The sequence below is a fragment of the Pinus tabuliformis genome, chromosome 9 (genome assembly GCF_031772625.1).
Source record: "Pinus tabuliformis cultivar Carrire ecotype Pingquan chromosome 9, CPIR1, whole genome shotgun sequence".
Classification (NCBI taxonomy): Eukaryota; Viridiplantae; Streptophyta; class Pinopsida; order Pinales; family Pinaceae; genus Pinus; species Pinus tabuliformis.
Genome location: NC_142307.1, coordinates 1,296,656,590 through 1,296,728,678, shown reverse-complemented (window position 1 = coordinate 1,296,728,678; position 72,089 = coordinate 1,296,656,590). Strand labels below are relative to the sequence as shown.

General features: G+C 38.1%; 1 pseudogene; it reads left to right on the top strand.

The window, feature by feature from the left end:
• The first annotated feature begins 35,958 nt into the window (after positions 1-35,958).
• Positions 35,959-68,537, top strand: LOC149153305 (small ribosomal subunit protein uS5 pseudogene; annotated as a pseudogene).
• The last annotated feature ends 3,552 nt before the right edge of the window (positions 68,538-72,089 follow it).

Here is a 72,089-nt window from a genome sequence, read left to right as displayed (position 1 = left end):
TATCCTCTTGAGGTACCTGCTCTACATAAAACATGTGTGTCCTCCAAAAAGAACTATGCAACAAGATACATTTTTCATAAACTAGAAAAGCATGAATCAACTGCCTATATTATGCATGAAGAAAGTTGCTGAAGGGAATGAAAGCATGAGGGAGATCTTATTGTAGAAATGGAGATGGAAAAAGATGACAATGAAATATGCCTTGCAACATTAACCAACTACTGAATTAAAGACAACAACCCCCAAAGCTCATAAAAGAACTAGAAATCCGTGTTTTTGGGGTTGTTGAAGGGTCCCTTCCTCAAGTCATGGTCGCAGAGGGAGGAAGTGAGGCTAAGACACCTGTTGACAACCTTGTGGTGATCCTTTTTCTCCTTGCTAACCTGCTACTTGAAAGAAGGCACAAATGGAAGCAAACTATCACACAACCAATCTAATCTACACTACTTGTAATGGAAATGCATCTAATAAGAAAACTAACAACTAAGCTATGAATCTACACTAAGCATACATGTACAATAAAGAGGAGCCTTGGCTACTAGGGTTGGGCCCTAACCCAAGAGCTTCAGCCCTCTGAGTTAACTTAGTGTTGGCTCAAAACAAAACTCATTCTTATTACCAAAACAACAGATTACATCAAAAGAACTGTCACAAGTCTTGCAGCTTGAAAAATAGAGTAGAGTTTTACAATCAAAATCTGAATCCTACTGAGGTCCTAGGCCTCTCTACTTATACATATGAAGTCTCCAATGACTTCCTTAAAATTAGGGAGGCTCAGCTCCCAAACTCGAGATAAACCGGTGCTTTATATTTCACTTGATTAGTTGCCTTCTAGTCCTCATGATTAGGCTATTTGCACTCTGAGCTGATGGAAGAATATTTGAATGGAGGGGTAGTAAATGAGGAGGGTTTGCCTGCTATAATCCCTCTCCCTTGTCCCATTCAAATTTTGACCTTGGTCTTTGCCAAAATTCCTTTCTTTTCTCCTTTAATCCTGCATTAAATGCACATTAGACCACAAAGCAAAATATCCAACAAAATATAATCAAAAGTATGCAATAAGTTATGAGAATAGTTGGTTTGACTAAGCTAGGAGGTGAATTAAGGCCCATATAATTACCCAATGACGAGGCTCATCAGTGCATTGGTAAGGCCAAAAGGCATGACCAAAAATTCATAATGACCCTCATGAGTTCTAAATGTTGTTTTCAGAATGTCTTCAGTCTTCATTATGATTTGATGATATCCTAAACAAAGGTCTAACTTGGTGAAGCAAATTTCTCCATGCAATTCATCCAATAATTCATCAATGACAGGAATGGGAAATTTATCTTTAATATTGAGCTTGTTGAGCTCCCTATAATTCGAACACATATGCCATGATCCATCTTTCTTGTGCACCAATACTAATGGAGCAAAGAAATAACTTTGACTAGGTTGAATTATACCTGCCTCTAGCATTTCTGCAACCATACATTCAATTTCACTCTTTTGGGCTAGGGATATTTGTAAGGCCTGATGTTTGGAGGAAGGCTTCCTGGAATCAAGTGAATAGCATGAGCATGATCATGAATAGGTGGGAGGCCTTTGGGAGTCTCAAATATCCCGGAATGATTGTCCAAGACTTTTTGGAGATATGGAGAATTAAGTGATTCCAATGTGAGAACATCCAACGAACATAATTGTGTAATTACGCTTCGTTGTTCTTTTTTTAGAATCTTTCTCATGCCATTAGAGATTATTATCTTTCCCAATTTCCCTGTGATACCCATTAATTCAACTTCCTTTCCTTCCAAAAAAAAATTCAAGAAAATTTCTTGAAAATTAAAAGCTATCATACCCAAAGATTGTAGCCATTGGACTCCTAGTACAACATCAACACCACCCATTGGAATGGAAAGCATTGGACTATTCAACACATATTCTCCCATGGATAGCTTTATATTATGGCACTTTCCAGAGCAATTTGTGGTTCCTCCATTTGCAACTATCACTTGATACTCTGGTGTTGGATATAGGAAGCAATTCAATTCCTTGGCTATCCTACAATGAATAAAATTATGGGTACTGCTTGAATCAATCAACACTATTACCTTTTTCTTGATATTTCCTTCTCTCTTGATAGTTTGAAGAGTGGTAATTTTGGCCAATGCATCACAAGATATGGTCAGATTCATTTCTTCTTTCTCTAGGGTTTGTTCCTAGTGTGTATCCTCTTCTTTTGATGTTTCTTGTTCCTTTTCTTCCCCCTCTTCACAATCTATGTAAAATAATTTCTTCTCGGCACAATTATGACCTTTAGTGTATTTTCTATCACAACTGTAACAAAGCCCTTTTTCTCTTTTCTCTTCTAATTGTTGTGGTGTCAACCTTGTAGGTTGTGGAAGGCTAGGGGCAACAACACTTCCATCTTTATAGTTGTGAGTGTTAGGCTTCCTTGTTGCCATAATTTTGCTTTCAATTTTTCTTTCCAACATGAATGCCTTCTCCAATGAATTAGGTTCCCAAAGGAAAACCTCATGTTGGATGTTATCCTTTAAAGTATCTATGAACACATCAATCCTATGCTCCTCTGGACTATCTTGTACCCTTATATTCAATTTTTGTAAGTCCTCAATGTGCTCCACCATTGAACCCTTTTCTTTGAGATTTATCAATTGGCTAAAAAAGGTGTTTCTTTTTGTATCCTCATAATGTGCTATCATTTCTTCCCTAAAAATTTCCCAAGTGACAATTTGTTTACAAGAGTAAAGCCATTGATACCATTCAAACTGATTGGGTTCCAAATATAAAGTTGCAATGTGTACATTTTGTGCGTTTTTCACATTATGGAGATCGAAATATTGCTCCATCTGTAGTATCCATGTTACAGTATCCTTGCCATCAAACTTCCCCATATCGATCTTTGGAACATGGTGGGTTTTCAATCTAACATTAGTGTCTATGAAATCATGACTAACATTTCTTTTTTTCTCATCATGAGTTTCCTTTACTAGCCTTTCTCCATTAGTAAGAATTTCTTGTGGCAACTTTGTCAAATCTATCTTCAAATATTCCATGTTGTCTTTAAGTTTTGCTTCTATACCATCCATCTTAGCTTCCATTCCATTCTTTAAACCATCCATCTGAGCTTTAGTTAGTTTTTGTGAGAGCGAAATTTGTTGCATTTGGTTTGGTAGTTTTGATATATCATGTTGCATTTCTTCCTCTTCTTCATGTGTCATAGTAGATATTTCATGTTTCTTACTAGGTGTTTCCATTTTATTTCTTCGAGTCATCAATGAATGATAATTATGCTTCACAATGACCTTTGAATCACTTCACACTACTTTCTCAAACAAGACTTATGCAAATTTAAAAAAAAACTACACACATTTTTTTTTCTTTGTATGAGCTTGATCTTGAAATGACTGTAACTCTATAATTTTGGATCTCCAAGTTCTAAAATTGCAGCCTGTGATATCCCTTTGAGTCCTCTTTCCAACCCCACAAGGCTGATCACAATTGGATTCCCGAAAAAATAATTATGCCCAATCTCCTGCGATGACCTAATTATAGACTAGTTCAGTGGAGCGAACATGTATGACGTGCCACATGTCAATGTTTCGACCTTAGGCTCTGAAAAAAATACCCAAAAAACTATAGTCCATCTAATTTCTTTCATTTTTTATGAAATCTGAATTAGATGCTCAGAGAGAATGTTATGATGATTTTACCAAGGTGTCCTATTTGCGATCGAATTTAGGAGCCTGAATAACCCCTAACTTCCTTGGTTCGTGTCTCTGAAAATGTAGCACAAAAAGATCTGAAATTAGGTCACGAAGTTCATCACTATTTCTTCTCAAATGGGTTTTAATTTCAGCTTCTTAAGCTTCATAGGAAAAAATTTATAGCGAAAATTCCATGATGGCCTGTTTGAAGCAGCGAAACCCTAGAATCCAAACCTTTGATACCAATTGTTATGCAACCAGCTCACAAAATAGAAGAAAGAGATATAGCAACGACTTCAAAAGTAGCCTCTCCCATGGGGAAACATCCTTTACATTACATAAAATGAACAATTCTTGGATGATACAAATGAAAAGACCTGCTTTCTATATATAGGAGTCTAAGGGGTCACAATATAACCAAAGCCGACATAACAATAATAATGTAAGGGCACAATAATAACAATAGTGGGTTTCTATGGGGCACAATAATAAAAATATGGGGACAACATGGGCACAACAATAAAAATAATGGGTACAATGACAATAATAATAAGGGAATACAATAGTATTATAGGGACCTAACAACTACAACCTCCCTCTCCCAATCACTATTTTTTTCTTACACTTTTCCCATACGTTTTATACAAAAAAGAAAAGTGGGCAATTTAGAACAAATTCTCCCAAATTAGGACAATCAAAGTTATGTACAAATTTTAAATTAATGTGTTTACTTGTTTTTGGTAGCTCTTGGTTGGAGAACAAATCAAGATCTAATTACATTTAATCCATATATCATAAAATCAACTAAGAAAAGGTTTGATTCAGTTCACTTACTAGTTGGTCGCTCTGTTTGGATTGTAGTTTATTAATGGATGCAACAAGAAAGGACACTTTTGAAGAACCATGTGTATCTCCCAATCCATGAATGTTTTGGATAAACCAATCACTTGTCGCCTAATTGGATATGTTCTAGGAAAAATCCATGTCGCATATTTTCCATATTATCTTCATTTCTTCTAAAATTGTGTCTGGAGGTTTTTACTCAATTCTGCTTGGCACAAGTTGTCCAAACTATAAATCATGAGTTGGAGCCTTGTGGAGTCAACCTAGGTATGAATTAGGAAACATAAATCCATGTCAACATCCTTGGGAACAAGACCTTTGTTGTGAAATTTATCCTAGAGCTGCATATATATGCTAACTACGAAGGCTATAAGAACTGCATATAAGCTACCAGAACCAAGCTAGAAAAACCATCATGAGTAAAACCAACAAAAATACTTTCTAATCCATTAAAAAATAAAGGAAAATAACGATAATTAACTACATTGATATTCGTAAGATTTTTGTGGCATCTTTACCAAGAAATTCATTAAGACTGGTGATAGATAGTAAAAAGGAGTGGGATAAATGATGAAAATGGTTGCTTTGAATGGTGAAAGATATGACAATTTTGTTACTTGACATCTCTCTCTCTCTCTCTCATTTTTAGAAAATAGATTAAAGTGGTTATTGGCAATTTTTTTTTGTGGTTCATTGTATCGAAGATTGATACTAGCTACATCCACGGAAAACCCACCCGTGTCTAGGTGTGCCAGTTATATTTCATGCATAAATTACTCCCAAGGAGTGAAAATGTTAATATTTGTGGGACTAGAACTCAGGTGGGGATGATAATAGCAAACCATCTCTACTACTCAAGCTACACCCAAATGAAAATTGGTTATTGACAATTAACATTATATTATTATAAATTAGTTATCAATTTTCAATTGGGTTTATCTCAAGGGGTTGGGAGGAATGATTGATATCCTCCCTGTCTAGGTGCAATTCCCATGGGTGACATGTTGTTATGTGGACTTATCCCTCTTGTGGACAAGAGCGATCTCCCTAGACTTCAAAGAACCAAAGTAAGAAATAAACAGGAACTGTTACCTTTCTCTAGACTCTTATTGACTGAATACAATTATAGAAGCCTCTTACCGATTAAACGAAATTATTGATGAAGTCCCCTTCAAATATTCTGACCATTCACTCCTTGATGCTTTAGAGATCCTCTCGTCACTCCCCACAGCTTCTATAATTGAGAAAGAAAAATTGCCTTTATATTAATAAACAGGAGAAAATCCTTACAACCATGTAGCCTTGATGTTGCAAGTCCCTCCCACAATCTCCAACCCTTCCCTTACATGAATAGCCTTCCAACCTTATTCCAACAACATAAGCCTACTTCCAACAATCCTCCTCCAATCCTCAGACATGTAGTAGCTTTATAGGCCAAGAATGGGAAGTTTTGGATCCATTCTCCAAGGGATGAGATCCACTAATAGTGGGATAGGGGTTCCACAAAGGAAGGGGAGTTGCTCCATGATGGGAGGGATCAAGGCTGAATAGGCACCCATTCGAAGCTTGTTGGTTGGGATAGATGCTACCAATAATGCTTCTAGACTTTACTTTTTATTTTTGCATTCGTTAAGTCATGTTTGCAGGTCATAGTGTAAGACAATGCATACTTATGCACAACTTTTAATGGTCTTCTTTGCATATGTGCAAAAATTAACTAAGGAACTGTAGAGGTAGCCCAAAACAGGGCTTTTGTACCATGGGATACAGGAATTCCACCTTATTTGGGATGATTTAGATTCTAACTTTGTAAGGGAATGTTTTTTGGACACGTTTGTGGATAGGGAAAGATCCAAACCGATGGTCATTTTCCTAATGTGACAAAATGACGTGTAATAGATTGCCCCCTAAAGTGAAAATTCAGAAGAGTTGTATGATGACTAGAGTGCTTTAGCATGCCAAGGTTTGGGTTAGAGACTGCAGTTAGAGACCTGAAACAATCAATAAAATGTTACAATGCAATATATAATATCATTGTTGAGGTAGGCATTCCCATACTCAAATCATAAATGTCACAAAGAACAATACAAAAATACATTTGAAGATCCATGTCCAAAGATGACATAGTATGGATGAAACCATTAATTTATCCGTAAACTACTGTGTATATTCCACTGGACAACTCCTCACAATAGATCTGATAATATTATATTTAAAATCTGAGATTATACACTATTAAAGTTTTATTTAATTTCTAGATCTGTAAAATTAATTGTAATTAGTGCATGCATGTAAAATTAAATCAAGAAGAAAAGTAGAGAATGAAAAAATAAGCTAACACACACGTAATACATGAGATATTCTCTTTGGGAAACCCTTTCGGGAGAAAACCCAACTGGAAGGTGAGGTCGCTTCGCTCTCTTTCTCTGTCTGGAAATATGGTTGCAGATACAAAGAAGTAATGTATGTGGCTCGTGGGCTGCTACAGTGCACAGATCCTCTCTATGTTCTCTACCTCCTATCTCTCCTAACTATATTTGCTCAACTATGGAACAAAATGCTCTCGAAAGAATGGAATGTCTCTTCCTCTTAGTGGCCCGATTATAACACAACCCGGTAGCCTACTAGTGGTTAAGTTTGACTACACCAACTCTTAACTAGAGTTACAAAATAGACTCTTCTAGAGTCTTTTAAATCACAAACACATGGTTAGCCCCTTTTCCATGAATAATGGGGGCTGATGCGGCATCCTCTTGAATTGTAGGTGTGAAAACAGGAAGGTCAACTAATGAGTGGCATAACTTTTGCATATAGACTCCAATTGATGTGATTCTTGCGTTATTGGAAAGCTATTTGTGTGTAGAATAGAATGAAAATGTGTAGAAATTTGTTGGAAAAGTTTTATCCCCAAAAAACATCATTTGATGCCTCAAAATGCTCCCAGAAGGTTTCAGACCCCGTTTCGCCAAACTGGGTCTTGCCATTAAAAATGGTCCCGTGAGCTGATTCCTCCACTTTTTCCACTCCAAATGAATCGAGATGGATGAAAAACAATATAATGATCCAATTCAGATCATTAATGGATCTATGTTTACAATCATGAATATTTGATAACTCCACGCAGCTTGGATGAATGAAACTAGATCCAAGGTTTTGATCTACACTCTCAATCCGTGGTACGAATCTAGCCATGCAAGTAAATATTTTGAAGTTGAACATGGTAGAAACCACTTGATTACCAATTAATGATGCAAACTGCTAAAAAGTGCGAGAGAAACCACCAATAATGACAATGGACCTAAAGGTACATCCAGTACAATCTATGAAGTGTGAATCGATGTGCTGATGTCGAACACTCATAGAGTCTTCCGATCGAAGGTCAATGATGAGAACCTGTCGTCAAAGGTGAGAAAACTGCCATTAAGACATGTAGGCTCCAAGGTACTGAAGGTTTCTAGATCAAATTCCTAGATAGTGAGCTGAAGTCAATAGGAAGCGACCTTTCGCCTGAGGGCCTATGATACGAAACTCATGTCAAGTTTTGAAGAACAATAGTTTAGAGTAATCCACGATTGACCCAAGGATGGTCGATGCAACTGAGGGCTATGATTGGAAAAGTAATTGACTGAGGTTGAAATTCTCTTGAAGATATCAGATACACAACATCATGACTTGGAAGCATTTGATTTAAAAATAAAAACCAAACCAACTAAAGACTTTCAATGAGGTATGGTTAATTGAGAAGCAAATGGATTTCCCAACTCGAACACAAAAGTGACGAAGTGTCATGTTCAAGAGAGACAAACTGCCTTTTATAAAACAAAAACAAAGATTATTTCTCACTTTTCCCCCACCATTACTGGCAAGTACCTCTTTATTTTTTACAAGCTTGAGGAGGATAACATATGCTTGTCCTGTAAGTTCATCCTTCAGATGAGTCCTTCGAAGTATTTTTAATGAACCCTAAGAAGGATTGGTTCAGTCTCGTCATTCTTAATGATTCTTGCACTATTTAGATTTAAGGAGTCCAGTAAAGGGGTAATTTGATGTCGTTTTCATGTTTAAAGAGTTTGAAAGGACATAAAAGAAAACTCATTCAACTCTTTCAACAAAAAATTTAACAAGCCCGGGGAAAGTAAAGCTCAATGATTTTATGTTTGAGGGAGTCACGAGAAAAACATAAGTAAAATCCACAGTGTCCTTTTTCGTAAGTTGAGTCCCTCAAGCCCCAAAAAGGGTAAAATAATACAGGAGAGAACTCTATTGACCATGATTAATCAACGTATACCTTTTTCGTAAATAGTCTGGTTCAATCCATAAAAGGGGTAAACTTATACTAAATAGATGGTTATTCATTTACTTTTGTGATCGAACAATCAAGTACTCAGTGATATTTTTGTGTTTAAGGAGTCTGAAAAGGGTGTAAAGAGAACTCTAGGGTTTCACTTTTTCATAAGTTTTAATGAGTTTGAAAAAGTGATAAAATGTACTCAATACCAAAATGATTCGTTTTCTATAAATGATTTGTGACTTGCACACTTGAACTCGAAACGATTATCTTTGCTAAAAAATAAAGAGAAAAACACTATAAAATTGGATTTTAATGGTTAACAGACAAAAAATAATATTTAAATAGGCCTAAAAACTTATAAAAAACCCAAAAAGTAAAAAATTTCTTACCATTTGTGTTTTTAACCTTTTGAGAGTGATATAGGTCATTTTCACTAGAAACTTCAGAAGTGAATTTCGAGCAAACTGTTGGGTGAAATCATGAGCCGTCTCTTCCAGGTAAATATCTTTCCAAGATCTTCATTTTCATGTCTTTTATTTAGAATTTCACTGTAGATTTATTTTTTGCATGGGGTTTTCAAAACAAATTTCACCCTCGATGTGCGCAGGTCACCCTTATCGGGTTTATGCACATCAACTCAATTTTTAACACAATGTGTTTGGTTCTTAAGGATAGAACTATGCACATGTGCACTGTCCAGCATAGTCAGTGGCGCACAACGCTGAGGGCACAAAAAATGAAAGACAACACCCAAATTTCTTACTAATTTTTTCGATGGTTACTTCTAATGATCTTTTATGGTTATTTGCAGGTTTTTGAATTGCAAATATGGAGTGGAGAGAATCTGAGCATGAAGAGAAAGACATAGATGCTCTAAACCATCCAACAACCATACAAGCCTTGAAAAATTGTGGCTTGTACAAGTTTTTCACCATTTCGGGCATGAAGGCCCAATTAGACTTGCTAGAATGGATGGTGGGAAAGTGGAACATTCAAGAAGAATGTTTCATAGTCAAAGACCATAGACTTGTCATTGATGCTGATGACATTTACTTCTTGAGTGGACTTCCACTCCATGGGATGGAACTCAATCTGTATGGGCATAGGTGAGGTGGCGAAACAAATTCCACCTATTTTCTACAACATTGTACTCAAGGAGTTGCTCTCAAAGATGGGAGAATTGACATCAAGACCATAACACAACTTCCTTTGAAATCCGTCGGGTTTACTGTTGCACGACTATGTGGTAGTGAAACTATGCATTTTCTCATGAAGGCTCAAATGGAAACCACTGTAGAGTATTTTCAAAATACCATATTCAACTGGAGCAAAGTTGTAGTTGCCAATCTAAAGGGGCAACTAACCAGGGTTAGAACATGCAAACACAAAAAATTTGGGTATGGTGCCTTCATTATTTCATTTGCTCTGGAGCAGATTCCTCTTCTGGATCCACAGGTAGCTATAGAGAGAGGAGGACCTCGTGACCCTCGCATGTTAAAATGGGTTACACTTATGGCACACCACGAAGGTGGCGAAGGACCAAAAACCAAATTTACTCCTAACTTCTTCGAGTGGCTGGAAAATAAAAAATTCATGATTGAAAATTTTTCGTATGTAGAGATGGATGACATAGGAGATCCAAACATGCCACTGCCTCCTGGGATGCAGTGGGGTGATATAGGTAAAACTTCACACTTTGGTTGATTTTTGAAAATTTTCATTTTTATTTATTTATTATTTTTAGGCATCCAAAACTAAATATCTGAAATGATCACATAGATATGGCCCCAATGAGACTAGTTGGATTACGTAGATATGATAGGCATGGTGAGAAGCCAGTAGCTCCCATAGTTCTGAACCTGGATGTGACAGAGACATTGACATAGATAGATCACAACCTTGAGAGGTTGAATTTGGACATCCCGGATGCCGCGATAGATGACCCACCTCTCCGTTACCCGAGAAATATTGCAGGGGTTCCTAGACCTATTAGTCATTTTCTACGATGATTAACACGTGTTATTGTATGCTACCATGATCATCATCATGCGTAGTCACTAGTCTAAGGTCTAGTTTTATTTTTATTTTTGATGATGTATCAACATTCTCAAAAAATAAAGGGCACAAGGCCTCATGTCTCTGTATGAAATTTTTTGTTAAAGCCACACTTTTCACATACACTTATCTAATGGAAGCTACTACCTCTATTTCAATCTATCTTGTACAATATATGGATGAATATTTCATTTAATTTCTTTACATATTTTTTACGAATGCCAATTTAACACATAATTAGCCAATGCATTAGTTAATGTGTTTATATTTCTCGGAATATGTTGATACTCAATATAATTAAACTCTCTTTCCAAGAGACGAATCCGTAAAATATTCTTATAATGGAAGCACTTCTAATTGAATAAACACCATTCGAATGTAATACTATGAATTGTGAATCTAACCTAACAATCAATCGACAAATGAAAAATGAAATGGCATCAGATAATAGCTCAATCACTACGTTAAATTCTACAATATTATTCGTTGTTTGACCAAGGCATATCCGAAGAATAGAAACTAACTCATCTGTGGGCGAATAAATGACCTAGGCTTCAGAAGATAAATTTTGAGTACTATGACTAGCGCCATCAACAAAGCCAATGTAATTTTGAGGGAGCATCGACATCTGCAAATCAAGTGTGACACAAGATAAGCAGGAGAAGTAGTGAAAAAATTGTAAAAAGCTACTATATATTGCCACATGTAAACTATAGTACAACAATATACAATTTTTTCACCGAACAATCTAAGCATACTATCTCTTTACATAAAGACCCGTTATGGGCTTTCCCAAAGGAATTCTATCAAAATCAACTAGTTCATAGGCCCCCTTTTTGTAGTACACGTTTTACAACATAAGGGCCATGCCACATAGGCTTGAATTCACCAGTGCCTAACTTATCATGATCTTGATCATAGAACAAGACTAAATCACCTTTTGCATACGAATGAGGTTTGACATTTTCATCATACTATGCTTTAACTTATTTCTTTTGGGCTTCACTAGCTAATGTAGCATCACGATGAGTCTCATTAAGATGTGTTATGTACAAGAAAGGTTCTTCTTCAACAGAAGTGGCTAAAAATAATTCAATTCCCAGTTTCAAACACGGTATCTCACATTCAATCAATAGAATTGTTTTCATGCCGTAAACGAGATGAAAAGGAGTAAAACTCGTCGAAATTTTTATTATGGTACGATATGCTCAGAAGGCCGGATAAAGAATTAGATGCCAATCTCATTTATGAGTCCCGATATTATGTTTAATCATGGTGGTTAAGACCTTGTTAATGAATTCTACTTGGCCATTTTCCTGTGGGTAATATGGAGTAGAACTATCATGACGCTGGCCTAGCTTTGTGGTAAGATCAATCATCATAAAGTTTCAAAAATGCCACCATGGTCCATGATGATGGCTTGTGGAACTTTGAATTGAGTAATCACATGAATGAACATGAAAAACGATGTTGTTTCACCATCATCCTTATATGTCCCATTTAGTAAAATAATCTATTGCAAGGATAATGTAACCATGCCCTCTAGCAAAGTGAGGGTTACATGTATGGAAATCGATGCCCCATTTAGCGAAAGAACCGAAAACAATGATTGGGTGAAGAGGAGCTGGGTGTGCACGCATTTTTCTATCATAGATTTGACAATTATGGTATTTTCAGACTATAGTTATATAGTCTTTGAACATAGGAGGCTAGGAATAGCTTGCGTGCAGGATATTTTGAGTAGTGGGAAAACCTGACATATGACCGCCACAAGCTCCAGAATGGAAATCATTTAATGCCTTTTCAACTTCCTTGTGAGTTAAACATCATATGAATATGGAATCGGCACCACAATGATAAAGTGTATTGCCAACAATATTGTATTTCTAAGATTGATACCAGATTCGACGACGATCAGTTCGACTCAATTCTAGCCAAAATGTCTGGGTCTGAAGATAAATGATGATATCTCTATACCATGGATCTAAATTACTAATCAGAAAGAGAGATTCTTCTGGAAGAGAATCCTCTTCCACGTTTTCCATCTCAATATGGAGAAAGTCACATAATAATTCAACAAATACTAACTATTTCTTAGATTTGAATTTAATAAATTCCAAATCGAATTCTTGTAGGATTAATATCCATTTGGAATACTTTCAACTCAACAATTGTCTGGTAAGAATGTAAACCATGGGGTTGCAATCGAAAATCACTTTAGTTTTGTGCAATAGGATGTAGTGACAAAAACGTTGCACATCTTGAAAAGCTGCCAAGGCCAATTTCTCCACATGTGCATACTTTGCTTCAGTTTTTGTCAAATTATGACTTAAGTAATATATCACATGCTCTTCATTTGATTCGTCTTCCTGAACTAAAACCATGCCAATAGTGGCATCATTCGCAACTAAGTTAAAAAGTAGTCATGGTTATAATCGGGGGGACGAAACAATGGTGTATGGGTCAATGCATATTTAAGTGCATCAAAGGTCCTTTGAGTCACTTCATGCCAAACAAATGAGATGCCCTTTTTCAAAAGTCGAGTAAAACCTTTAGTCAACTCGATGTAATTCTGGATAAATCATCATAGAATGTTTTCCTTCCCTTGCAAACTTTGGAGTTGGCGAAGATTGGAAGGGGAGGGCATATTCAAATAGCCTCAAATTTCAATGGATTGACACGAATGTCTTCCTTTGAAATGAAAAATCCTAGAAATTGACTGGATTGTACACAAAAAACACACTTGTGTGGATTCAATCGAATGTTGTAATGACAACATCTGATAAAGATTGCTCTCAAATGCTTTGGATGGTATTTCCGTCTCAGTGAATGAGCTAGCAAGTCATCTAGACAATATTGCACAATATGCTTGATATCATGAAATGCCTAAGAGATAGCCCGTTGAAACGTTGCACCAAAATTCTTCAAACCAAATGGGAGTTTTCTATAGGAAAAAATCCACCATGTGTAGATGAATGTTGTTTTTTGTTGACCAACTAGTAGTATGTTGATTTGGTTATAGCCAAAACAATCGTTCATAAATGAAAAAATTTCATTTCTGGCACATTCGTCAATGATTTGATCAATATATGGAGTGGGATAGTTTTCCTTCGGACAAGATTTGATGATATCCTTATAATTGACATATACTCTAATGGTTCCATGTTTCTTGTTAACATGTACAATATTGGACAACCAATCAGTCAAGGGAACTAGGTAGATGAAACTTGATTTGAGCAGTTTCTTGACCTCGGCTTTAAGTGCAGCAGCTTTGCATGGATACACCAGACGTAATCATTGCATGATAGGTTTGGAATCCGGGTAACTCTTGATCACATGCACAACAATGATTGGTTCAATTCTTGGTATTTCCTCATAGGAACAAGCAAAAATGCCATGAAATTCTTGAAATAAAGCTTTATACATTTGAATCTCTTCAACTGAGCATGAAGCACCTACATGAATATTTTCAAAAATTCTAGTTTTGACTAAGATATCTATTGAAATCATTGTATATATATATTACCCAAATTCCTTTCGGATTCATCTTGAAGAACCAAAATGGGCCATTTTGGACTATCTACAATCTCAGGTGAAAACATAGTTAAAAAATCATTCTCAATTTTATCAAGGTCAAGTAGAAAAGATGAACGATGATGGTAAGAATTCCATGGAATTTAATTTTAATTCATTACCTCCATGATACTTTCTTTAGTTGGAGACATAAATTTGAAAGGATTAGGGAGCGAAATTGGTTCTAACCTAGGTAAAGGATAATAATCATCATTGATTGTATCCACTCGATCAATTTCAAAATATGATGGGTTAGAAAATGATTGAAATTCCTAATAAGACAGTTCAAAAGGGCTCAAAGGAATCTCATTGCCATAGGAGGCTAATTCAGACTCTGAAGGCACTTTCTAGGGCTAGGATGATTCCATAGTTCTTGATGTAATCATATTAACCTTGGAAAAATTAGAAGGAAAGTTAGGTGGAGGGAGTGAAAAGGTTCCCATGAGTGATGAGTCTTTAAGGAGACCAACACCAACATCCTCATAAAGAGCATTCATTTTACCAACAAATGGTATGTTACCAGTAGAGTTAGGGTTCGAAGTATAGGAAGACAACTGGTCTACTTTGAAATTTTTCCCTTTGTGAGGAAATTGTATCATTCAGAAAGGAAATGAGACCACTACTGACATAGCGTAGGTCCAACTTCGACCAAGCAAAAGGTTTTAATCAAGTTGAGCATCAACAACTTCAACTTTGATTGCGACTGTTTTACCCTCTTGTTCTATGTGTAGATCATTCAGGATTCCATAAAGACAAAAAAATCTTCCATCAAAGGCTTTCAGAGTGGTAGGTGTCCGATTGATGTTGGAGAACCTAAATCTTTCCAACAAGTAATCGACAAGATACACATAGAAGCTCCTTCGTCAACAATTGTTCGAAACGCTCGTCTAGTTTTAACAAAAAATGGAATATGGAACACCAGTTGATGAGGGAGTCTTAGGATATAACTCTCAAGATCAAAGATAATTATATTAGAATCTCACAGATCAATAGCTCCTATGACTGACAATAAAATATTTTGTTGTGCCAGGCATGTTTGCAGCACTTCCATAGTTGACATTGTGGAAGGAGACATAGCCAGGTCTTCAACAATGTTATAATTATGTGCATCTCTAGAATGTGGGTTGAAAGCTGAATTCTGAAGCACACCTTTGGGATGTGGTCGAATCATCATGCCAGGATTCAGTTTCTTGATCTGTAATGGTTCAGAAGGAGGAGGAGGAATTGAATCAAAAAGTTGACCAGATGAGCTAGCCTCATTTCCATTGTTAATAGGACCCTTCCATATGTAATCTTTTGATCCTGTAGCTACCATAACTTGCTGTGAAGACATCATCATGATCTCTTACGATGTGGAAGAGGAAGATGTGTTATGAGAAACCATTTTGTTGTCTTGAGAAGGAAAATGATCTTTCAAAACAACAGAGTTGGAGAACCTTTAATGAATTTGGAAACCTCTTCCCGATGTGGGAATTCCTTCATATAATGATCCTCATTGCAAATAAGGCAAGGATATAGAGGTTTACATTTCTCGTCAGTAGATTATGTTTTAGTGGGTTTCTATTTCAAAGAATAATTTTGTTTCGATTTACCTTTCCCCTTCTCTTTACCTCCAGTTGATTTAGACTTGTCGGTAGATGATTCTATGACATTAATTTCATAAATAGTTTTAAGAGAAAGGCTTTTGGGTGGTGAATATTATATAGGCAAATTCTGAGTACTTTTAGAAATTTTCCTTTGCTCCTTAGACTGTTGGCTAATAGAATCTATAATACCATCAACAACATTAGATCCTATAGGAGAAGTAACTATTGGATCACTTGTAGGGCGTGGTAAATTCGGGATTTTCTTGTACAAGGTGTCGGATTGAGTGTAGGCTAAGTCTAAATACTGAGCATGAGAAATTACCTGCTCTTCTGTGACAACATCTCCCCTAGAAACATCCTTGGTAATAATAGGAAGAAGTGACTTCGTAAACCATTCATCTAAAATCAAATCTGGAATAAAAACTTTGACTAATTGATGTCTACATATCCATTCATGGATATGATCAGAAATGTGAGTTGCTTTTGATTGTTTTAAAGAAGTCAATAATTTGGTACCAGTATTGTTAGTTCCAGTCTTCGTAGCCTGTCACCAGAGATCAACATGAGCTCTTACTATGTCTGGTTTTGTTAGATGTTTTGCACATGATTTTCAGCACAAAACATGTCACAAGTGTGTCCATCAGAAGAAGCTCGGAAAAATATTTCCAACGGTATATCACGCTTCCATAACCGGTTTCTAGATTAGAAGATATGATCAAAATGAATGAGTGATTCTTGGTTATGCATGTTTTGAGGTCAGTTGCTGTGCACAATGACAAGTTTAGTATAAAATCAGTTTCTAAAAGAATGGTAAGGAATTTTTCAAAAGTGAAAGATGTTTTTGTTCATCACATACCAAATAACAAAAACCTCCTTCAGTTTATGCACAGGTGCTACTATGTGGGAGATATACAGTGATATTTGGAGCCTACATTAAAACAAAGCAATTTTTTCATATTTTTTACTGTTTTAGTCATTTTAGTGCGGGGTCATTTTACAACAAATGGAAAGTAATTTTGAGAAACCCAAAGAGGTTTTTGTTAAGAACGAGCCATATAACAAAAAAATATTTCTTTTTATTCACAGGTGTCATGGATTGGGCTATGTGACTAGATCTTTATAGCTCATTTTCAAAGATTTAAATTTTTAATGATTTTTTGTTTTAGAGATGATTTTGTGGAACAGATTTCGAGCAACTGGAAACAAATTTCCCAAATTTGAGAGAGGGTTTTCTCCAAAATGACCTTATATACAAAAAAATCTTTCATTTTTGTAACAGGTGCTATGGTTTAGGATATACGAGTTCATCTTCAACACCTATTTTCAAAAATTCGGCCCAAGTTTAATGTAACTGATTCTATTGTGAAGAAAATGGTTGAGCTCAATCCTTTAGTACAAGGATGAGAAAATGTATATATTTTATGAATTTCATAGTGTAGGGGTTGGATTTTGGTAGATGGTTGGACTTTTGAGAAAGCCTTGAGCTTCATTGTACACTCATATCAGCATTTTGGCTAAGGAATTGAGACCAGGGTTTGCAGCACTCTTTGGGATCCATGTGGCAATTTGTCTTGGTACAATGCTTTCTTCTGTAATTGTGAATTTTCTTATGTGTTATGTATGCCATTCTCTATCTTGTTTCTTCTTAACTAAATAAAAAAGAGTGTAAGTAGAATCCATTGAAATTGTAGTGCTCTACTTGAAGTTTGCTTTAGTTTCTTGATGTTTTCAGTTGTTTGGGGAGGATCCATGATTGCTCTTGCCCTATTCAACACCTCACCTATCTATTCCTTCCATCTCATTCAATTTTAAGTGCCAAAAACAATTGCCTACCTTGCCCCATTGAGATCTCTGCAAGATTGAGCCTCAATCCCCGCATCCAAAATCTACCTTTCCATCTGAGCCAACAAAAACATCATTTTATTCAATCAAACTCTCTTGCACATATACCTAGCCTAAGATCAGTATTTATATCAGTCATCTCAAGCCCTCATCGATCATAATTTTCTGAGATTGACCCGGAGAGAGCCCTGTCCCGACCTTGTAGGGGTAGCTACCAGGTTAAGCGTGGTTTGATGTTGGCCTTGGATCCTACCTTCCTCAGCCTAAGGTAAATCTAGGCTCTAACATAGTGGTGACCATACTGGGGAAGAAACATTTATTTGTTTGTTAGTTTTCTTTGTTTTATAGACTACAGATGGACCCTGAAGTTAGCCAGGTAGGCTTTGAAACGCTCTTGCTTTGCATTAGCGAAAGTAGATAAAAGCTGCTTCAGTAAATCTCCGGTCTAGTCTTATGAACTGAACATCTGACTTGCAAATTGCCGCAGTACATGTATCAAGTTAGATCTAATTGTTGGTGGTGGACAGCAGTCAGACACATATGAAGGCTGAAATCATCTACCTAGTGACTCCACTATTCGAAGTCTTGAGTTTCAAAGTATTGATGGTGGCTCCACTGGCTAAATGAAGGACTCAGATGTTGCTTCTATTTGTTCAAGGTATTCATGTGTTGATTTTTCTAATCTTCCTGGTTTTCCTAATCAATTACCAAAGGATGCATACATTTTGAGTAATGGCCCTAAATTCAATGGGGAAGATCTGACTTTGACTCTAGAACATATAGAAAATTTTATAACATTTGTGGACATTCTTAGAGTTAAAAAGGAAGATGTCTTCATCGGATTGTTCTTTGATTCATTTCAAGGAAAATGTAAAAAATGGATTGAAGGTTTCCTATAAGATCTATTAAGTCCTTTGCAGATTTTTGGCATATCTTTCTTGAAACATGGATGGAGAAAGAGGAAGAATTCAAAATAGAGGTGCCCTCTATTCAAGGTTTTAGAGAATGGGAAGATATGTGCACGGATGATGAGGTAGATGAGAAATTTGCTTCATCTCTTTCTTCTTATCTGAAATCCTGTCGATGCAGCCATGAAGTTAAGCTCAATTTTTTGCAAGAGTTTGCCATTAAAATTGAAGGAGATCTAATTGAATTGGAGACCCAAATACAGTCCCAGGATCAGGACTATCGAGTCCCATTCTTTGGGGACCTTTTTCAGTAGAAGGAACAAAAGGTAAGGCTGCCTGTGGATATTTGCTTTGATAGTTTGCAGCTGGAAGCATGTATTGAGGAGTTGGGGCAGCAAACAGAGTCTGGTTTCTTTAATCCTATTGTCGCATATATGGAGTATTTTTTCAGTTTGAATGATAGATCAAATTGTCTTTTACATAACCAGACTCGTTATGTGCATGTATGGCTGTCAACATTTACATTTGTGTCCTGGTTGAAGCACTTTCAAGCAGCATCCTTGTCACAGTTACTTGATTGGTTGATATGGCATTACAACATTACTTGATCTATCAATTTTGCAGCAAAGTGGGTTAGATTTGTACATAAATAAGCTGCTCGAGGTAGCATTTCAGTTTTCGGTATTTGTTTATGTACAGGTTGCAGTATGTATATGTTTTTGGATTGGTATGAGTTGTTTTGGGTTTGCAGTTGTTTGAATCCATGCCCAATGGATGAGGCACTTGGTCTACGGTGTTCTTGACACCTCCAAGGAGCTGCCATCCCCAATGGAGCTGATGTTAGTTCCAGTCTTCGCAGCCTGTCACCAGAGATCAACATGAGCTCTTACTATGTCTGGTTTTGTTAGATGTTTTGCACATGATGTTCAGCAAAAAACATGTCACAAGTGTGTCTATCAGAAGAAGCTCGGAAAAATATTTCCAATGGTACATCACTCTTCCATAACTGGTTTCTAGATTAGAAGATATGATCGAAATGAATGAGTGATTCTTGGTTATGCATGTTTTGAGGTCAGTTGCTGCGCACAATGACAAGTTTAGTACAAAATCAGTTTATAAAAGAATGGTAAGGAATTTTTCAAAAGTTAAATAGGTTTTTGTTCATCACATACCAAGTAACAAAAACCTCCTTCATTTTATGTACAGGTGCTACTATGTGGGAGATATACAGTGATATTTGGAGCCTACATTAAAACAAAGCAAAATTTTCATATTTTTTACTGTTTTAGTCATTTTAGTGCGGGGTCATTTTACAACAAATGGAAAGTAATTTTGAGAAACCCAAAGAGATTTTTTTTAAGCACAAGCCATATAACAAAAAAATATTTCATTTTATTCACAGGTGTCATGGATTTGGCTATGTGACTAGATCTTTACAGCTCATTTTCACATATTTAAATTTTTAATGATTTTCTGTTTTAGAGATGATTTTGTGGAACAAATTGCGAGCAACTGGAAATGAATTTCCCAAATTTGAGAGAGGTTTTTCTCCAAAATGACCTTATATACAAAATATCTTTCATTTTTGTAACAGGTGCTATGGTTTAGGATATACGAGTTCGTCTTCAACACCTATTTTCAGAAATTCGGCCCAAGTTTAATGTAACTGATTCTATTTTGAAGAAAATGGTTGAGCTCAATTCCTTAGTACAAGGATGAGAAAATGTATATATTTTATGAATTTCATAGTGTAGGGGTTTGATTTTGGTAGTTGGTTGGAATTTTGAGAAAGCCTTGAGCTTCATTGTACACTCATATCAGCATTTTGGCTAAGGAATTGAGACCAGGGTTTGCAACACTCTTTGGGATCCATGTGGCAATTTGTCTTGGTACAGTGATTTCTTCTGTAATTGTGAATTTTCTTATGTGTTATGTATGCCATTCTCTATCTTGTTTCTTCTTAACTAAACAAACAAGAGTGTAAGTAGAATCCATTGAAATTGTAGTGCTCTACTTGAAGTTTGCTTTAGTTTCTTGATGTTTTCAACTGTTTGGGGAGGATCCATGATTGCTTTTGCCCTCTTCAACACCTCACCTGTCTATTCCTTCCATCTCATTCAATTTTAAGTGCCAAAAACAATTTCCTACCTTTCCCCATTGAGATCTCTGCAAGACTGAGCCTCAATCCCCGCACCCAAAATCTACCTTTGCATCTGAGCCAACAAAAACATCATTTTATTCAATCAAACTCTCTTGCACATATACCTAGCCTAAGATCAGTATTTCTATCAGTCATCTCAAGCCCTCATTGATCATAATTTGTTGAGATTGACCCAGAGAGAGCCCTCTCTCGGCCTGGTAGGGCTAGCTACTAGGTTAAGCGTGGTTTGATGTTGGCCCTGGAACCTACCTTCCTCAGCCTAAGGTAAATCTAGGCTCTAACAAGTATCATAATGAATCAGTAACTGAAGGTGGGTTAAAAACGTTGTTTCTAGGGAGTTAAAGTTATGGAAAGAAGCGCGAGGTAGCTCAATGTACAATTTGGCTGCCGAACTGGTTAAAGTTCGTTGGAAAAGGCGAAGACGGATAGAATCATCAACTAAAGAATTTGATACACACCAAAGATGATATGTTATCACATGGTTAGATGGGCCTTCTCCCTATTTTCCTTAAAATTAGGGTATGTCACTTGATAACTTGGTAGGAATTATCGGTCAATAAGGATAATAATAAATAGGATTGTTCATTAACCAGGATAAATTAGGTAAATCTAGGGTTTCAATAAACGGTAACTGTCGGTTAGGGTCTTGCGATAGAGTTTGATAATCTTGCAGGATAAGACCAACCCCTAGAGGAGGATACCCAAGATATCCTGGAATAGCCTGTGCAATTGGAATTGGAATTCCACTAGGGTAACCAGGGTGAACCATACCAGGTTGAGGTTGAACAAGAAATTGATAAGTATGACCTGGTTATGGTTGAATCTAGAAAGGTTGAGCTGAGCTTGATCCATTTGACCTAAGTAATATTGCCCCTATACAAGTTGAGCTTGCAAAGGTTTACCTTGAACAAATTGACTTTGAACGGGCTGGATTTGAATAAATTGACCTTAAAAAGGTGGGTTTTGGAAATTTTGACCTTGGAAAGGTGGACTTTGAAAAACTTGTCCTTGAAAAGGTGGAACCTAATAAGCTTGACCTTAAAAAGGTGGGCTTTGGAAAGTTTGAACTAGAAAAGGTGTTTTCACTGTTCCTATAGTGGGTTGTCTGATAGGAATTTGTGGTATAGATTAGACCATAGGGCCAAATTGATAAGAAGAAACCTGAGGGATTGCTTGGATAGTTTGAGGAACATATATATTTGAGGGGTAACTGGAACTGAAATTTGTGATACTCTTGGGATAGGTGTTTAAGGGGAACTTAGAACCGACTGCAAAACAGGTGTTTGAGGTGTAATTTGAATAGGTTGTTGAATCAGTTTCTGAACAAGTGTTTGAGGAATAGGTTGTCTAATAGGCCGAACAGGTTGATAAAGTGGCACTTGTGGAGAAATTGGACCAAACTATTGAGTAAAAGCAAGATTCCAAATAGTGTTCATCCTTGGGTAAGTAGTACCAAGCAAAGGTTGAGTTACAGTAGGTTGACCTAGATCAGGCTGAGGTATCTAACCAGAAGTTCCGGTAAAAGGTTGACCCCCAACCATAGGAAAAGATCCAACAAGGGGTTGTCCTCCAGGTGGAAGATACAGTGGTTGCCCCCTAGGTGGGTAATAAATACCAGTTAGGGTGAATTGAGGGTTACTTTAGTTACTAGATACCATGTGAATTTGTTGGTATAATGCGCCCATAGGTGCTTTAGGCATGGATGTCATGCTATGAACAGTGGATGTAGATAAACCAGATGACCAAGTATAAGGTTGAGTAGAAGAAACAACTCCTGAAAAAGTCCCAGTAAGTGATTGGTATCCAGGAGGAACTGATGGACCACCATACAATAGTGATTCTAGGGAGATGGTAAACATAGATGAATCAATGGGTAGGATCCCAATAGGAATTTTTGAAATAGTTTTTACTGGTGAATAAAAGGGAATGCATGGTGGTGATAAATTATGACCTAAAAAGGCTAAAGTGGTAGAATACCAAGGGTCGGGTTAGAAAGGACAGAAAGGAAGTATTGGGTCAAAAAATTCACTACAAGTAAATGAAGAATGAGGTTTTTTTTGCCTCTTCATTTCCAATAATATATTCAATGCTAATTAACCCAGGAGGTAATTTAGTTGTAACTATCAACCTCCTTCGAGGTGAAGGTGGCTCAGGAGTAGGAGCTAAAACTACCGAAGGAGATTTAGGTTGAGAAACTTCAGACTCAGGTTGTTCTATTTCTGGTTCAGTTAGTTCAGTGCTCAAAACTTCACCAGTATCATATTCAGTTTGAAATACTTCGGTAATCTCTATGTTAGAATGAACTAAACCTGATTCTACTTTTTTCATTGGATTCACTTTGATTTCTATTATATCAGATTGTAAAACTATCAATGTTTCAGGTTCTTCTGAGGTTTTAGATCCTGTTGACTTTGACCTTTCAAGTTTTATCTTTTCCAATTCACTAGGTGTGTATTTAGGTGGTTTACCTTGCATTCTACGTGAAGATGAAAATTTATCAAAAAATCAAGTAATATTCACAATCCAATCCTAAGGTCTCTAAAAAGTAAAAATGAACAATTAACACACATAAAAAAATCTAAGGGTTCAAACCATGCAAACAATATTTTCACAGGGAGCTCACTAGTTGGTGATGAAATCCAATGTTACAGAGATCCTAGTGAAAAGTGGCTATAGATAGAGTGGGTGAAACTAGTTACGCTGACAACCTGCTTAATGTACACCATCTAGTGCAAGTAAACTTCATTTATGCCATCTCGAATGAAGAATAACCTATAGAAATTTCCAAGTGAGTCTAGCCAATGTCTATGCTAGGTACAAGAAAGACTTCCCCTCCACCGTCACCTCGGGTAAAAGCCCTAAGAATATGGTCACTAAGGTCATCACTTAAAACAATTCAGCCTGGGGGGACGGTCGGAGATCAAACATACATGCAAGCGCAGAGTAATAAAGCTCAATCCCCTTGAAAGTTCCTTAACATAGTTAAACTGCTTTTTACTTTCAAATGACTCCCAAGTACCTTTTGACACCATTTTTAGTACGTGAAAATCGCTATACCATAGCCAATGAAGTGGGGTCGATCACTTCACCGGGTCCGATATGATCTCGTGCTTGACTCCTTTGTAAAGAGAGCTTCCTAGAGAAAAATTGTAGTAAACGGATTTCCCTCCCTATCACAAGATTCTATTGGTTTTTTGCAGCTTTGGAAAGTTTACTCACTTCCCTATTCTAAAGCCCTACAACCTAAACTACTGTAGGTGGAAAAGAGCCCTAAGAATAAAAACTTTCTAGGTTGATTTTAAGAGTTATTATTTACTCAAAGGTGATGGATGTGAAACTGATGAAATTATGACTTGACACAAATCCTAATGCAATCGAAAATGAAAATGTAATCTTTTTGTTTCAATGAAAAATATATCTAAAGTAAGGAAAGAGTCTTTCACTTTTTCAACTGAAATATAAACAAAAATCTAACTCCCACTATATTCATTTTCCTAAAATGTAGTTATCCAATTTCGAATTACCCAAATATTGAAAATAACTTCAAATTTTCACTTTTCCCAATAACACAAAAAATCAGGAAATTTCTCTTTTCGGAAAATGCAACAAGAAACCAATTCACTAAAAAATGAATTTTCCCTAATCGAATGCTATGAATTCACTTGCAGTAAAAAGTACAGTTCATGAACACTTCAGTAATAGAAAGAAAAATGATTTTTTATTTCAAAACAATCATAAGAAGCATTTTCATAAAACAATATGTATATCTTTTAAATCATTCATTTTGACACAAAACAAACTTTCACGAAAGAGAAAATTGGACTCAAAACTTGATCTAATCGAAAGAAGAAAGATAGAGAGTCAACACAAAAGGACCAATATATCTCTCTTTTGATAGATCGATCATTCATCAGACGAGATTTTACCCTAATTTGCAAAAATAAGACAATAACAAGCAAGACCAAATACAAAACTCAGTTAGACTAACAAACACTCAAAGGAGGTTCAAACAAGTGTAAAACAATAGGAAAAACCAAAAAAATTGGATTTAAAGAGGATATAACTGTGTTTTTAAAAAATTCTAGGTATATGCGCAGGATTTGGAGTAAACCAGTGTGAATAAATTATGTTGTTGAAAGGAAAATGTGCAGAAGTGCGCACTATGCCTAAAGCCTAAGTGCACGTAGCGGGGAAATTTAGAAGAAATAAATCAAATCCAACCTAAAATCCAAATTTCTAAAATTTCCAGACACTCAAGGAAGGCTTGTGCAGAAGGTTGAAACTGTTAAACAAGGAAAAACAATGAAGAGTGAGATGAGTCCCCAATGGAGTCGCTAATTTGTTATGTGGGCTTACCCCTCTTGCAAATAAGAGCAATCTCCATAGACATCAAAGAACCCCAGTAACAAAAAAATAGGAACTACTACCTCTCTCTAGACTCTAATTGACTGAAAGAAAATACAATGATAGAGGTCTCTTACGGATTAAATGAAATTATTGATGAAGTCCCCTTCAAAGCTTTCGACTTTTCGTTCTTTGATGCTTTAGAGATCCTCTCGTTACTCCCCACAACTTCTCCATAATGTCCTGAAAGAGATTTGCATAGATAAACACAAACAAGAGATCAAAACATACAATATATAACCAAAGAGATAAATGGAATAATTAACTAATTATATATCATAAACTGATCAATATGCAATCATAATATATGGAGGTGATCAAGGAATCCTACAAATTAGACCAACATATATGTAATTGAGAAAGAACAATTTCTTTTATAGTAATAAACTAGAGAAAATCCTTACAACCATGTAGCCTTGATGTTGCAAGTCCCTCCCACAATCTCCAACCCTTCCCTTGCATGAATAGCCTTCCAACCTTATTCCAATAACATAAGCCTACTTCCGACATTCCTCCTCTAATCCTCAAACCTTTAGTAGCTTTATAGGCCAAGAATGAGAATTTTTGGATCCATTCTCGAAGGGATGAGATCCACTAATAGTGGGATAGGGGTTCCACAAAGGAAGTGGAGTTGCTCCATGATGGGAGGGATCAGGGTTAGATAGGAACCCATTCAAATCTTGTTTGTTGGGATAAATGCTACCAACAATGCTTCTATACTTTAATTTTTATTTTTACATTCGTTAAGTCATGTTCGTAGGTCATAGTGGAAGATAATGCGTACTTATGCACAACTTTTAATGGTCTTCTCTGCGTATGTGCATAAACTAACTAGGGAACTGCACAGGTAGCCAAAAATAGGGTTTTTGTACCATGGGATCTAGGAATTCCACCTTCTTTGGGATTATTTAGATTCTAATTTTGCAAGGGAATGATTTTTGGACACATTTGTGGATAGTGAAAGATGCAAACCGATGGTCATTTGTGTTGGGTGTGGAGCCTGATAATCTTCTGTATTCAAAGGTTTTAGCCAGATGTATACCCCAGGAAGACTATACACCCCTCCACGTGGGGGGGGGGGGGGGGGTGGGGGGGGGGGGGGGTACAGGGGGACTTGTCCCCCTCGCGGGGGTCTGGGGGGGTTAATCTCCCCTGGTTGGTGGGTTTGGGGGCCAGCGGTCCCCCGGCCGGGGTTCGGGGGCAACGCCCCCGAAGCTAAAATAGATGTAAAATTGCCTTGTAAAATTCTAGTAATTTCTAGTCAATATGGGCCATTCATTAGGCGGATGATCTGACGGTATAAGTTATGTTTAATTTAGCATTTTTTGCCCTAGAAGGCAACCCCTCACTATATATGAGGGAATTGTATTGTGTCTATGCATATCTGTATTCTGAGTGAGGAAGAGAGAGGAGATTGAGAGCAAAGAGGGTGTTACAGCCGATCTGCTATAGGTTGTATCTCTTCAGTTTGCTGGATAACCACGTATATCTGTGTCTCTCTTGTTTTATGAATTTTCTGTGTTTATATTTCTGCAATATTTTATGTGTTCCATTGCTCTGTAATATATAATTTTCTAACAACTGGTATCAGAGCCGAAGGTCTATTTGGCTAATAAACTCGTAGGAGAGAAGGGTTCCTGGTTCGAGTGGGAACACTAGCAGAAGATGATAGGTTTAGGGTCGAAAAATTCAATGGCCAAAACTACTAGCTGTGGAAGATGTAGATGGAAGATTATCTGTATCAGAGAGATCTGTACCTACCATTGAGTGGAAAGACAAAGAAGCTGACGAGTATGACAGACATAGAATGGGATATTCTTGATAGAAAGGCACTTGGAACAATACGGTTGTGCCTAGCGGCGTCAGTAGCATTTAATATTTCAAAGGAAACGACAACAGAGGGTTTAATGTCAGCACTGGCCAAACTATATGAAAAACCCTCAGCCTCAAATAAGGTATTTCTTATGAAGCATTTATTTAATATGAAGATGTCAAAAGGTGGATTTGTTGCAGACCATTTAAATGATTTTAATACAGTTACAAGTCAGTTAAGTTCTGTAGGGGTAAATTTTGATGATGAATTTAGGGCTCTGTTATTTCTGTGCTCATTGCCAGAAAGTTGGAATGGTTTAGTTATGGCCATTAGTAACTCTGTCTCTAGATCTAGTACTTTAAAGTTTGATGATGTTGTCGGTGCAATCCTTAGTGAGGAAATGTGATGGAAAAGCTCCGGTGAGACATCAGGTAATGCTTTGACTGCAAAGACTAGGGGAAGAAAAATGGAAAGAGGAAAGAGCCCAGGATATCACAGTAAGTCAAGAAAAGGCAGATCCAAGTCTAGATCGGGGATAGTGTGCTAGAAATGCAGGAAGAAAGGACACCTGAAGAAAGATTGCAAGTCTCGGAAGGGAAAAGAAGGAGACGCGCAACAAGAAACTAATCATGAAGCGAATGTAACAGGTGATGTGTTGCAAGATGCTTTGATTCTTTCACTAGAAAATATTATTGATGCCTGGGTGGTAGATTCAGGGGCCTCATTCCATGCCACACCTGATAAGAAACATTTTCATGATTATGTTCAAGGAGATTTTGGACAGGTTTGATTGGGTGATGATAAACCTTGTAAAATCATTGGATTGGGAACAGTTTTCATAAAACAACAAAATGGAAATCAGTGGCTATTGAAAAAGGTAAGGCATGTTCCAGATCTAAAGAAAAATTTGATTTCAACAGGGCAGTTGGGAGGTGAAGGTTGCATAAGTACTTTCACAGATAAAACCTGGAAGGTCAATAAAGGATCCTTGGTAATAACGAAAGGAGAAACGGTTGATACATTGTATTTATGCAATGGTATTTCTAATTCTGTTAATGCTTTAACCTCTACAGGAGAAGATACGACATTATGGCATCATAGGCTCCGGCACATGAGTGAGAAGGGGATGCAAATTCTTCACTCAAGGAATTTGTTGCCAGGTTTGAAGCATGTTGATTTAAAATTTTGTGAGAATTGTGTTTATGGAAAATAGAAGAGAGTTAGATTCTTTAGAGTTGGGAAAGAAAAGAAGAGCGAAAAATTAGAGCTTGTGCATACAGAGGTATGGGGACCTGCTTAGGTATCATCTCTTGGTGGCTCTCGTTATTATGTTACTTTTATTGATGATGCAACCAGAAAAACCTGGATTTATTGTATTCGAAATAAATCTGTTGTATTTGATACTTTCAAGAAATGGAAAGCTTTGGTTGAAAATGAGACAGGGAAAAGGTTGAAGTGTCTCAGATAAGATAATGGAGGTGAATATTGCAGCAATGAGTTTGATAGGTACTGTTCAGAGAATGGAATTCGTAGAGAGAAGACAGTTCTAGGAACACCACAAGAAAATGGTGTGTCAGAAATGATGAACAGGACAATCACGGAGCGTGCAAGGTGTATGAGATTGTATGCAGGATTGCCTTTACAATTTTGGGTAGATGCTGTAGATACTGCTGTTTATCTAATGAACACAGGGCCTTTGAGTTCCTTGGATGGTGGTATTCCAGAGGAGGCATGGACAGGTAAAAAGGTGAATTACTCATTTTTAAAGACTTTTGGTTGTGAAGCCTTTGTCCACATTAACAAAGAAAATAGAACAAAGCTTGAGGCAAAATAAAGAAATGTACCTTTATTGGATATGGCGTTAATGATTTTTGTTATTGCTTATATGATTATGAAAATCACAAAATCATTAGGAGCAGAGATGTAATATTCAATGAAAAGGTCTTGTACAAGAATCAGTTGCAGGAAAAGAAACAAGAAAAAGAAAATAGAGAATACACAGTGCTTGACGATATCACAGGAAAAGTGATGGTGCCTGAAAATCATAATGATCAACAGCCAGAACAACAACCACAACAACAATAAGCACTTCAAACACCTGAAAGTGGTGTTAGAAGATCTACTAGGATAAGTAGACCCCTTGAACGATACTCTCCTTCATTATATTATGTATTGTTGACTGATTCTGGTGAACCAGAATGTTATGAAGAAGCAGTGCAGGTAGAAACCAAGAAGAAGTGGGAGAAAGCCATGAAAGAAGAGATGGACTCCTTAGCACATAACCAGACTTGGGACTTAGTCAGGTTGCCTGCAGGTAAAATAGCATTGCAGAATAAATGGGTTTACAGGCTTAAGGAAGAAGATGGAGGAAAACAAAGGTACAAAGCTAGACTTGTGGTGAAGGGGTTTACACAGAAGAAAGGTATTGATTTTGATGAAATATTTTCTCCTGTTGTTAAAATGACTTAAATCAGAACTATTTTAAGTCTAGTAGCAGTTGAAGATTTGCATCTTGAGCAGTTAGATGTAAAGAAAGCCTTTCTCCATGGGGATTTGGAGGAAGTGATATATATGCAGCAGCCACAAGGATATGAGGTAAAAGGGAAGGAGAAACTAGTGTGCAGGTTGAAGAAGAGCTTGTATGGCTTAAAACAAGCTCCAAGGCAGTGGTATCTACAATTTGACAGGTTTATGTCTGAACAAGGTTATACTAGATGTCACTCTGATCATTATGTTTATCTCAAAAGGAAAAATGATGGCAGCTATATTATATTGTTATTGTATGTAGATGACATGCTTGTTGCAGGTTCTAACATGCAGGAAAAAAATGTGCTCAAAAGGAAATTGGCAAACTCATTTGCAATGAAGGATTTTGGTGCTGCAAAACAAATCCTTGGTATGAGAATAACTAGAGACATGAAGAATCGCAAATTAACATTGTCTCAAAGTGAGTACATAGAAAATGTGTTGAAAAGGTTTAATATGCAGAATGAAAAACTAGTTAGTATACCTTTGGCTAGCCATTTCAAATTAAGTAAGGAGGCGTGTCCCAAGACATAGGAAGAAATGGCTCATATGTCTAAAGTTCCATATGCATTAGCAATCAGAAGCTTAATGTATGCAATGGTCTGCACAAGGCTTGATATTGCACATGCAATGGGAGTTGTAAGCAGGTACATGAACAATCCAGGAAAAGAAAATTGGATGGCAGTGAAGTGGATTCTCAGGTATTTGAGAGGTACCACAAATCAAGCATTATGCTTTGGTGTTTCAAACATTGCTCTACAGGGATATGTTGATGCGGATATGGCAGGTGACAAAGATAACAGGAGGAGCACTACAGGATATGTATTTACTATAGGTGGAACAACTGTTAGTTGGGTTTCAAAAATCCAAAGTGTTTTTGCACTTTCAACAACAGAAGCAGAGTATGTTGCTGCTACAGAGGCTAGTAAAGAAATGATTTGGTTACAAAGATTTCTGGATGAATTGGGTAAGAAGCAGGAGTTGGGCAGGTTATACAGTGACAGCCAGAGTGCCATACATCTTGCAAAGAACTCTGCATTTCATTCCAAGACTAAACATATATAGCTCAAGTACCATTTCATACGGTCAGCATTGGAAGATGGACAGTTGAAGCTGGAAAAGATACACACTAGCCAAAATCCTGTAGATATGCTAACAAAAGTTGTAACCAGGGAGAAACTGAGAATCTGCTCAGTTTCAATTGGTCTTCAAGTATGATGAAGAAGATGAGAAACAACCAGGTCCAAAGTGGAGTCATTGTCTAGCAAATGAAGCAGCGGTGGAGTTGCTATAATCAGTCTCCAAGTGGGAGATTGTTGGGTGTGGAGCCTGATTATCTTCTATATTCAAAGGTTTCAACCGGATGTATACCCTAGGAAGACTGTACACCCCTCCATGCGGGGGGGTGCGGGGGGGACTTGTCCCCCGCGTGGGGGTTCGGGGGGTTAATCCCCCCGGCTAGGGGGTCCGGGGGCCAGCAGTCCCGCGGTGGGGGTTCGGGGCAGCAACCCTGAAGCTAAAAATACATGTAAAATTGCCTTGTAAAAGTCTAGTAATTTCTAGTCAATTTGGGCTGTTCATTAGGCATATGATCTGACAGTAGAAGCTATGTGTAATTTAGGGTTTTTTTCCCTAGAAGGCAACCCCTCACTATATATGAGGGAATTGTATTGCATCTATGCATATCTGTATTCTGAGTGAGGAAGAGAGAGGAGATTGAGAGCGAAGAGGGTGTTACAACGGATCTGCTATAGGTTGTATCTCTTCAGTTTGCTGGATAATATAATAAAAGAAGGACTGGCTGTTTCTCCGTGGATGTAGCCCAAACTGGGTGAACCACGTATATCTGTGTCTCTCTTGTTTTATGCATTTTCTGTGTTTATATTTCTGCAATATTTTATGTGTTCCATTGCTCTGTAATATATAATTTTCTAACAATTTACATAATGTGACAAAATGACGTGTAACACATGTCAAATTCATATTGAGTATATTATTGTAAGGGATTTGAGCCATGTTGTTGTATAACCTTGGTTCCTAATGAATAATTCATCCTTCCCTGAACATTAGATGGTGGGGTGCTCGATTACATGAAAAATGTGGTTAGCAACAGTTATATTATATTATTACAATATAAATTTTAGCTCTAGTTAACAAAATAAAAATAAAAAAGCATCTAAAACATATAACATATTTTTAAATAGCCTTGAGGGTTAGTTCAAATGGTCAAGCTCCCATTGCTAAAAGCACCTCGCTAATGGTAGGTCATGGGGTCAATTCTCCTTGACACCTGCGGGGTTAGGCTCTACTAATATTCTAGCAGGAAATGACCCCTTTGGGTGGATCTACCCATATATTTCCTAAAAAAAAAAACAAACAAAAAAACATTTTTGGTTAAGAAGTTGCCAGTGGCGATGAAGGTATGATATATTTATTTAAATTTAATGAAGGTGAAAAATTGTAAATGAAAGAACAAACGAAGCTTCATAATGTGTGAAATTAAAGTAGTTACAAGCAATTAATGGTGTTGACATTCATTATTTTAGTATCAATCATAGAAATTAAAGTAATAAATGATGTATGGGCAAAAGCATGGAGCTAGGTTACACTATTTGGCGAAAGAGGGCGTGTTTGGGTGGAAAAAAAATGGCTCGATCAAGCCTTTTTTGAGCGCTTGATTGAGCTCCCTGGGTGCTAAAATAGAATCTTGACCAAGCCATTTTTTATATATATTGCTCTCACAGTATGCACATGACATCTGTACAAACCACAGGAGCTTGACCGAGAGTTTGACAGTAGCTTGACTGAGATTATTGGAGCTCAATCGAGCAATAGAGGCTTCAAACCAATCTCACCAAACACCCTGCCAACATCGCAGAGGCTCAAACAAAGGCAGGTACTCTATTCTTTGTCTTTCTTATTTATTTATTTTTGCAAAATGTAAAAAATTAGTTAAAAAAAAACAACCATGTACAAAAGCCATGAAACCATACAAAAACTACAAGAACCACAAAAAAACCCTTGAAAAAAGCTTAGAAAATCACAAAACCAACAAAGAAAACCATATAAAAAAAAAAAATCATAATATGGACCAAAACCACAAAGCCAACCTAGAAAACCATTAAAAAAACCCTTCAAACAACCTAGAAAACACTTCAAAACCATAAAAAAACTATAATTTAGGTTTTAATTTTGATTTTTACTTGCAATGTTTTGTGTGTTAAATGCATATTTTTTTATTTTGAATGGTAATAACATTCTTTTCTAGTTATTTTAGCTTTTAAAATTTTCCTTTAGTATTTTGTAAAATAAATTTTCAATTTTCAATTTTTTATTTTTATTTTTTGTTATTTAAAATGTATTTTAAGTTTCTAGCAAATTTAACTAAAAATATACCCAAAAAAAACTCCAAACAGAAAACAACAAAACTATGACCAATAAATAAGTAAATTAGGAGCTTGAAATTGAGATGATGAATATGGTTGCTCATAGTGAACCTCTATTCTTAATTAAGAAATTTTATTTTATTTTGTTATTTTAAATTTAAATTAATTTATAGTTTAAATATTTTTTAATAATAAATATATTATAATTCTACTTCTAAAAATAAAATATTAATATTTAAAGTTATGTATATATATATATATATATATATATATATTATAACATTTTACATAACATATATATAACTATATAACATAATATGACATGTAACTATATTTAACTGTTATTTTTTTTGTAAGTCAATATTTGATTCATGGTATCAAAAAAATGTACATCAGAAAAAAAATGCAGGTAGTCTCACCTCGATCAGGTTTGTTGACTACCGCTGAAAGCAGATGACAATGAAACACAAAAACATAAAGAGACAATCCACAACTTAAGAGGCCATACACACCAGTAAACAAACAGAACATATAAAACACTTGTATCAATGCTAGTTGTTAGAGGTGATGGAAGTTGGGTTGTTCGAGGCTATTCTAGGAGGTGGCGGAGGACGAAAGGAGCATTGGACATGCTCCTTGAAATGGGCCATCCAGGCTTCCATCTTCTCAACCTTCTTCGATAACAAACTCTGGCCTCGCTAGACCAACACTACACACTCTTAGACATGGCACTCAAAATAATGCATTTTGTTCAAATTTGTTATTAATTCAATATGCTCCTCCTGTCGAACCTACTCCAAAGTCTTTAGATGCTCTAGAATTGACTGAATCAAGTCTCAACATCACTAAACAGAACAACACTTGTCACTGCCCATGACCACCATGACGCACTGACACACAATGCCTAGAAACACCATGTCGAGTTGGGCCCCCTCACCGTTGTACATATGACATGTGGCCACCTCGACCCAACTTTGAGCCCCTACACCTACCACCCTAAACAACAAGCCCTACATGCCAAGAGTACCCTGATCGCCTACATCCTCTACCCCCTAATGTCACGTGACTCGTACCACCACCACTCCAACTACCTTGAATCGGGCCATCGCTTCCACTCACCATATCGAACCTAGACTTGGACGTGTCTACACTAGAACTGCCTAAATTGGGTTGCACCTAGGTGGAGGAATGCCCCGAGCGAGGAACAGGGTGTATGGTTGGCTTCCTGACACCACTATAATGAACAAAGGACCACCCGTTTGATGCCACCTGAACTTACCACACAGAAAGAGGCACCACCGGCCCCGATTAAACCTCGACACCCCACGGTGCCGAGAACACGTAGTACACAAAACAACCACCCACCACGAGCTAGAAATATGCACCTCCCCTAAAGTGGCCACCCACGATTCCCACTAACCAGAGCCCGATATTGTCGCTCCAATGAATCCACCCAGCAACACTGAAGCTTGTGAATGGACCGAAGAGGACCACTACTACTACCCCATTCCAGAAAAAACTAGTTCCCACTCGAGCTCAACTGAAACCACGAAAGTTGAAACATAAACAACAGAATATCACCACAAATAGATAACCATACCCTGTTTTCTTTGCACACTCACAACGACGAAGCCCAATTTTGAAATTAACAACGAGACACACCCGAAAGAAGGGGAGGAAATGCTTATGGTGATGTCGTCCCCTCGCCCGGTCAAGGGAACCTCTGCAACTCCCACTTCTTCCCATAATGCCCACACCATAGACACCAATACTCGCTCACACACAAAATTCCCAACGAACACCCTCGCCACCCTCCATAATGTTTAGACTCTCGCCACCACCCTCGAGACCCAAGGCGACAAGAAACCTCACTAGCCGGATTTTACTCTCTCCCATACTCAAGGTGTTATGGGAGAACAGGGAGGCCACCCCACCCACCTGAGGCCACGTGCTTAATATGAACGCTCACATGTTCCCTCGGGAACACCATCCTCTTCGCTTCTCACCCCCATCGGGGATATTTAACTATTATTTAACTATAATATCACATAGCTATATATTATAGTTCTATACATAAAATATATAGCATAACACAATTTTATAACTATTTAACTTAACATAAAATATAACATGTTACAACATAACTATAACTATAGTTCATAACATTATATATATATATAACAAAATTATAACCTACTTATAACATCACAACACAATATATATATATAGATATAGTGTTGATAACATAACATAGTCTATAACTATTTAGTTCATAACATAAAGTTATTTAACATAACACACATATAACATAGAATGTAACAGAACTATAAGTATTTCATAACTATGTAACTATATAATTATTTAAATATAACTATATATATTTAGCTAGATTATAAAGTTATAACATATCACATAGCTATATATATTATAGTTCTATATATATTGTTTATAACATAACATAAATTTTTCTATAACTATTTAATATAACATATCTTGTTAAATTTATCATTTAAAACACAACATAAAATTAGTTAACACAACATAACATAGTTTTATAATTATTTAACGTTTAACCTATAAAATTATATATATATATAATTTAATAGGTTAAATGTTAAAAAATTATAAAACATAGCATGTAACATAACCATAACTACAACTACAACTCATTAAAAACTATATAATTATAAATATAACTATATACATATTTAACTATTATATCTCTCTCTCTCTCTCTCTCTCTCTCTCTCTCTCTCTCTCTCTGTCTCTCTCTGTCTCTCTCTCTCTATATATATAACATAATTTTATGACAATTTCCGATGTTGTTGTCAAACGGATCGGCGAAAACCCTAGTGAAGCAATGGCGAAAAGAGGAGGGGGATTCAGGCGCGGGTTTGGGTGAGGCCGAGGCGACAGAGGCCACGGGGATAGTCACGGTGGACGCCGAGGACCCCGAAGAGATGAAGAAGGAAAGTGGGTAGCCGTGAAAAAGCTCGGCTGCCTGGTAAAAGATGGAAAAATCCGTTCCCTCGAGCAAATTTATCTCTTCTTGTTGGCCGTTGAGGAGCACCAGATCGTGGGTGACAACAATGGCCACATCGAGCTCGGTGTTAAGTGCAGCAAAGAGGTGGCCACGACCAGCCATAGAGCCATTATTTTGGCCAAGATTTCGATTATTCCCATGAGGAGGGGGTATTGGGGTAACAAGATCCAGAAACCCCACATCGTACCTGTCAAGATCACTGGTAAATGTGGCTCCGGAACAGACAGAATGGTGCCTGCCCCCAGAGGTGTCAAGATCGTGGCTGCTCGCGTGCCTAAGAAGGTTCTGCAGTTTGCTGGAATTGAAGACGTGTTCACCTCCTCACGAGGGTCGACCAAAACTCTCGGAAATTTTGTCAAGGCCGTCAAGACGCTGGAGGAGTACCCACAGACTATAGAGAATTATGGAGACATTGAAGCTGCATGGTCCTACATGACCCAGAGGACCACAGAACCCCTTTCCTTGGTAACTTCTAAACGCTTTCAAATTTTTATTAAAGCCCCTTCAGGGAAGTCTACCTTGATTTGTGTCCTTGCAACAGACTGTGTTATGAACCTGAAGAATATCATCGCCCAACAAATTGGCTACCCGGTTGGACTACAACATCTGTTATATGGGGGCAGAACCCTATAGGATCTCAGATCCATTTTTGACTACAACATTATGTCAGAATCTACTATAACACTCAACCTGAGGTTGCAAGGTGGTGCAGCGACTTTCAGTTCAACAAAAAAAATAGAAGGAGGCAGTGGGACAAGCACAAAAACAAAAAACAACACAAATCCACAATAGAAGCACAAAAATGGAGGAATATCCTTCAAGAACATCTTACAAGGGGGAAAAACTCCTACAGTAGTCCCAAAGCAAGCTGGAACAGAACCCAGTCCATACATTGTGGAGCAGCTGAACTATACACCAGAACTAAATATAGATATACCAGAAACAGATGAGGCATGTAATAATTTTGAATCACAAGCCATCATTTGTCGATTCAACTATTTCTGGCCAAAACCTTTTGAACTTTTCCATTGGATATTCACAAAATGGACTCTACACTGTGAAATCCACCTCTGTTCCAAGGGGTTTTTCATTGTCAAATTCCATTCAACAGAGGTAAGAGACATTGTGCTATAGGAGGGACCATGGTTTTGGGGATCTACGAGCCTTTTCATCACACCATGGTTCCCGAAATTCGATGCCAATACTATGGTTGTTTCTAGGATGCCAGTTTGGGTCCATTTGCACAACCTCCCATTACATTTTTGGGACCAACAGGTTCTTGCAGGTATAGGCAACACCATTGGAAAATATATTAAAATGGACACACAAAGAGTGGAGGAAATAATTTTTACATTCGCATGCATCTGTGTGGAAGTAGATCTCAGTAAAGGCTTACTGGACCGCATACAGCTGAAGCACAAACAACGAAGCTGGACACAGACACTAGACTATGAAAACACAACATTTAGGTGCAGAATATGCTGACAAACAGGACATCTACAAAATACATGTCCTAAAGAAAAAAAAGACAATCGAAGGAAGAAGAAAATAGGGAAACAACACAAGGGTTGGAAATTTCCCCCACCAAACCTCGAAGAGGAGGAGGAGTTTGATGTGGAAGAGCCCTTACCAAACGAGAACAATCAAACAGAAAAGGAAGCAGAAATCCAGGAAACATCTCCACAATGACCTATGGAATCACACCCAGAAAAGATGCCAAATACAATGGAAAACAGTGAAACCAAAAGACTACACACATTACACACCCCTCTGATTCCAATAAGGAAAATCCCTGACCAGGCACTGAAAATCCGCTTCAACTTGTATCCACAATGCCGTCTCAAGGGTAGTGTGCAAGGTCGAGAAGAAAAAGGGGAGGAAAACATGATTTTCTCCCCATATGTACATTAATTTTATTTTTTTTTAATCGAACCCCTTATCTAAGGTATTTTGACTTGCAAGTGAAATGCGACTCAACATATACAAAATGTAATTTTGTTTTCATTAATAAAATTACAACTTTTCTTACGGGGGAAAAAAGTTATTAACTATTTAAAATAACAGAACTTGTTATTTAACTTTTAACATAACATGAAATTATATATATGAAATTGTTGAAACATGAATATGTGTGTGTTCATGTTTCAACAATGCAGCATTGATCGGGTCTGGACTATGCCCGAAAACTGCTTCTTCTTGGCTAAGAGCCTGTCTTCCTCGGATGTAAGGAAATAGGTTAACAGCCCAAGACACAAAGGCATTTGGTAGGAGTGAAAGTCTGCCCCCTTATAGACCACCAGTGGGTTATTCTAGGTGGCATGGTTTTCCTTTATTAACAATGATGAGTCAGCCTGCATTCGTGGTTAGCAGCCAGAGATGTTTGTCCTCACTGTTGGTTTGACAACTGAGTTATGATAGGTTTTCCCACCTATTGAAAAAGAAACAATGCATCATTGATAGATAGATTAAATCCATCATTAAAAAGTGCATTTGGTCTAGTGAATAAAAGAATTTAGACTCTTTTCTAATTTGTACCATATTGTTTCATTACGTAGTGTGTTGTACAAGAAACATTGTCTTCATGTTCTTGCACCTAATACATGTCACGTGTCAAAGTCAAACATTAAGAACATAAATTCTATTGTAGTACTTGGTTGGCATGAAATTTTATTAATTTTTAAATAGGTTTATTTCAAATTTTTACATATATATTTACATATAATTGCACTATGAATAAAATGCATTATTTAGAAACAAGAAAAAGTGTGAGGGTAGATTTGATCACTTCTTTCGATTGTGTTTACATGGAACTCAATGTACTTTGGTTGATAAATGATCAAAAAGTGGACTTTAAATTTTAGGACTTCATGCTAGATTATTCTGCTTAAGTTTAGAAATGGTTTTTTTGTCAACATTTTTTTTCTTGGATTAGTCTATATATATTATATGTAATATGTTGAGGCATCCCATATATGTTCCCCAACTACAGGCCATCGTAGTGCAAGAGGGTCTAATATGTGGCCGGGCTCGTGATAGATCATGTAACCCACCAAGAGTTTGTGTTCCCTTAGTAGATCATGCCTTTGACACCAGTTGGAGTGTCAGAGGTAGTGTTTATGTCTCTATTGATGACCATGCTTGTACATCTAGTGGACTATTTTCGCCCTTTTCAGGTAAAACCCCTAAATTTCTAAATTCTCTTTAAACTTTATGTGTTTATGTCTTGAAATTGTCTTCAACTGATGTGTTTGAATTTAATGTATATGTTATTATGATTCTAGTTTGTTAATTATATATATGTTAAATTATGTTTATGATTTACAGGTCCTTAGTAGGCCAAAACTTCCCACACAGAAGGAGACACCACTGGCCCCGACTAAACCTCCACACCCCACGGTGCCGAGAACACATAGTACACAAAACAACCACCCACCACGAGCTAGAAATATGCACCTCCCTTGAAGCGGCCACCCACGATCCCCACTAACCAGAGCCTGAGATTTTCGCTCCAATGACTCCACCCAGCAACACAGAATCTTATGAATGGACCAAAGAGTACCACTACTACTCCCCCATTCCAGAAAAAACTAGTTCCCACTCGAACTGGACTGAAACCATGGAAGTTGAAACATAAACAACATAATACCACCACAAATAGATAACCATACCCTGTTTTCTTTGCACACTCATAGTAACGAAGCACAATGACACACACCCGAAAGAAGGGGAGGAAATGATTATGGCGATGTCGTTCCCTCACCCGGACAAGGGGACCTCTGCAACTCCTACTTCTTCCCATAATGCCCACACCATAGACACCAATACTCACTCATACACAAAATTCCCAACGAACACCCCCATCACCCTCTATAATGTTTAGACTCTCGCTACCACCCTCAAGACCCAAGGTGACAAGAAAACTCACAAGCTAGAATTTACTCTCTCCCATCCTCAAGGTGTTATGGGAGAATGGGGAGGCCACCCCACCCACCTGAGGCCACATGCCTAACATGAACGCCCACGTGTTCCCTCGGGAATGCCATCCTCTCCTCTTCTCACCCCCATCGGGGATATTTAACTGTAACATCACATAGCTATATATTATAGTTCTATACATAAAATATATAACATAAATTTTTTTTATAACTATTTAACTTAACATAATATATAACATGTTACAACATAACCATAACTATAGTTCATAACATTATATATATATATAACAAAATTATAACCTACTTATAACTGGTGGGCTCCAGTATTGTAGCAATAATGCTTCAACTCCTGGAGCTTCCTATCTCTAATTTTATCAACCCGGTAGTTCGTAACAAACTTGGAAGCGACGGTGCTATATGCACAAGTACTAGCTCTTGTCGCAGCTGTCACTTGGTCAGCTGGCACAAGTCCGCTAGGGCTCAAGCCAACTTCTATATGTTCTCAGAAGAAGCTTTCTAAATGATGGACGAAGGCTATCTCAAAGGAAAGTAACCTACTTTGCAATAATGAACTGAAAGCCAACAAAACATGGAAACCCTAGTAAACCCTAATCTGACTAGTCTAATCTCTATGATGCAATGGTGGGAGTGCAAACTTCTAGAAATGATGACATTACTTCTAGTGATATGAGATGCATGAATTTAAACTACTTCTACTGAAAAGAACATTGTCTTTGTATTTTTGCTTGAGTGGTTGGAGTTATTATGATTTTGTTTCTTATTAGGGTTTGACTGTGCAGGGGTAGTTCGAAGGGAAAGAAGGCTGGAAAAAGGTCATGAAGGCTAGGAGAGGTTCCAGGGGATCTCCAACATCGTTCCACGGAAGTCCACAACGTTCAGGTGCTTGGCAACCGAGGTTACAGGCTTCTACAGGATGTCTGCAGGGGATCCTACAGGAAACTCGGGATTTCTACAGGAAGTCTGCTAACTTCTACAGGATGTTCTGTGGTTGGAGTTTTGGGTGATGGAGGAGTGGAGGAGTTGTATGGGTGGATAGGTAGGATGGAAAGGGAGCTTATGATGGCTCAGGGACAGAGATATGAGATGAGGAAAGAGTGGGTACAGTTGGTTGGTGGATAGACGGGTGGAAGCAATGAAAAGTCCAAAAAGATGGAGCTACGTGAACAGTAGAAGTGTTGGAGGGAAAACGAGCTGAACAGAGGTTGGGTAGGTGGCTTTAGGCACGGTTGGGAAGAAGAAGAAGATAACAGAGTGATGCAACGCAGTGTAAAGGAAACAAATCTGCACAAAACCGAGAATTCATCAACCTATCCTAACTGTGTTATTAAATCAACGAACAACAATGTAAACTTCAGAGAAAAATTGTGCATGGAGTTGGAATGAAGAAGTACTGCTCAAGATCAGAATGCATGGATGGATCTACAATTGAAATGACTGTGTTGCAGCGTGAATGAAAGTATAAGACTGCGTTTTTTTGGTGGTTGGTACAGTCTTCACCCCCAATCTCTAAACAGAGATGGCAGTGAGTGCACTGTCAACCTTTTCTTGGAGCTCTAATGAATGTTGATCCTCCTACTCTAATCTAAGCAATTAAAAGCACTTGAACCGTAAACTAATCCTACTCAATCACATAAAAGAAATCAAATCAGCAGACTGTAATCTCTAAATGCAAGACAGAGGAATAAAGTGCTGAAAGGAAAGACAAATAACAATACAAGGAAGAGGAGGTCTATTGCTCTCAGGTTGGGCCCTAACCTGAGAGCTATAGCTCCCTTAAAAACTCAGAATTGAATCCAAATATGCCTGCCTTTATTGAATAATCATGAGTCTAACAACATGCCAAAACTGGCTTACAAAGAGCAAAAACCGAGCTGTAGCTCGTGCTTAGAAATTGCAACAGTAGTTCAAAAGTTCAAAAAGCTCCTATCAAAGGCCACGGCCTTAATATTTATACATGATGAGGATCCAGCTGGCTTCCTCAATACGTGGAGCTTGGCTGTCCAACTGAAAGTTAAACTGCTGTAAACTGTTGTTCCTGTAGAACCCGTTGGCTGCCTTTAAGCTCGGTGGGGAGAGCTGTTGGAGCTCGGAGTTAGGGTGGAGATCACGAGGGAGGTCATTAAGGCTGTAGACAACCTCCCTATAAACCTGCAATGCCACCTTTGTTGTCTCCTTGTCTCCTTCTGTGTGGTCTTTGCTCCCTTTAATGCCAAAAAACGTGAAATCATCATGTATTAGCCACATAGATATAATGCCTGCCCTTCTTCCTACAAATAACACGAATATACCAAGAAATGAATGCATAAGTGATAAAAGATGAAGGGTTGAGCAAGGTAAGTAGGCCAAATGAGCCCAAATTGTTACCAAAAATTGGGGCTCATCATCACCCCCCAGCTAAAATATTTGCTCATCCTTGAGCAACTTAGTCCAAATCTTCATCCTTCATTGCTTTTACTGCTTCCCTTACATCCCAAGCCTCTGTGGTAGTGTCCTCCTTGCTGATATGAAACCCAGCTTTCCTGTTCACCTCTTCCCATTGTTCACTGTTATCCTCCTCTGTGCTGCCTTCAGTCAATCCTAGCAGCAGTGGTGGGCTGAGTTTAAGGCCGATCCAGCTGGCCTGGAGGCTTTGCATGGATTTCTTGTAAAGGTCTACCCTTACCAAAGCTTCCCTCATCCGAGTTGGGGTATGGTACTCTCGGATTTTCAAACTGTGTGCCAATGTATTCCATCTGCGTGTGCATGCTTGGGCAGCATTTTCTCCTAACAGTTTTTCCATGTCTTCAAAATGAGCTATGGCTTGGGCCTGTTGGTCCATATATCTCAAGGAAGCTGTGGGATCAGTAGACAAGTGTTGGTGTGCTGAGATGAGTGCAACTGGATCCTCTGGTTCTGCTCGAATGAACAATGGCTCGTTCAATTCTCGGTTCATGACCGATTTTGCTTCAGCTGCTCTTTGATCCTCATGGTTCAACCATGAAGCGAACGCCATCAATTGCATATCACCCAAGGCAGTATTGGGATCCCAGGAAACTTCATTCGGCAAGGCCAAATTGTGGAGGTAGAACTCTGCTAATTTGGCTTTATCTTCTAACGAACTATTACTGCACAACTCAGAAAATTGTTGTGGGTCTTGGATCTGAGAAATACCTCTTTGTGCCAAGGTATTTATTTGGAACTGCAGCCATTGGTCTTTCAAGTACAAACCATAGGATTTTGCAGGTTGTCTGCACTGTATTGCCTCCATGGCCCAACTGGCCATACAGGCCAATTGTGCTTCCTTTTGCTGTAGCTGTTCTTTTAGAGCTTGCACTTCAATTTGTGCTTGCTGTTCTACTTCCTGTAGAAGTGTCATTGGCTCCTCAAGACAGGTGGTCAGCTCCTTTTTTCCTTGTTGTTCTTCTGTGGTGTCTTTGGAGGATGTACCTACCCCTGCCCTCGGCTCCTGTAGCTGCAATCTTAGCTTCTGGTTTTCTTCCTGTAGGTACACTCTTTAGCAATTAGCCACATGTTTAGCCAAGGCTAATTCACTCCTGACCTCCTTGAGTTGCTCTTGTAAGGGACCTATGTCTGCCACACCCTTTGACTTGGCGATCTTCATCCATGTGTGTGTACGGACTCTTTCTTCCTCTAATGCAAAAAACAGGGGTACAGTAAATTTCTGCGTTATGATTTTGCCCGCCTCTAAAAAGGTGTAGTATGAACTCAGACTAGGCTGAGGGCTGGGCTCTGGTATATGTTCTTTTTCTGCCTCTTTAGGTGGCTCTACCTCACCCTCCCTTGGTGGTGATGAGGGTCCTTCTCCTTCCTTCTTCTCTGTTTCCTGTAGCCGGGCCAGAGTGTCCTGTAGAACATTTTCAGCCTCCTGTAGCCGAGCTTTTCAGTTAACAGGTCTAACCTTTCTTGCCACTTAGTTTTCTTTGGGCTCCCCTTCTCATAGGTGACTGTTATCCTTGAGGGGGACTTTTCCTTGGGAGAAGTAGGGGTATCTTCAATGACAATCAGGCTGCTGGACGAGGGCTGTGGCTTGCCCGTCTTTATCCTAACACTTCTTCGAGCTTTAAAGTATAGAGGGGTCTCCCTCTTTCTCTTTTATTTTGGCTTAGGTGGTGTGCTAAGGCCAGCCAGTACAGCTGCTGCCTCCCTTGCTAGAATGTCTGCCTTCTTCTCCTTGGGTTTCACCTTTTCAGGGCTTCCTGTAGAAGACCCTGTTTTAGCCAATTTCGGGCTTCCTGTAGAAGACCCTGTTTTGGTAATTTTCGGGCTTCCTGTAGAAGACCCTTTTTCAATAATCTGCGGGCTTCCTGTAGAAGCATGTTTCTGCTTTCCTGTAGACACAGGTGTCACCGCCTTGGCTTGCTTTGCTGCATGGGTTTTGCTTTTTGGTTTGGTTGCGGGCGCTGATGAGGTACTTGTGCTGATGTGGACCTTCTCAGCTTTGTCCGTTCTGCCCTGCAACCTTTTCTCTCTTGCTGACAAGATGGGTGTGTCACCTTTTTCTTCAGCATCCTTTTTCTCGTGCTTTCTCCTTTGTTCTTTCCTCTGCACTGTGGTCGGGGTCTTCTGGCCTGTTTCTTTCTTTCCCGCGGCCACTGCTTCTTTTTCCTCACTGCTGGAGGAACCATTTTCTTCAGTCAACATCCTTATGTCTCCATCTCTTGTCAAATTTCTGAATGCTTCCCATGAGAGGGGAACCTTATATGAATGAAGCGCATCCTCCACAAGAAGTTTGATCAATCCATGGTGGGCTACCTGATCTGGTATGCCTTCTTTTAACTTTGTGGCACACTCAATTAGAGACTGCAGCAGGAAATAAGGAATGCTCAGTTTGTTTTCTACAGGAAGGTCAATCTGGTGTCTCAATTCAGTGAGCAACCTAAAGTGATACCCGTACACGATGCTAAAACGGCCTTCACAGGTTATATACTTCATGATCTGTAGGCTAACTTCATTCCATGGTGGCAACAAACTGGTTCTACGCACCCCATTTTTGTCCTCCGTGAATTCCTCCTCAGGTGGAAAGAATTCTTTCTTTGCCTGCTGGCTCAACTTCCTTTCTTCCTTATCCCATGGCAAACCCATCGGAAGTTCAGTAATTCGACTGATATATTGTGGGGTGAGCTTGAGGCTTAGGCCCCTGAAGTTCACGGTGGCCAATGTTTTGGATTTTGGCCTCAAAGCTTGTAAAAATTCTTCTGCCACTTCGTCGTCATAACCCTGCAACTTGTCACAAAAGGATATCCATTGCACCCGTGTGAAGAGCTCCACCACCTCCTGGTTTTCTCTTAACTTTGATGAATCAGTGGGTTCCCGTCTAATAAACCCACCCGGCATGATAAAAACTGTTGCTAGAGGTGGCGAATGCGGAAGAAATTTGGCCTACTGAGACAGAGCGTAGAATTACGCTTCTGTCATGCACATAATCCACGAAACTTATCCCTGAGGACCTTAACACAGTTTAATTACACTGACATCCTGTAGAACGACAGTCTATGCACAACAGACAACACTTGCAACAACTTTCTACGACCAGACTGTAGACGACGATTCTGCCACCTTTAAAAACCAATTGCATGGAGAGTTCAGGGTTACCTTTTTATCTGCCACCTTTTTACGTGAGGAACCCGCCTTCCTGTAGAAACAACTTTCCTGTAGGAGCAGCGCGTGATTCCTGGGGAAGATTGCAGTTGGTTTCTGCTCTCGGTGTTGCTTCACAGCCGTTCTGATAGCCAAAGGCTCGGAGTTTCGAACTGCAGAGGGATCTGAATGTTCGCTCGAGTTCCAAGCGGTGGATGATAAATGCATGCGGGCAATCTAGCCGATTAGATTTGAATCGGCGGAATCCGTGGCGCGGGGGTGAGCTGTCCCCGCCGGACCGTTGGATGATGTCATTCCATCATCTGTGAGTTCACTTACTACCGCATCATCCCTCCAGCAGATCCCCCGCCGTTTCTTCTACTAAATCTGTTTTTCCCAACGGGGATTGTTCTCACGTGTGTGCTGCCCATTCCTTTTGTCACGGCCGCCACCCAAACATCTGACTGGACCATTAACCGGTCGACGTGGCCAGTCAACTAGCCATACAGCCGCTCAACCCATTCACTTCACACTTTGCAAGCAATTCAAAGTAAAATTCATGCAATCTGACGGAAGAAAGGGTCGAGACACTTACCTGCGCGGCTGCAACACGATTTTTCGGGTTCTGGACGATGATGAATGGATCTATCTGCTGCTGGTGAATTTGCACAGGCCCGGAGGTTCACGTTTACAGGCTGCCGACGATGGAGTTGATGCTTGGCTGCATGCGTCCGCGTTTCCATTGCATATGGCCAGCGCTGTGAATAGTATACACTCTAGCGGGCTTAACTGTTACAGGACTCCCGCGGGATGTCTTGTAACAGTTCTTCCTCCTTGGGTGCATGCTGCACGACGAAGGATCTGGCCTCCCGATCACGCTCCCAGGGCTTCTGGATGACTGGGATGGATATGGTATGAGATCTCAGCGTTTTTTTTTTTTTTATTTAAAAATTGCTTTTTCTTGATAACTCATCGATCTGCTTTGCTGGTGCAGGTAACTTCGTTGCATGTCGACAAGGATGGCAAGACGAGGTGACAACAATGTGCAAGGGAGATAACAATAGCTTGCATGCATCCAAACCGATCCTTAGTCGTTAGATCCCCTCATAAAATGGATTCTGGGCCGTCCTGAACTTCTACAGGAAGTTTCCTGTAGAAATACAGAGCTTCCTGTAGAAAGCTTGCGTTTCCTGTAGAGAGTCTGCACCTTCTTGTAGAAAATCTGCGTCTTCCTATAGAAGACTCAAGCTGTGATAAAATTGCACATACCTTGGAGAAAATGAGTATTCTTGGAGGAGGTGCTGGTGAGGTCTCCTGACAGCATGATAAGGATCCTTGGCTTTGAGTTGAGAGGCTTTCTCTCCTCCATAGAACACCTGCAACTTGCATGCAATTTTACATTATGAATTTGCTGACCTTGCTTCTTTCTTATTGTTTTTTCTTTTTTTTCTTTTTTCTTCTTTTTTCTCTTTTTTTTTTTGAAAGATAACAGGGGCGCCTCAATGAGGTTTTCACCCTTGCCATCTGCCTTGGGCGCCTCAGAAAGGTTTTCACCCAAGGATCTTTATTATTATTATTAATTTTTTTTTTTTGAAAGACAATAGGGGCGCCTCAATGAGGTTTTCACCCCTACCACCTGCCTTGGGCACCTCAGAAAGGTTTTCACCCAAGGATCTTTATTACTTTTTTTTTTTTTTTTTTTAGATCTTTCAGGGTATGCCCAAAGGAGAGGCAGAACCCTTCTCTATGACCAACACTGATTTCTCCATAGTTTTGATGAACTCTTGTCTTGAGAGAGGCTTCATGTAGATCTTCAATCGATGCCCATTGACAAGCATGGGGATGGCTTCCTCATCAATGGTCCGAATAAGAACAGATCCATTGTCATGACAGTTTTCCACTGCATATGGTCCTAGCCATCTGGTTCTCAGCTTCCCCTTGAAATCTTTGTATCTGGAGTCATACAACAAGGCCCAATCTCCCGGCTGAAATTGCTTGTCATGGAGATGTTGGTCATGCCACACCTTTCTCTGAAGTTGAACCACTTCCGAGTGAAGGAGGGCCTGCATCCGGTGCTCGTCTAGTCCATTCAGCTGCAATAACCTTTCTTGTTGTGCATGGCTGAGATCTAGATCTAGCTGAGCTACCATCCTCAAAGTGTTGTACTCGAACTCAATGGATAGCAAAGCTTTCTTCCCATAGACCAGCTCATAAGGTGTGAAGCCGGTGGTGGTCTTCCAGGTTGTGTTGTAAGCCCATGTGGCCTCAACCAGGTGATCTGCCCAGTCCTTTCTGCTGCTGCTCACCACCTTAGTCAAGATCCCTTCTAATGCTCTATTGGTGACTTCCACCTGCCCATTTGCTTGAGGGTGATAGGGGGTGGAAGTCCTATGCTTGATCTTGTGGTGAGCTAGTAAGTCTTCAACTAGGTTGGATGTGAACTGGCTCCCTTGATCGGTGACTAGCTCTCTTGGGTAGCCAAACTTGTAGAAGATGTTTTCTCTTAAGAACTCGGCCACCTTTTCTTCTGTTGCTGCTTTGATTGCTTTAGTCTCTGCCCACTTTGTCAGGTAGTCAGTACACACAATGATGTAAGACCTTTGCCTCGAAGGAGGGTTGATTGGACCCACAAAGTCCATACCCCACTTCTCAAATGGCTCAAGAGTCACTTGAGGTTGGAGAGGCATCTCATCCCTTTGAGTCGGTTTCCCCATTCTTTGGCATTGGTCACATTGGCTGATATATCTTCTGACATCTTGATGAAGTGTGGGCCAATAGTAGCCTGCCTGCAGGATATTGAAGGCAGTTCTCTTTGCTGCAAAATGTCCTCCACAAGGCCCATCATGATAGGTGAGGAGGATATCAAAGACTTCCTCCTCCCTTAAACAACGCCTTAAGATCTGATCAGGGCCAAGCTTGAATAGATTGCCCCCGATTCAAGTAAATGAGGCACTTTTTCTGATGATTCTGCTCTTCTCTCTTGAAGATAGGTGCGGAGGGAACTGTGCTGAAACAAGGTAGTTTGCTATATCAGCAAACCATGGAGAGAGTGCTGAGATAGCAAACAGATGTTCATCGGGCATCTGGTCATCCACTGTTCCATCCTCATCTGCAGACAAATCCAATCTAGATAAAAAGTCAACAACAACATTTTCTTTACCTGGTTTGTCAACAATGGTCAAATCAAACTGCTGCAACAAAAGTAACCATCTAATAATACGAGCATTCACATCTGGTTTATTCATTAAATATCTAATTGCAGCATGGTCTGTATGTACAAATGTTTGATAGCCAGTGATATAATGTCGGAACTTGTTCAGTGCATGGACCACAGCCAAAAACTCTTTCTCAGTTACAGTGTAATTCAGCTCAGCTTTGGACAAGTTTTTACTAACAAAGTAAATGGCATATGGAAGTTTTTGTTCAACTTGTCCTAAAGCTACACCTATGGCCTTGTTCGAGGCATCAGTGTGGATGTGGAAAGGTAGGGCCTAGTTTGGACCTCTCAGGATTGGGGCTGACACCAACTTGTCCTTTAATTCATTCAAAGCCCTCTGACAATCATCAGTCCACTTAAACTCCACATCTTTTGCCAACAGGCCAAACAATGGCGAGGCTAGCTTGCTGAAGTCCTTAATGAATCTCCTGTAATACCCTACTAATCCTAAGAAACTCCGAACATCCCTTACCTTTTGAGGAGGTGGAACCTTCTTGATGAGAGCAATTTTGTTAGGATCCACCTGTAACCCTTGGCAAGAAATGGTATGGCCTAGCATGGTCCCTTCAGTCATTAGGAATTCACATTTTTCAGGACTAAGGGACAGGTTCATCTCAATGCATTTGGTTAGGACTTTTCCCAGATTAGACAATGCTTCCTGGAAGTTGGCCCCATAAGGAGTGAAGTCATCCATATAGATTTCCACTGCATCATGGACCAGCTCCGAGAAGATGCTCAAGACAGCTCTCTGGAAGGTAGCAGGAGCATTGCATAGCCCAAAGGGAAGAACTCGGTAGGCAAATGTACCCCAAGGACAAGTGAAGGTGGTCTTATCTTGGTCTTCCGGGCTGATTTGGATTTGGTTGTACCCACTAAACCCATCCAGGAAAGAGAAGAACTTCTTTCCTGCCAGTCCATCCAACACTTGATCTATGAAAGGTAGAGGGAAATGGTCTTTCTTGGTAGCTTTGTTTAGTTCTCGGTAGTCCACATAGATTCTCCATTTCCCATTCTTCTTGGGAACCAACACCAGAGGGGACACCCATTCACTATCTGAGATGGGGTAAATGAATCCGGCATCCAACAGTTTTTGCAATTCTTCCTTGACAATGTCCTTAAGGGCTGGATTCATTCTCCTCTGAGGTTGCCTAACCGGTTTACAACCCTCTTTGATGTATATGTGATGGGTAAAGACCGAGGGATGGACTCCTTTCATCTCCTTATAGCTCCAAGCAAAAGCATCTAGGTGACTAGCCAACAGGCTACACAGCTCCTTTTCCTGGGAAGGAGATAGGGAGGAGCTGATCTTTAACGTTCTCTCAGGGCCGAACTCCACATTCTTGACTCTGGGAGTGACAGGGTTGGTTGTACAAAGATCCACTAAGGTGCTGGCTTGGGCATCCTCCACCAATTTCTCTAAGGAGAGTGCACTGGAAGGTGGATTCTGGATCAAGATCTCAATCAAGTCATCCTCGGTTGGGGGGTCTCTTCTAGTGGTATCTAGGGTGCACAAAGGTGCTGAGTACACTTCATCCTCTTCTCCTTCCTCCAACCAAAGTGGTAAGTCATGCTCTAAGGAAGGTTGGGCAGGAGGATATAGGACTAGCTGCTTGGACATAGGACCATTTTTGATGGTCATGTTTCCTGCACGACAACTTATGTAAGCATCTGCAGTGGCTAACCAAGGCTTTCCCAAAATAAGAGGATATCCAGTAAGCTTTGCCTTGGGTTGCAGAACCAAGAAATCTGCAGGGTATTCCCAAGAGTCGACAGAGACCAAGACATCCTCCATAATTCCTTCGGGAGTCACAGTGGAGCGATCTGCAAGTTGCAAAACTGTCGAGGTCTTCCTCAAGGAACCCTAAAGATTGAGTTTGAGCATGGTATCCCTGGTCATCACATTAATGGCAGCCCCCAAATCAATCAAAGTGTGAGGTATGATGATGCCATTGATGTGGACATCTACTACAGGACTCCCAGGATCTAGATACTTTGGGCAGATGACTTGTCCTAACATAAGGTCAGACAGTTGTCCTAAGACATTGATGGTTGAAGCATCTCTCTTTCGCCTGCCTGGGTGTTTGAAACACTTTTCCTTAACCTGTTTGTTGTATATAGGCACATCCTTGATGGCTTGGAGAAGTGGTATTTTCACACACAACTGCTTGAGCTCACCCAGGAGCTCATCCTCCTCTGGGTTGGGTTGTGTGGTGGCTGTTAGTCTCTCAGGAAAGGGTGGAATAGCCTTTGGTTCACTTTCCTGTTTATCTTCCTCATCCTCTGGGGGAGGAGGTTGGCGATCTGGAAGAGTCTTTCCAGATCGAAGATTGATCTCCTGGATCTCCACAGCATAAGTAGGGCATGATGTTTCCCTAGTGTATACCTGTTGGGCCTGTCTATTGTTGGGGTTCGGGTTCGGTTGAGCAGGTATTTGAGGTTGCCTTGGAGGAGCAGGAGGTAAGGGTTGAGGTTGAACTGGTGGTGGAGGCAAAATGGCAGGAGGAGTGTTGTATTGGGGCCTCCACCCCGACTGAGGTGCATTCCACTAAGGCTGTGGCTGGGCATGTGAATGATAAGAATGAGTAGTGGGTTGAGTAGGGTACTGAGGTGGGTAAGACCATGGAGGAGGCATAGACCAAGAAGGATGAGCAGGGGGACCCCAGGAAGGCATAGGAGTCGATTGGTTGAGGCTGTAATAAGCTTGAGGTGCCCCTTGCATCCCCTGCTGGTAAGGTCTAGGTCCTTGTGGCCTCCTTTGGTTGAGGTAATAGAGAGGTTCAGTGGGAGCTTCTGTCCCTTGGTACATGGCTTTAAATCCAGGTAAGGTTGGACATTGGTTTGTGGGATGGTCCTCCTCACAAACGAAACACACTTCAACCGAATGCAATGGACATTCGTTCTTACGGTGTCTCCTGGTACATCTAGGGCAGAAGATAGCCAAGGCTCTCTCAGCTTCTTCCTTCTTCTGCTGGATCCTGAATGTGTCCAGCTGCATGGCAATGGTCTATCTCACCTCACTCTTAAGATCTTCCAATTGATTTGCAAACTCATGTTTGGAGAAAGGGACACCAGCTGAGAGGAGGTTTCCTCTACCTCGTTTCCGAGCTGCCCTGGAGTGGTTTCTAAACACAGTCTTGATGTCCTCATAAGGCAGTTGGTAAATGTCCCCCCCAGCTAACATGTGAAGGGTATCTAAGAGGTCTTCAGGGACTCCTCGGAGCAGGACCAACTTGAGGGATTCAGGGTCAAGTGTGCACCTGGCCCGCTTATAGCTAAGTTGGAACCTCTCCTCATAATCCTCTAAGGACTCATCATTTCCCATGGTCATCCGAAAGATTTCTCCCTTGGTTTCCTTAGACCTACAGTAGTCCCGGTACTTGGTATTGAAAGCTTGCTGCATCTGAGCCCAAGTAGTGATACTATTCCCAGGTAAGCCCATGAACCAGCGTAATGCTGCATCCTTAAGAGTGGAAGGGAAGAGTTTCAGCTTCTGCTCATCTTCAGTATAGTCATAGGTTCTACAAAGGACAGCAAACTCAAACAGGAAGGTATCAGGATCTTCAGTAGTCAGTCCATGGAAGTGAGGTAAAGCAGAGGGGCTAATGTTCTTCATTTTCATCTCTCCATTGGTCTCTCGGATGGGGAAGGCACCTTCTATTCTCTCATCTTCTCTTCTATTGTCAGCCATAGCTTCAGATGGGATGGTCTCTAATTCTTCTTCTGCTATAGGATCTTCGTATATCTCAGGAGGTTCACCTATAGGTTCTTCTGGATCACTGTCACCGAAGAAGAGAGAAGGGTGACTCAGTGATGTGGTGGGGGTGTTGGGTAGGAATTTGCCTGTTTTATCTCGGTTCCTACGAGGCATGAAATGGAAAGACTTTTTTGATTGCTTTTGTTTTTTTTTTCTGTGGTACCTGCAAAACTGAAACAGATTGATCTACAACTAACTATCTTATTGAAATAAAGATGTAGAATTAAATTGAAAGTAGGAAAGAACTAATCTACTTTGCTCAAATGAAATTGCAGGAATGGAAATGCTAGTCTACGCTTGCAGAATTGAAACACTAATCTACGCTTGCATAAATGAAATGGCAGAATTGAAATTCTAATCTATGAAAGCAGGAAATGCTAATCTATGAAAGCAGGAAATGCTAATCTATGAAAGCAGGAAATTCTAATCTATGAAAGCAGGAAATGTCTATGCTACTTTTGCAGAATGGAAATGAAATAAACTACTTAGCAGAAGGCAAGAGTAAGAAAATAGAAGAAAAGCAACAATTACTAATACTATGACGCTTCCCCGGCAACGGCGCCAAAAAGATGGTGGGCTCCAGTATTGTAGCAATAATGCTTCAACTCCTGGAGCTTCCTATCTCTAATTTTATCAACCCGGTAGTTCGTAACAAACTTGGAAGCGACGGTGCTATATGCACAAGTACTAGCTCTTGTCGCAGCTGTCACTTGGTCAGCTGGCACAAGTCCGCTAGGGCTCAAGCCAACTTCTATATGTTCTCAGAAGAAGCTTTCTAAATGATGGACGAAGGCTATCTCAAAGGAAAGTAACCTACTTTGCAATAATGAACTGAAAGCCAACAAAACATGGAAACCCTAGTAAACCCTAATCTGACTAGTCTAATCTCTATGATGCAATGGTGGGAGTGCAAACTTCTAGAAATGATGACATTACTTCTAGTGATATGAGATGCATGAATTTAAACTACTTCTACTGAAAAGAACATTGTCTTTGTATTTTTGCTTGAGTGGTTGGAGTTATTATGATTTTGTTTCTTATTAGGGTTTGACTGTGCAGGGGTAGTTCGAAGGGAAAGAAGGCTGGAAAAAGGTCATGAAGGCTAGGAGAGGTTCCAGGGGATCTCCAACATCGTTCCACGGAAGTCCACAATGTTCAGGTGCTTGGCAACCGAGGTTACAGGCTTCTACAGGATGTCTGCAGGGGATCCTACAGGAAACTCGGGATTTCTACAGGAAGTCTGCTAACTTCTACAGGATGTTCTGTGGTTGGAGTTTTGGGTGATGGAGGAGTGGAGGAGTTGTATGGGTGGATAGGTAGGATGGAAAGGGAGCTTATGATGGCTCAGGGACAGAGATATGAGATGAGGAAAGAGTGGGTACAGTTGGTTGGTGGATAGACGGGTGGAAGCAATGAAAAGTCCAAAAAGATGGAACTACGTGAACAATAGAAGTGTTGGAGGGAAAACGAGCTGAACAGAGGTTGGGTAGGTGGCTTTAGGCACGGTTGGGAAGAAGAAGAAGATAACAGAGTGATGCAACGCAGTGTAAAGGAAACAAATCTGCACAAAACCGAGAATTCATCAACCTATCCTAACTGTGTTATTAAATCAACGAACAACAATGTAAACTTCAGAGAAAAATCGTGCATGGAGTTGGAATGAAGAAGTACTGCTCAAGATCAGAATGCATGGATGGATCTACAATTGAAATGACTATGTTGCAGCGTGAATGAAAGTATAAGACTGCGTTTTTTTGGTGGTTGGTACGGTCTTCACCCCCAATCTCTAAACATAGATGGCAGTGAGTGCACTGTCAACCTTTTCTTGGAGCTCTAATGAATGCTGATCCTCCTACTCTAATCTAAGCAATTAAAAGCACTTGAACCGTAAACTAATCCTACTCAATCACATAAAAGAAATCAAATCAGCAGACTGTAATCTCTAAATGCAAGACAGAGGAATAAAGTGTTGAAAGGAAAGACAAATAACAATACAAGGAAGAGGAGGTCTATTGCTCTCAGGTTGGGCCCTAACCTGAGAGCTATAGCTCCCTTAAAAACTCAGAATTGAATCCAAAGCTGCCTGCCTTTATTGAATAATCATGAGTCTAACAACATGCCAAAACTGGCTTACAAAGAGCAAAAACCGAGCTGTAGCTCGTGCTTAGAAATTGCAACAGCAGTTCAAAAGTTCAAAAAGCTCCTATCAAAGGCCACGGCCTTAATATTTATACATGATGAGGATCCAGCTGGCTTCCTCAATACGTGGAGCTTGGCTGTCCAACTGAAAGTTAAACTGCTGTAAACTGTTGTTCCTGTAGAACCCGTTGGCTGCCTTTAAGCTCGGTGGGGAGAGCTGTTGGAGCTCGGAGTTAGGGTGGAGATCACGAGGGAGGTCATTAAGGCTGTAGACAACCTCCCTATAAACCTGCAATGCCACCTTTGCTGTCTCCTTGTCTCCTTCTGCGTGGTCTTTGCTCCCTTTAATGCCAAAAAACCTGAAATCATCATGTATTAGCCACATAGATATAATGCCTGCCCTTCTTCCTACAAATAACATGAATATACCAAGAAATGAATGCATAAGTGATAAAAGATGAAGGGTTGAGCAAGGTAAGTAGGCCAAATGAGCCCAAATTGTTACCAAAAATTGGGGCTCATCAATAACATCACAACACAATATATATATATATATATATATATATATATATATATATATATATATAGTGTTGATAACATAACATAGTCTATAACTATTTAGTTCATAACATAAAGTTATAACATATAACTCTATAATTATTTAACATGTATAGCATAAAATTATTTAACATAACACACATATAACATAGCATGTAACATAACCATAACTACCACTAAAACTCATTAAAAACTATATAATTATAAATATAACTATATACATATTTAACTATTATATATATATAGATAACATAATTTTATTAACTATTTAAAATAACATAACTTGTTATTTAACTTTTAATATAACATGAAATTATATATATGAAATTGTTGAAACATGAATATGTGTGTGTGTTCATGTTTCAATAATGCATCATTGATCGGGTCTAGAGTATGCCCTAAAACGGCTTCTTCTTGGCTAAGAGCTCGTCTTCCTCAGACGTAAGGAAATATGTTAACGACCCAAGACACAAAGGCATCTAGTAGGAGTGAAAGTCTACCCCCTTACGGACCACCAGTGGGTTATTCCAAGTGGTGTGGTTTTCCTTGATTAACAATGATGAGTCAGCCTGCATTCGTGGTTAGCATCCATAGATGGTTGTCCTCATTGTTGGTTTGAAAACTGAGTTATGATAGGTTTTCCCACCTATTGAAAGAGAAACAATGCATCATTGATAGATAGATTAAATCCATCATTGAAAAGTGCATTTGGTCTAGTGAATAAAAGAATTTAGACTCTTTTCTAATTTGTACCATATTGTTTCATTACGTAGTGTGTTGTACAAGAAACATTGTCTTTATGTTCTTGCACCTAATACATGACATGTGTCAAAGTCAAACATTAAGAACATAAAGTCTATTGGAGTACTTGGTTGGCATGAAATTTTATTAGTTTTTAAATAGGTTTATTTCCATTTTTTACATATATATTTACACACAGTTGCACTATGAATAAAATGCATTATTTAGAAACAAGAAAAAGTGCAAGGGTAGATTTGATCACTTCTTTCGATTGTGTTTACATGGAACTCAATTTACTTTGGTTGATATATTATCAAAAAATGGACTTTAAATTTTAGGACTTCATGCTAGATTATTTTGCTTGAGTTTAGAAATGGCTTTTTTGTCAACATTTTTTTCTTGGATTACTTTATATATATTATATGTTATATTTTGAGGCATCCCATATACGTTCCCCAACTATAGGCCATCGTAGTGCGAGAGGGTCTGTTATATGTGGTCAAGCTTGTGATAGATCATGTAGCACACCAAGAGTTTGTGTTCCCCTAGTAGATCATGCCTTTGATGCCAATCAGACTGTCAAAGACAATGTTTATGTCTCTATTGATGACCATGCTTATACATCTAGTGGACCATTTTCGCCCATTTTAGGTACAACCCCTACATTTTTAAATTCTCTTTAAACTTTATGTGTTTATGTCTTGAAATTGTCTTCAACTGACGTGTTTGAATTTAATGTATATGTTATTATGCTTCTAGTTTGTTAATTATATATATGTTAAATTATGTTTATGATTTACAAGTCAGTAGGCCGAAACTAAGGATCAAAGTGCAACATCGATCCCTCTGTGGGATGATGCTACAACTCAGATCACATTAGATGATGTTACAACCCGTCATGCACAAATCACATCAGAGATAAAGAATATCCCTACCAATTCATTGATTCACATTGCATTTTATTTGATGTTGGATAGCACGACGAGGTTAATCGAGACATACTAGAGGTCAAGCTCACATAGCCACATATTACAGTTCATACATAGGGTTAGGAGGCATGAGGTTAGAGGCCCAGATTCTTGGGAGGTGGTGAAAGAGGCCACCAGGAACATTGATGTTCATGGGGAGTTGTTCACCATCCCTTTGGATCACCTTGCTAGACATAAAGGTCCAATCCCACTGAGATATTTTAGTAATGTTCATGCAACCCCTTTCATGTATGATATATTTATTGGAGCTTGGGGCAAGATCCCAACCATGACCAGGTCACGTTTTATTTTTCTAAGAATTTATATGTTGAGTTTGTGTTACATACAAGTCTGGATTATAGTGATACCAGATCTCATTTTTATGGCACTGGTAGGGGAAGTACCTATGAGTGTGAGGGGACTCGTAGGGACCCTATGCATGTACCACCACCTCTGATATTCTTGCCACTAACATCTCGGAGCATGATATTACCTAGAGAGCTAGAGGAGTTGTCGCAGCTCGATGCTGAGACGCGAGAGACTATTGCAGACAACATGTGAGCAACATTGGCTAGTACACATGTTGCATTGCATGGAGAGATACAAAGACCACCACCATTGCCTCGTGACCCACCAATTCTTTTATATGATGATGCATTTCTCGCGAGTTTACCCTTTGATCAAATTTTGACACATACATGTATGTATCGTGATGCCACTCATGAGACTTGGAGGGTTCATGGCCCACGTGACACAAAATAGGTACATTTTTCTACAAAACTTTTAACTCTTATTGTCAAATTATGCATAATTATTTATACTGAAATTTCTAGTTCATATTAGATTGCATAATTTATATTAATAAGTTCATGATAGTATGTAGACACGTCTTAGCTACATGTATGAGCTTACAAGGTCATCTGAGGGGACGGTTGATCATCCAAGGCATCCTCGACCATAACACATTTCCATGGATTCTCCTCCACCTCCACCTCCATATTATAAGTTAACTAATGTGGAGGAGATTCAATATGTACAACCACATGGACCAACAGTTGAAGTAAACTTATTTATTCCTAAGATTTCAACATTTTCTTTTTTTAAAGTTACATAAATATGTTAATTAATTTGTAGACTAATTATAATTTGTCCTTGCCATTGTGTACGCAGTCCCATATGCACAGTAATGTTGATGCCACTGTTATGTGGAAACATGAGTGGGATGTTAGGTTTAGAGGCACTGATGATGCAGGTCCATCAATGCAGGCCCCAATCATCGAGCCATAGGAAGAGGGGCACCAAACCTAGATTCATGATCGGACCCACATCCTATTGGACTTACATTTGGACTCGACTAAGATTAGTAGATTTATGTATATATGTTTACAATTAAAACTGTGGTTCAATATAATTTATTTTGATATTATTTATTTTGTACAAATAATGATCTAATTAGTTTGAATTTTAATGTGTTATATTGCAGTACCAACTTGTGGATACTTACCTTACACAACATAACTCACATAGGAGTTCTGGTGGTACTTAGAGTGTCATAGTTTGTATATTTTGAGGCTAATTTCATAGGGCATATTAACATGTGTGATACAGACTTTGTATATTTTCATGCATGGACAATTTATGGATGCACATCATGGACATTATTTTATTTTATGGATGTCTATTATTTCAGTTTATGGATGTTCATGTGATATTAGTAATTTGAATATATTTTCATATGGATAGGTCATTGATACATGTATTCACTATTTCAATCCATGGATTTGTATTAATCTTGTTTATGGATGCTCATTAATTTTTGAAGTTTAAATGGATCTATTAAAATTATTTCGCTAATTTAATAATTTTTCGTTATACTATAACTTTTATTAGTAAAATATATGTTTAATTATGATTTCTAGTTCCATAGACTAAGAAAATCAGTACAATCTTACAAGTTATGATGGAATTTTTGATACTTAAAATTAAATAAAATATATCATGTATCAATTTAATATTGGACATGGAAATAATTCCAATCATGCTTCTCATTGGCTTGTAGAAAATGTCTTTTAGTGAAATCATCTTATTACTTTTCAATTTTAAAAATAAATTATTTGAATTATAAAGTCATATGTATTATGTGTGTGTGTGTGTGTGTGAAAATGTTTGTGCTTCACTCATATATCACAATGTTTGGACAAATTTTTTAAGTATTTCAATAAATTTCTTATCTCAAGATTCAATTAAAAAACACAAATATGATTGAAATAAGTTTTATTCAATTTTAATATTAAAAGATGTCATGTAAACAACAAATAGGTTTTATTCAGCATTATTTATTTTGAGATTATCTACAAGAGCTTAGTCATAACATTATATAAGTCAACCCTATTGAAATTTAATATATAAGTCAAACAACAATAAATGGCAAAATTTCTTTAATTTTATATAATGTTATCAACTTTCCTAAATTTACAAGTAGTTATCCAAATATTTCAATCAATTACTTATGATGGAAATTTAAGTTTTATTCAATTTTTAAAAACTCAAATATGATTGTAATAAGCTATATATTCAATTTTAAAAGATGTGGAGATGTAAAAGTTACAAATACAAGTTTCATTGATTTTATTTTGTTTGAGGTTATCTACAAAAGCTTAGTTATAATGCACATTGTCAATAATTTTTTTTGTGCTTACACTAAAATCAATGCACAATGTTAAACTAATTACCTTGAAATTAATGTACACCATATATCTAGTTACATCATTTATCAGAAATCAACATCTTCGCTGAAATCAATACATCTAATGCAAGTAATCAAATAGGATGAGAAATCAACATCTACACTAAAATCAATGCATCAAATGAAAATAGTCAAATAGGATTAGAAATCAACATCTACACTGAAATTAATGCATCTAGTGCTAGCAATCAAATAGGATTAGGAATCAACATCTACACTGAAATCACTGCATCTAATGCAAGCTCAATCAAACAAGATTATAAATTAACATCTTTAATGAAATGAATGCATCTAATGAAAGAAATGAAATAGAATTAGAAATCAACATCTACACATAAATCAATGCATCTAATTTGCAAGAAATCAAATAGGATTAGAAATCAACATATATACACTAAAATCAATGCATCTAGTGAAAGCAATTTTCTTCCCTTTCTCTCCCCCATCCATCTATATTGATCTCTCCCTCCATCTCTCCTTCTTTGTCTCTCTATCTCACCCCCCTAGAAACACACACTCTCTCTCTTCATATCTATCTATCTCTCCCTCCCTCCCTCTATCTCTCTCTTCTTCCCTCTCTCCCCCTTCCATCTATATCTCTATCTCCCTTTGTCTCTCCTTCTTCATCTCTCTATATCACTCTATAAACATAAACATTGTTTATCCATATTAGTCTATATCTCCCTTCCTCTCCCCCCCCTCTCTCTCTCTCTTCCCCTTCTCTCCCTCTGTCTCCCCTTCTATCTCTCTTCCCTCCTACTCTCCTCTCTCCCTCTCTCTCTTCATCTCCCTTGTCATGCCCTCTCTCTCTTTCTCCATCTCCCTTGCCACTCCCTCTCTCTCTCTCGCTCCAACTCCATATCCCTCTCTTCTACTCCAACTACATCTCTTTCTCTCTCTCTCTCTCTTTATAGGTCTTGAACTTCTTCCTTCCCTATCTTTTCCTCCAACTCCATCTCTTGAGCTCCCTCTCTTTCTCAAAGACTCTCTCCTCCTCTCCCTCTCTCCATATTTGTGTCCCCCCTCTCTCTCTTACCCTTCTCTCCCACTCTCTCTCACTCTATATTTCAAAAATTTTAAAATACTTTGACAATTAAAATATAATGGTTATATATATATATATATATATATATATATATATATATATATTGATGTTGTACAACAATTTAATTTTTTTATATAATAAATATTTAAAATGCAAGATTTCAAATGTGTGTTGTACATTCACCTGGAGGGAAAATTATAATTTTCCATGGAAATATTATCTAAAATTTTCCAAAATATTAATGTTCCAGCTACCTCCATCAAATATACATAGAGCGCTTCATGTCTTTCCAATTGAAACTATTTAGGTTCTATTTCTTTAAAAGTCACTTTAGATTTTGATTATTTCGGGATTTTAAAATTATTATACATTTTACTATGTTAAATTTATAAAAAAATTAGGTTAAATAAAATTAACATATTTTGAGTCAACTTGTATGACTCTTTTTATGTTAATGGTAAACTCTTTTGTTAATGCCTATGTCATTTATCAACCACATTTATTAATGTGGTTGTTCTAGTATATATTATGATATAAGAAATTTTATATTATATTAAAGTTAATAATATTATATTAATCCAAAATTAATAAATTTAATATTAACATTAAACTATATTAATATTAATTTTTTATATTAATATCATTTCATCATTTAATTTAATAATAATAATCTTTTAATATTAATATTAAATTTAAAAATATTTTTACATGACATTATAACAAAAATTCTAATAAGATTTGGAATTTTAAAATGTTTAATTTTAGATAATTTAATTTTTTTTCCAAGCCATAGCGCTTGATCGAGCTCCTGTTAACCACGTAAATGGCTTGATCGATGGTTTACGAAACCATCAATTGAGCTATTTAAATTTCAAATTTAGGCGCTCGATCAAGACTCTCAAGTCCTAAAATCAACAATTTTAACACCCCTTCTGCAAAATTTCCTACAACTCCATTTTGTAGCCTGGCGGACTTAGGGCTAAATTTTTTCTCAGATGGCAGAGTTGATCACATTGGATTCATGAAGGAATCCTCTATCCAATGGCATATGATTTTGAGATTTTCGTATTCATGTGATATTTTCATCTAATTTCTTTTAAACATAATGCTTGATTTTGTTTTTCACTGTTTTAAAGAGGTTGAATAAAAAATCAATATCATAAAATATACACAACAAAAAAATTTCAAAAAATACCACTATCTTCGTTTACGAGTCCTCTTCAAAAGGGTACTTTTGGTTTTTCAATTTATTTAAATAGTTGAAAAAAACCTTATGTGAACACATGTGTTTGCAAAATGCAATTGAAATATTACTTTGCCAACTTCAAAAAATAATAAAAAATATATTTTTTCATAAAAAAAAATTAATATGAAAAACTTCTCTCTCTGTGTAGATCTTGCTCATATTTATATATATTTTAAAAATTACATATTTTAGATTAAGTTATGCCACGTGAACACACACATACCTCTTAAGATATGTGAAAATTTGCAAGGACAAGCATTTAATTTAATGGAAAATTGACATATTATACGACACTAAATATTTTTGAAAAAAATATAATTAGGAAAACAACATAATTCTCCACAATGTCTTTTTACTCTGAATCAAAATCCACAATTCTTATATGAATTTTGAGGGCTTCAATTCGATAAAAGAGGAAAAACTTGAAATTTCATCGCCACATTTGGCCCAAAAGTGTAACCCATCTTCATGATTTTACTTGTATTTATTATTGTGATATTCATTCAGTTTGGTGGTTATGGAAAATTAGTACTTTTATCTTTAATAAGGGGATTTGGCTACAAAATTATGGTGTTGTTTGGTGTTTGATTACTCTTTTTCAACTAGTTTTATAAAGAGTTGTTATGCATGTATCAACTTACCATTGTTTGTATTTCAAATGACCTCATTTCTCTCTCTACCAAGGTTATTTCTTTCGATTCATCCTCTCTCTCTATTTCTCTTGCTCTTGCCAAGCCATCATTTCATGCATTTTTCTCACATTGACATCCTCCAAGTAAACATGAAAAATTTCCTTACTTGATATCTCCATTTAATAATGATATTCATCTCTCCCATTAGAACTCCACTAATTAGAATATATTGTTAAAATTTAAGCCTCAATGCTCTTCCTATTTTGGGGTTTAAGTCCTCTAGTCTAGAGTCATGTTGCTAATAAGAAGTGGGATCATGGTACTATGAATCCATGGTGACTAGGATGAATTGAATATCATAGTTGGCATAGTGTCTACATTCTCCCAATCTTCCCCATTGGTATTGTCTTGTGATTCACCTTGCCCTATGACAAGTTTTGCAAGATTGATGTCCTAACCATATTTTTGGATGGTTTCCATATAATTCCTACATGTTCTCCCAACTCCCTTTAGACTAAAAGGAACCTAATGATAATTTCTAGGACAATATAAATAATGAATTTTGAGAATGTAGGGCATATGTTTATCAACCACTTTAGCCATGTGTAAACTTATTTTTTGATATATACTTAATTTATCTTAGCTCCTTGCAAAGAAATGTTCACGAAGGATATTGGAAATTATATTTTATATGATATATTGATTTAAGGTTACTTAATTGAGGTGTAAGTTTGTAAATGAAAGAAGAGACCAAGCTTCATAATGAATGAAATTAAAGTGGTTACAAGAAATTAATGGTTTTGATATTCTTTATTTTAGTATCAATCATTGAAATTAAAGTGATATATAATGTATTTATTCTTGTGATATTCATTCACTCTAGTAGCTGTGACACATTAGTATTTTTATCTTAAATAAAGGGGATTTGACTACCAAATCCTTTTATTGTTTGGTGATTGATTACTCTTTTTCAACTAGTTTTATAAAGACATGTTATGAATGTATCACCTTACCATTTTTTCATTGCAAGCGGCCTCATTTCTCTCTCTGTCAAGGTTATATCCTTCAATTCATTCTCTCTCTCTCTCTCTCAAAGTGATCATTTCATGCATTTTTCTAACATTGACATCCTCCAAGTAAACATAACAAAATTCCTTTCTTGATATCTCCATTTAATAATGATATTCATCTCTCCCATTAGAACTACACTAATTAGAGTATATTGTTCAAATTTAAGCCTTGACACTCTTCTTCTTTTGGGGTCTAAGTACTCTAGGCTAGAACCATGTTGCTAATAAAAATTGGGATCATGGTACTATGAATCTGTGGTGACTAGGATGAATTGAATCTCATAGCTGGCATAGTAACTACATTTTGCCAACCTTCTTTATTAGTATTGTCTTGTGATTCACCTTGCCTTATGACAAGTTTTGCAGGCTTGATGTCATATCCATATTTTTGGATGGTTTCCATATAATTCCTACATGTTCTCCCAATTCCCTTTGGACTAAGAGGAACCTAACAATAACATGTAGGATAATAGCTACAATGAATTTTGAGAATGTGGGGCCTATGTTTTGTCAATCAATTTAGCCATGCATAAACTTATTTTTTGACATCTACTTGATTTATCTCCACTTCTTGCGAAGCCATGTTCATGAAGGATATTGGAAATTCTATTTTATCATTTTCCTCAATGATTTAGAATTGTTGTTAATGCGTACTTAGAGGTGGAGTTATATGTGAAAACTGTGATTGTATTCACATGATTTTGAAAGTTTTGATTGCGGAAATAATTACCTTAATCTTCTTATAATACTTCTTAATATTTTATCAATGGGAGGTAGAATTCTTCTTGATCATTTCCTACAAGGGCTTAAAAATTTCAACAAAACTATATATTATTAAATGCACTATAAAATTTATCTTACCAAAGAAAGACTAATATCTTGTTATGTGCAACCATGATCTATGTTATGGATTTAATCCTCCTTATATACTTGTATCCCTTCTTTTAAAATGTTTTTCATTCTTTTGTTGAAAAAAATGCATTTATTTGGATTTAGTTAAATTTGCTACTTTATGCAATGCTCAAATATTGGGTTGAGATTATGGATATGGTATACATGATTCTTATAGAATATTGTTATGTCATCCATGTATACCACCACACTTTTATTGGTCTTCCATTTGAAAGTAATGTTCTTTTCATTCTAGAATGTTGTAGCTATTTTGATCAAACCAAATGGCTTTCTCTTACATGTGAAAGTACCCCACTTAGTGGCAATTTAAATTTTGTGGTGTTCTTTCTTAATCTGTACCATGATTATATCTTGAAAATTTGTCTGGGAGGGACATCATTTTAGAGCTTATTACCAATTTATACTTGTCATTTAACATAAAGGGGAAAATCATATTTTTGGATGCTTTATTTAAATTTCAAAAATCAATACTAGTCAAATTTCCCTCTTTTCTTTCACTAGGACAAATGAGGGAAATAGTAAATTCAATATCAACCAATGTGTGCTTAATTTGAGCATTATTACATTTGAATTGGATGCAAAAAATGGAGGCATGATTGGGTCTCCTTTTGGTATGGCTCTAGGGTGGAGCCCAGGAAACCTAAAACTCTCCTCCGTTATTAGGTCATTGGAGAGGATAAGGAAAGGTGAAATGAGAGTTACACTTTAATAAAATTTAGAGGCCACCATGAGGGTGAAGGAGGTAGTGCATTTTTGAAAACAATGTTGAGGGTAGTTCCCTCATAGTTGAAAGTGCAAGATCCCCAAAGGAGGTCCAAGGGTAGTGCCTTCCTAAGCTAAAAACGATTGGAGATTAAGATAGCTATCAATCTACCTTTTCATTAAGGGCTCAAAGGGTGGAGGAAGGAAAGAAAAAAGGAGGAAGATTACACTTGAAATAGGGTGAGGTTGATAGGAATACCTTGGTAAAGTCACCAAAATGTTGCATATTAGGGATGGAGAACTAATCTACTACAAACACCACCAATAAATAGGAAATAAACAGTGGAGTCACCATTCAAGTTTAGTAGAAACTTTAAAAACATTAGGGAGAGTGTTGGGAGAGGGTCCCCTGGGGTCAAATTTTGGAATTAATTTTTTTTATAATTGTAAAGTCTCTACATTTTTAGGAAATAAAGTGCGAAGGTCATAAGAGTCAAAGGGGATTTAGTCCCTTAGGTGGTTAGAATATAGGGAGTTTTGAGACCCGCCCATGGTCCGCGGACCATGGTATTGTAAAAGAAAAGGCTATATATAGAAGAGTCATAGCGAGTCTAGGAGGTAACTCATAACTAGAAGATCATTGTATGGGTAAGTGAGCAAAGGAAGGAAAGTATGTTTCTTGTACTTAGGCGAAGTGGAAGGCTCTTGTAGCTGAGTGCGCAAAGACCTTGGTAAGTCCACAAGCCAAGTACTTGGGCCCATGCAACTGAGTGCGCAGGGAAGAAGAGTCTGTAATTGAAAGAATACATCTAATAAAGACAATTTTGAGCCATGATTTGTGTATCTATGCATCTGTAATTACTTATACAATTTTTGTATTTTTGCTCTGTATCTGAATTTATATGAATGAATGCTTAATGAATGCATGAAAGTAGTAGATCATCTTAATTTATTGATGTTATGAATGTTTGAAGGCCTTCACGAAGGTATAGATTCTGTTTATATGAATTACTGCAATTATCTATTTTGGAAGGATTAGGGTTCGTGAAGATCGAACTAAGCCCTAGAAGCCGTAGGAACCCATCACACTAACCTATGGACGTGGAAACCTGGTTAGGTCATCCCCCAATACTGCTTCAGGTGAGACTACAGCCTGCTCTACACAGGTTGTTTCTGAAAGGGCCAATAGTTTAGGGTTTTTTTGGTTGGCGCAATAAACTTTGAACCTAGGTCAGGACCTATCAAGCGAACAAATGGTTTTGTTGCTGGGTCCGGTTCTATCTGAGGAATGTGTGATAAGTGGTTCCCCACTAAGAAAGAGATTGAAAAGTGGATAGATCAGAAACTGCATGCACTTGTAGTTCAGGAAAACAGGAATCTGCGCCTATCAAAGGAAGAGTGGTTGAATAGATACCTATTCAGAGATGAACACAAGATATTCTTCTACTCTTTTCCATAGATATATCCTAGAATATGAACAACCAAGCACTCTTGCAGAAGCACGTGGAGGAGTAGTAGGAGGGAATTATGCAGAAAGAGTGATTGCGCAAAAGATCCTACACATAGGGATTTGGTGACCAACAATGCATACACACTTGAAGATATGTTATAGGGTGTGTAATTCTTGTCAGAGGATGGGGAGACCATCGTAAACAGATGAGTTACCATTAAATCCTCAAATAACCTTGTAGGTGTTCGATAAATGTGCGATAGACTTTGTGGGTCCAATTCAGCCGCCAGGGAAAAAGACTAGGGTGTGATACATTATTACAACGACTGAATACTTGACATGATAAGCAGAGGAAAAACCGGTAAAGGACTGTAGCGGGGCTACTACAGCAAAGTTCATATTTGAGTTTATTTTGTCTCGGTTTGGCTGCCCTAAAATTCTAATCAGTGATAGGGGCACACATTTCTTAAACGAAACAATCCCTAGGATGCTTGAGGAATTCCATGTATATCATCAGAAGAGTACGCCATATCACCCTCAAGCTAATGGTACAGTATAAGCCTTCAAAAAAATATTGGAGAGCGCCTTGACAAAGGTTTGCAACGTGAAGCAGAATGACTAGGATGTGTGCATACCAGCAGTCCTTTGGGCGTATAGGACCACTTGTAAAAAGTTGACCGGCCAAACCCCTTTCCGACTGGTATATGGGTAAGAGGTTGTAATGCCCATGGAATAAATTGTGCCAAGTTTGAGTATTGCAGCATTAACAGATATGGCTGATTGCGATACTATGGTGGAGTGTCTCGCACAACTTGTAGAACTAGAAGAAGACCATTTCCTAGCCAGGTTTCATCAATAGGTACAAAAGGATTATGAAAAGGCATGGCATGATCTCCATATAAAACAACGCACCTTCCAAATTAATGATCTGGTATTGTTATATGACAGTAAATTTAAAAAATTCCTTGGGAAGTTTCAAATGCATTAGCTGGGACCCTATGTCGTGAAGGAAATTACCGATGGTGGCGCAATTTAGCTCGCGAAGCTAAACATGGAATTATTTCTAGGAAAAGTCAATGGTAGTCGATCCAAGCTATATAGGGATGATCCCACCCCTACGCAATGACTCTATGATGGCGTGACAGTCTTACTACTCTAGGTAGATGCAAGGAAGTATGGGACTATAAAATACATTGCCAAAAATTGGAAGGTTAGAGTAAGGGGATTGTGCGATGGACCTTCTGGAGGTAGCACAACTCGCTTTGCTCTAGGCTACAAAGGACCCCACGGGCGTCATTGAGGAGAAGATATTCTGGGTCCTATTCAAGATGTATTTTCAAATGATGATTAGCCAAAGGCCGAGGCTGTCACCCACACTGTACGCCCAATACAAACCCATAGCTGATTTCAGGGCAGATTTCCTTGGATCCTTGGAAGACATGGCACAAGTTTCCATACTTGGTGGCCAAGGAAGACATAGCTGGGATTGTGAGAAAGTGGCCAAGTGAATGGGTTACCCCATCAGATGCTGGCACAGGTAAAAGTCAGGCCGTGAAGGATACCACCACGCAGACGACGGTGATAGAGAAAAAGAAGGAAGCACAGAAGGCTTCCGCCCAGGAGAAAGATGCGCAACAGAAAGAAGTTGTTGCCAGATTAAAGGAAGCAACAGAAAAAGAGTGAGTAGAATAAGGGACCACAACATCGTAGGCCACCATCGACGTTGAAGAGTCACACACACAGAAAACACTGGAGCGGGAAGAGACCGAGGAAGAATAAAAAGGAGGTGTGGAGCTCAAATCCCATTTCACGGTAAAGAAAGGGAAGAAACATACATCCATAGTGTCGTGCAAGAAACTAAACTCTAATCAATTAGCTGGTGCAACCCCTTTACTCCTTACTGAAGGGGACTTGGATGAGATCGGCGACATTGTCTGAGACACAACGACTAACCTTTGGGACCATTTTGAAGAACAATACTAGTAGGCGCTGGGAAAGGTTCAACAAGATCTGTGTGAGTTGTAGATCCAGACAGGAAAGTTACAGGTGAGCGTGGGATAGGCAAGCGGGGTGGAAGTGATCCTGCATCAAGAGAGCACATCAATTTTGGATATAGACAAAACTTTGGATCTCCATGTAGTTCAGTTACCAGATGGAGCCCTGCGTGTTGAGATAGAAGAAGCAACGACCCAACTACTACAGATGAAGAATCTGGGCTTAAACATTGTGGCACTCCCTATCCAGACCCTACATGAGCTACACCAGGGGGTATTTGATGAATTACGGATTAGGGAGCAGGGTGCGCTGCTGGTAATTAGTGAAGTAAAAATGAACAGCCAGTAAATTTTTTAAGAGAAGGCACAGGCACTGAAGGAGATAGAGGAAATCACTGCACGGAGCCAACAATTAGAGGCAACCATTGCATAGGCTTGCAGTGAGATGCCAAAGCTCAATATTTCAGCCAAAGTAGCTTCCGTGGAGAAGATCCAAAAGTTGGCCGCTGTAGTAAAGGAGTCTAAGGACAAAATTGGTTGTGTTCGGTTTGAGCTGCAGTTACATATATCAGAACTGCAATTGAAGCTGCAGCCCACGACTCCTCCAGAGGTTCGAGAGCAGTGCAGAGCTACTATCAAAGAGGGCATGTCAACTTTAGAAGAAGCAGTCAAGGGATGCACTAAGCTATTTGAGCAAGCCATGGAGTTATGGACCTCACTACAGGAGGATCTGACTCTGCAGAAGATTGGCACAGACATCAAGGAAAAGTAGAGGAAGTTCGATGAAATTCGATCGACTGCGTGAACACTAGTGCTAGTACAATGGTTCACACAGTTGTAGGAAGGAAAGATGATACAAAATGAAATTGATGAGTTGTGCCACAAGGAATAAATTCTCACTGCATGAACAAAGCCATGGACTGATGAGGCCAACCAGTTGACTCTGTCAGTACATAGTAAGATTAAGGGAATGCAACAGACTGAGAGGACCATGGGCCTTGCAGTTGAAGGCCCCACTACTGAAACACTGGTCAAGGAAGTGAAACAGGCTACTACGCAGGGAACAATTGACCTACAGGTTTTGAAGTTGGAGTTTTGCGAATTACAAGTAAAGATCGAAGCACTTGCAGAGTGACTCGAGGATGAGTCACGAAATTGTGTTGGGGGCCTGTTGGGACAGTGTCCTTTGGGGTCAAATTTTTGCATTAACTTTTTGTATAATTGTAAAGTCTTTGCATTTTGAGGAAACATAGTGCAAAGGTCGTTGTTGAGCTAATTTATGGTCCTAAATTAACACAATTATTTCTTATCAATCCGGGTTGTTTATGCTTTGAGGCAAGTTCACTATATGTGAAGATCAAATATAACCAAACCTTGAAAGATAAGTTATTCAAAAACTAAAGATAGTACATCTTATAACTCTAATTCAATCAGTTCAAAAAGAGAAAAGTATCGAAAGGGTTCTTGAACTCAAGAAGTCCACCTTCACCTCAATTATCACTTAATGAATCAGAGATTGAAACCAAAAGCTCAAGATGCATAAATTATAAATGAAAGAAGCTCTTAACTTAAGAGACACATAAGATATTCCATCATAATTCATTCATCTCAATATCCAAATCAAAATGGAAATAAAACTGCTTGCATGTAAACAAAAAGGAACTAGTTTTGATTCATCATTTAGGAGAAGGAATGTCCAACTTGAACATCTGTTTTTCCAACTCAATAAAGTGATGAATAAGCTAATAACAAATGAAATCAATCACTATGCATAAACCATAAAACAAACTGAAATAAAGCTTTGAAAAACTAGTGCTACAATTAACCAAATTGCAATGAAATAAAACTAGTTTATCATGGAAGTGTACTTAGCTTGGAGTGGGGGCCCTCCACCCTTGCCTTGCACACTTTGAGAGGTGATATCAGAAGCTTAGATCAGTCACACATCCATAGCATTTCACAGCAAAATAATAATAACACAAGTCTTCAAATTACTTCTCAATCCAAAATATGTCTCAGCATAAAAGTATATCAAAAATCAATACATAAGCCATCAAAGTTTTGGCTTTAAATAAGAAGTCTCATGAAAAAACTGATCTATAATCACTCAAAAAAACCCATCTACTCTCATCCACCTATCCAAGTCGAATTCATTATCCCCAACCCAAGAAAGATGACCATTCCTATGAAAACTCAAAACAACCCTATTTCTATGGGATTCCTGCATGACTAGTCATGGTTGACTAGCACCAAATGGGCCTAATAAAGCTTGTTCAGTTCGAACTAAGCATTGCTAGCTTAGTCCTAGTTCCCAAGCTATCCATCCATGCATTCCATTCGTGCCCAAGTGTCCTGCAACCATATCAACCATAGAGCTATTACGGGAATTTCTGAATCTGCCAATTTTGCACTAAAAACCAAATTTTCATAAAAACTTTAGAAATTGCAAAATTAAAATTAAATACCTGAATGGATATCAAATATACATCAAAATGGGATAAATGAAGGGAAAATGGATGGAAAATAGATGGATAAGTAAGTTTCTTTGAGCAAAAATAAGACCAAAACTAAGGCTCAACATCTCTCCCTTGCTTATCATCAAGCATGTCCCCATGCTTGCTTGTTCCTCTTTGACCTTCTCCTTTCTGAAGTAGATGCTGTACCTGTAGATGCCTCCTGCTGTGCTGCCCTGGCCAAACAGTCCAAACCTATATCATGTCTCTCCCTAAACAAAGCTGCTTTGACCTTCTGTTTTTCATATTTTTCCTGCCACATGTTCTTTTCCTTTAGCCACTTAAATGCTTGCTTAGAGAGTAGATCATTTTTCCTCTTTAGCCTCCCCAATTCTTCATTCAGTTTCTCATTTGCTTTGACCAATTTAGCATTATCTTTCTTATTTGCCTTATTTTCTTCCTTTAATTGCTTCTCTAAGATTTTGCTAATTTCCAATTGGTCAGTTAGATCTCTGATTCTTCCTAAGTTAAGTTCTCTCTCAAAATCCTGTGTTGTTTTCATAAGTGATGCTGCTGCATCATTATAGGAAGAATCCTTCTCAAATGCCTCTTGTGCAAGATCATTTTCTTCTTGTTGTCTTGGGGAGTATGTTTCTACTTCCTTCTCTAAGTCAATAGGACTCTTACTCCTAAATTGCCTAGGAAGAGACATAACAGATGTTTCATTTTCTTGCATGGCCATGCTGTTCTGTTGTTTGGCTCTTGTTCTAGGATATAAGGGTGAGTTC